Source organism: Indicator indicator, chromosome 35, assembly GCF_027791375.1.
Source record: "Indicator indicator isolate 239-I01 chromosome 35, UM_Iind_1.1, whole genome shotgun sequence".
Taxonomy (NCBI): Eukaryota; Metazoa; Chordata; class Aves; order Piciformes; family Indicatoridae; genus Indicator; species Indicator indicator.
Window position 1 is genome coordinate 2,974,037 of NC_072044.1, and position 69,224 is coordinate 3,043,260.

The 69,224-nt window shown below is 50.7% G+C and overlaps 3 protein-coding genes across 3 annotated transcripts; 2 read left to right on the forward strand and 1 right to left on the reverse strand.

The window, feature by feature from the left end:
- Positions 1–5,052: 5,052 nt before the first annotated feature.
- On the reverse strand, positions 5,053–22,473 carry PFKFB2 (6-phosphofructo-2-kinase/fructose-2,6-biphosphatase 2). The gene is made up of 13 exons (XM_054395947.1): positions 22,362–22,473; positions 22,156–22,252; positions 21,178–21,244; positions 20,967–21,041; positions 20,769–20,825; positions 20,199–20,323; positions 18,877–19,084; positions 17,375–17,521; positions 16,050–16,154; positions 15,127–15,256; positions 12,303–12,365; positions 11,325–11,398; positions 5,053–5,116 (listed from the first exon to the last, which is right to left on the reverse strand). Exons 1-13 carry the CDS (start codon positions 22,471–22,473, stop codon positions 5,093–5,095), a joined length of 1,284 nt encoding a protein of 427 aa, XP_054251922.1. The 3' UTR covers positions 5,053–5,092.
- A 1,822-nt stretch (positions 22,474–24,295) lies between these two features.
- On the forward strand, positions 24,296–25,760 carry YOD1 (YOD1 deubiquitinase). Its single transcript, XM_054395948.1, has 2 exons — positions 24,296–24,503; positions 25,054–25,760. The coding sequence occupies exons 1-2, from the start codon at positions 24,296–24,298 to the stop codon at positions 25,758–25,760; spliced, it is 915 nt and encodes a 304-aa protein (XP_054251923.1).
- Positions 25,761–38,979: 13,219 nt separating this feature from the next.
- Positions 38,980–42,996, forward strand: C35H1orf116 (chromosome 35 C1orf116 homolog). Its single transcript, XM_054395956.1, has 3 exons — positions 38,980–39,066; positions 40,869–41,046; positions 41,771–42,996. Exons 1-3 carry the CDS (start codon positions 38,980–38,982, stop codon positions 42,994–42,996), a joined length of 1,491 nt encoding a protein of 496 aa, XP_054251931.1.
- Positions 42,997–69,224: the final 26,228 nt, after the last annotated feature.

A 69,224-nucleotide genomic window follows, 5' to 3' on the forward strand; every position in this document is an offset into this window, starting at 1 on the left:
GTCTGGCAGCAGGGGATGGAGAGACCTGGGGTGTTCTGCTCTTGCATGGCAAAGGGATGGCTTTGTCTCCTTGCTCTGTCCTGGCACCTCAGCTCTGAAGGAGGAGCTACCCCACGCCTACATCCTTAAGTATGGCTCCATCCAGAGAAGACTGAACCCTGCAGAAAGCAGAGCTGGACCAGTTGGCCTATAAATCATTAACCCTTCAGCAGAACAGAGAGGAAGTCATTTATTCAGCCCACAGAGCAAAACACTCAAACCCTGAAAGCCCCTTGAATGCAGCCCAAGCAGATGTTGAAATCCTTCTGTTTGCTGTGTGGAGCTGCCAAGTCTTTTGTTGAAATGATCCTTGCAGAACAGGATGCTGCCCATTCCACCCTGACACAATGGCCCCCAGCCAGAGCTGCTCCCCAGTGCTGCCCAGGGGCCTTGGGCACACTGTGATGACCTCCTCAAGAGGACTGCTTCACCCTGGGGCACATCAACCATCGAGTTCCTCCCTTCTGACCTCCCCCCAAGCCTATGGCCAGTGACCAAACTATGGTTTCTTCAACCACTTCCAGCTAATCCCATTAAACAACACCAGCTGGAGCTCAGCAGCACTTGGGGCCTCAGGGGGCATGGTTCAGAGCAGAACACCCCAGTCCATGATGGGAACCCAGCTGCCCCTTGTCTGCTTGAAAGCTCTTCCCAACTCCCACTCTCACTGGGGGTCATTTCCCAGCAGCAAGAGCTTTGGCAGCACTTGCAACCATTTGCTCCTTCTGCACTTTGGCTGCACAGCTTCATCCAGGCTTGAACCACCACCACCACCAAGAACCCAGCAATGGCCTTTTCATCCTGCTTCTGCTTCTCACAGGTAGAGCTTTCTCCATCACATCTGGGGTTGGGTTTTTTGGGCCAGAAACAGTTACCACAGCCCTACCTGCCCCATATCCTCAACCAAATGAAGCAGATGCAGCTCTTGCCCTGCAGGACACAGCAGAAGGCTTCCTGCCCTCAGCCCCTGAGCAGAGGCTTGCTCAGAACATGTCTCTGAGCTCCACTCAAGCCTTGGAAGAATGCAGTTAATCCCAAACACAAACAGAGCCTTTCTGGCTGTGCCTCAGAACAAGCTGATCCATGTGCCCCCAAACCCAGCAGCTTCCTTCTGGGAACCCAGGAGGTTATTCAGCACCTGCACAGGGTGCTCACAGCCTCCCAGCATGGTGAGGTTGGAAGGGAGCTCTGGAGATCATCCAGTCCAACCCCCCCTGCTCAAGCAGGGCTCCCACAGCAGCTTGCCCAGGATCACAATGGGCAGGGAGGGGGTGGAAGCTCTCCAGGGAAGGAGGCTCCACAGCCTCCCTGGGCAGCCTGCTCCAGGCCTCCAGCACCCTCACAACAAAGAATTTTTTCCTCCTGTTCAGATGGAGCCTCCCAAAACCCAGGGCCATCTGCCCTTTCCTGGAGATCCTCTTCCTCCAAACACTTCCCCCAGGTTCCCTGAAGCCACCACTAAGGTCACACACCCAGCACAGAACAATCAGAGCAAACACTACCAGAAAGTAGCAGAGGAAAGGAGATTTGTTTGTTTTAAACCTCTTTATTGTAAATAAAGCCTCAGTGGGGGGGGGATCTATGCTGGGGAGCAGAGAGTACACAACACACAGCACAGGTTTACACACACTGCATTATTTTACACCTAACAGAACCCATTAGGAAGCAGAAATGTAGCCAAAAGAACCTACAAATAAACACATAACCACCACCTGACTGAACACAGAGATGCAGTTTGCAAACAGCCTCTGGAGCCAGAGCAGCAGCAGAGGTGGAGGTGGCAGCAGCAGAGCTCCCCCAGCAGCTTCTGGAGGAGCTCAGGGTGAGGGTTTGGGACATGGCCCCCAGAGCAGGTGGCTCCTGCAAGCACTGGGGGGGGTCTCTCCCCCCAAAGCTTCTCCACTGGGCTGGGCTTCCCCTCCACCCCCTGCCTGAGCTGCTGCAAGGGGACAATGGGCAGAGAGGTGGCAGCTGTAATGTCACAGCCAGGGCACACAAACTCAAGCTGCTCAGCCTGGTTTTAAGCCTTTCCCCACTCCCTCCCTTTCCAATTTTCCCCATTGCTGGCAGGAGGTGGAGCAGCTTTTGCCTGGGTGATCATTTCTGATTCCTCTAAACCAAGCCTGGGGCAACCAGCCCCTGGGCCACAGCTCCCATGGGTGACCCTGCCCCTCTTCACTGAAGGCTGACACAGCCACCACCACCACCTTTTGCTGATGACAAGCCAGGGAAACACAGGCAAACCCCAAATTCACCTCTCCTCTGCCTGCCCAGCCCAAGGCAGCAGCTCTGGGGTACCACTGCCAGCTGCTGCAGTGCCTCAGTTCAGGAACCTTTAATCCCTGTTTGGTGTTTGCTCAAAAGGTGCCAAGGGAATCAGGTGGTTTCAAGGAAACACCTGGCACAGGGACCCACCAGCCTGTGTGGGGCTTCCTGGCACCACCTGGCAGCACCCCAGCCCCATCAGCTGTGTGTGGGGTGATGCTCACAGACCTGCTGCTGCTCTGCTCCAGACAGGGATTTTTAAACCCCTTCTTGGGAAGTTAAAAACGCAAGAGAGGCAAAGGCTGCAATGAGGCTCTCATTAAAGCACTGAGGCACAAATGCTGCTGTCTGCAGAGACAGCCAAGAGGCTCCCATCCCACCACCCAGCAGCCCATGGCCCCACTGGAGAGGAACAAGGGGACCCAGGATCAGTGATCCCCAAAACCTGCAACCCTCATTTCTTTTTTTTTTTTTTTTTAAAGGCATGATTAAATACCCACCCCCCCCCAAAAAAAAAAAAAAAAGTTAACAACTGCCAACAAAAGCAGCTACATTCATCAATCCTGGCAAGTAAAAATAGACTTTTTTTTTTTTTTTTCCTCCTGACAACCATTAATTACTCAATGACACAAACAAAACTTAAGCCCTGAACAACTTCTTACAGCATCTATTGTGCGTAAACCTCCTACAGTGAGGTTCCTCCTCCTGGTGCCCTGCAGAGCAGGAGGCTTCCTCAGCAGGAGCAGCCAAGCCTGATGTGGCTTTGTGCGTTGAGAGAGTCCCTGGAGAGCTGACAGTGAGCATTCCCCATCCCACAGGCTGGAAAATCTTTTCCTTCAAACTTTTCCCCCTCTCCCTCACTCCCTTTTCTGGCTGATTTCTAAGCCCTGTAGCACTTCCAACCAAAGGCTGGACGGTGCTGCTCTTGCAGGAGGGCTGCAGCAAAGCCATGGGAAGAGCTTGAGGACAATACCAATGAACCTCAGCTTCTCACCCCCTGAATTTCCTCCCCTCGGTGGTGCAATAGGCTTTAGATCAACACAAGCTCCTGGCAGATCTTCAGGGGTCAGGATTAGTGCCTGAGCCTTCAGCGTGCTCTTATCTCACCTGTATCAAATTCAAGCTCTGGGAAGTGTTTAAGCAAACAGATTGGAGCTCAAAATCCTCAGGTAAAACCTCAGGGGCTGCTGAGCTGCTCCCCAGCCAGGGTGACATTTCCCAAGCACATCAGCCAACTCTTGACACGTTTCAGGCTGGGTCCCAGGAGTTGCTCAGATAGATCCTGGAGCAGCAGCAGGTCCAGAGCAGCCTCCTGCTTTGGACCTAAAAACTCTGCTCTTCACCCAACCTGAGGGTTTTGCCCTTATTAGTGCAGTTAACAACAAGAGAGTGGCAAAATGGAGTTTGGCAAAAGAGAAGTCAAGACTTGGGGGAGGAAAGTGTGAATTGGGGCATTGCTTCCCCCACACCTTCCCCTAGATCCAGAGCAGCCTCCTGCTTTGGACCTAAAAGCTCTGCTCTTCACCCAAACCTGAGGGTTTTGCCCTTATTAGTGCAGTTAACAACAGGAGAGTGGCAAAACGGAGTTTGGCAAAGACCTGGGGGAGGAAAGTGTCAATTTGGGAGTATTGCTCCCCCCACACCTTGGGGAACAAGGAGCTGAAGGAACACAGAGCCATCACTTGAGCTGTTCCACAGGGAGCTTCCATGCACTAAACACTCAAGCAGCTGAAACTCTGTTTTAAGGCAGCATCACACATCAAGAACATTCACAGCTTCTTCTCAGGTTAAGTTAAAAAAAAAAAAAAAGATAAAATAATAAAAGGCTTGTGGTGGGCTTAAAATTTGGTATGTTAAAAAGACAACTGGTTTAAAAAAAAAAAAAAAAAAAAAAAAAATCAACCCCAAAACCAAAGACCTTGTGCTTCCTTTCCAACCCTACCCAGGCAGCCCTGCTGTTCCCAGACACCCAGCAAAGCCAGGCTCTGATTTTCTGCTGTCACAGAGGGGAAAAAATAAATTAAAAGTGTCCACAAAGCCCTGAAAAATGAATGGGAGGCTGAGATCAAGGGAGCAAAGCTAAAGCAGGAGTTGAGCTGAGACTGAAGAGCTCTGGTAGCTGAGCTATTTCCAGGGAGTGTGTTTCCAGGGAGTGAGAGGAGCTTATTGCTCCTCACTGGAGGTATCCTGCAGGATTTGCTGCCAATGCCTTGTGCTGTTCTCCCAGGGCAAAAGGGAGAGCAGAGGAACAGGCTCAGAGAGCAGGGAGGGTTCACATCCACAGTTGTGAAAGTGAAGTGAACTGATACCTGCAGCTCTTGCTGTGGTGAAACAAGACAAGAACTGGTTGGAAATGGTTAACAGGTGAGGAACATAAAAAAAATATTGGGGATTTGAGCTGGTGACAGATTTTCCAGCATGGATATGACCACTGAGTCCTCACACAGTGCAGTTAATTCTGCCACCCAACCAGGAGGAAAGATGTGGGACATTGTTTGAACAGCCCAGAAAGGGCCAGGGATAATTTCACCTTTAAAAAAAAAAAAACAGGTTGGGGGGGGAAAGAAAAAAAAAAAAAAAATCTCCCTCAGAAGTGTTCTCTGGTCTCCCTGACAGACAACTCAGCACTCAGAAAGAGAAGACACAGACAAGACTGCAAAACAGAGGTGAGAGGAGAACTGGCCAAAGCAGTGCGTGGCTCGTGGTGCTCCAAGGATGCTCCAGTTCCATCTGCAGGGCTCTTCCCAGCCATGGAAAACACCAGTCCAGTCCAAGATGAAGCCAAATTCTACACCATTAAATCAGCCATCCTCTAAAACAAGAGAGAAATGGTACAGCTTAGACCAAGGGGGAGTGAGGAGGGGGGAAGAGAAGGGACAGCAGAGCTCAGCTCGGTGCTGGGAACAGGATCCAGCTCCACCTCGTTTTCTACAGGGAGATTTTCCTCATTGTTTCTACCTGAGCAGGTAAGGAGCTGCTTCATGCTCTGCACTGTCCTTTAACCTCCTGCAAAGCTCCACACGGAAGGTTCCCAGGCTCAGCCTGAAGCCAAGAGAGCTCAGAAAACCCCCCAGGACAGCAGGCAGTGTTGGTGACTCAGGGTTTAATTCCCTTTTATTTCTCTTCTCCAGAGGGAAGTGCACTCCCAGGCCACACATAAAGCAACATTCCAGTAATCATTTTGCAATATTAACCACAACAACACTTCAAAAGTTTTGCTAAATCTCTTTCCACTGCTTCCCCAAGGCTCAGACAGACCACAGGAACACACTCAGGTCAGTGCCAGTGGATTTCCAGACACAAAAATCACACAGGTAAAACCCAACAGCCAGCAGTTCCTACAGCTGCTGGTGGGGCAACAACACAGAGAACGCTCAGGGGTCTGTGGTGCCCAATTCCACCTCAGACTGTTGTAGAAACCAGTAGGAACCATTTGTCTTGTCCCCTTCACCCCTTTTGCTCTGCAATCCAACACAGGCAGAGCAGCAGAGCCAAGCTGCTGACAATCAACAGCAACAACTGCTGATAACTGACATCAATAGCAGGCAGGAAATCCATTCCCTGCAGATCTTCTCTTTGCAGTTGAAAATAAATGAATAAACCCCAAAATATCTCAGACAGCTTTCCCAGACAATGCTGTTTAAGAAGTGTCCAGCAAGACAAGATCATCCTCGAGGGTCCCTCCCCACCTGATGCTTTCTCTGACCAGAGATGATCCAGAGCTGCTCACATGCTGCTTTCTCAAGTTAAAAAACAACCAATCCAGCACTAAGAAGGAGGTGTGTGCTGGAATCAAGAAACTTGGACCAAGCTACCTTCAGTTCTCTGCAAATCCTCCCAGGAAGCCTCTGCTTAAACACAGAGGGGGAAGGAGAGTCACTCTGCAGAGCTGGCACCTACATTCCTTTTAGAATTACATAGAATTGTTAGGTTTGGAAGGGACCTCAAGGATCAGTCAGTTCCCCTGGGCAGGGACACCTCACACTACAGCAGGTTGCTCACAGCCACATCCAGCCTGGCCTTAAACACCTCCAGGGGTGAGGCTTCCACCACCTCCCTGGGCAACCTGTGCCAGGCTCTCACCACCCTCCTGGGGAAGAATTTCTTCCTCACATCCAATCTGAATCTCCCCATTTCTAGTTTTGCTCCATTCCTCCCAGCCCTATCACTACCTGACACCCTAAAAAGTCCCTCCCCAGCTTTCTTGCAGCCCCCTTCAGGTACTGGAACACTTTTCTAAACCCACAGCTCCTTTTAGCTCAGAGCTTCTTTTAGTTTGAAGCCACCACCCCTTGTCCTGTCACTACAGGGTTTCTCCACCCAGCTGCTTTCCAAGCACATTCTAAACCCACCCAGATCCCTTGAGTCACAGGGAGCCAGGGTTCAGCAGCACCACTCCCACCCTAGCTGCTATCCAATGCTCCTGCAACATCCCTGGGATCAGCAACCTCACAGCACCTCCTCCTGGGTGGAGAGGAAACATGAATGGGACCCAGCACCATCCAGTAAAAGCTACATGGCTGAGCCCAGCAGCACCAGTGCAGAGCCATGCCATGTCCTGGTGTTGATTCAGATGGCACTGGGTTGGAAGGGACCCTCAAAGTTCACCTTGTCCAACCCCCCTGCACTCAGCAGGGACATCTCCAACCAGATCAGGCTGCCCAGGGCCACAGCAAATCTGATTTTGAATGTCTCCAGGGACGGAGCCTCAACTCCATCCTCCTTTGGCAACCTGTTCCAGTATTTCACCACTCTCATTCTGCAGAACTTCCTCCTGATGTCCAGCCTAAGTCTGCCCTGCTCCAGTTCCAAACCTCTCTCATCCTATCCCCACAGGCCCTTCTGCACAGTCCCTCCCCAGCCTTCCTGTAGCCCCCTTCAGACACTGAAATGTAGTCATGAGCTCTCTCTCCCTGGAGCCTTCTCCTCTCCAAGCTGAACAGCCCCAACTCTCTCAGCCTGTCCTCATAGCAGAGCTTCTCCAGCCCTCTGATCATCTTGGTGGTCTCCTCTGGACCCACTCCAGCAGGTCTAGAGGATGGAGCAAGCTTGGGGTGAAAACCTTGTGCAGGCAGCCAGCACAAAGCACTAGTAAGTCCAGCTGGAGCCCCTGGCTCAGTGTGCTCAGCCTGGTTACTTCTTCCTCCCCCACTGAGGTCTCCCTTACTGATAGGTTACAACACAGCCCCAAAACCTCCTTCTGCACCATGTGTTTGTCTTTCCCCCAAGTAGTTTCCATGCAACATTAAATCAAGAGAAGTCCTACTTACTAAAGAGCTCAGGGGAGCTCACACAAGCTGCTCTCAGCCATACTCACAGGCAAACATTTTCCCCATGAGGCTGCAAAGGAAAAAGAAACAGCAGAGGATAGCTCAGAGTGCCTTTGGAAGGAGATTTTGAAAGAGAACAGTATAAAGCAGCAAAGCAAAAGAGGAAAGAAGTGAAGCGACCTCAAAAGATTTCATAGAATGGTTTGGGTTAGAAGGGACCTAAAAAAATCATCCAGTTCCAAGCTCCCTGCCATGGCCAGGGACACCTCCCACTACCCCAGGTTGCTCACAGCCTCATGCAGCCTGGTCTGAAACACTTCCAGGGATGAGGAGTCCACAATAATTTGTTGTCAGGTAGGTCCTGGCAGGTTTGTGTGACAGCAGGAGCTGGTAACAAGGCCTGGCCATGACGTGTGGCAGCACCAAGCCACCTCCTCCACTGCTGCTCCTCTCAAGGGCTCCCTTTAGGCACAAGGTTCCAGGACAGCAAGATTGCCACCCAGGGTTTGGCTGCCCAGGGAGGTTGTGGATACCCCATCCCTGGAGGTGTTTAAGACCAGGTTGGATGAGACTTTGAGCAACCTGGGCTGGTGGGAGGTGTCCCTGCCCAAGGCAGGGGGTTGGAACTGGCTGATCTTTGAGGTCCCTTCCAACCCAAACCATTCTATGATTCTATGAATTGCTCCTTCCCCCCCGAGCTGCCAGCACTTCATCAGCACAATTACAGAGGGTACAACTGCAAAGAGGGAGCAGTCAGGGTGGGGATCCCCATCCTGAGGGGATGCCCAGCTGAAGACACCCACAGACCAAGCTACCTGGGCAGGCAGAGTCCTCTCCAGCTTCATGCAGAACTGCCATGGGCCAACCCCACCTCATTGCAAAGCTCTGTCTGGTTCAGATCCCCCTGGAGCCCTGGGATTTTGGGGATGCCCAAGCCTCCTGCTTTCATCCAGCATGAAAACACCAGCACTGTTCACTTGGCTGAGAGGGAGGGAGGAGAACAAGAAGCTGGGCTCACTGAAGAGCTTGGGAAGCATTAACCTCTACAGCATCCAAATCAACTTGAAAGCACTGTGGTAGCTTTTTCCTGCATGAAGGGCCCAGCCAAAACCTTCTCAAAGCCTCCTGCACCATCTCTCTGCTCCATCTGATGGACAACAGCATGCAGCCTGGCATTAAAAGCTCCAAACTTAGCAGAGAAACCATTTCAAAGGAGCAAAGCAACAAGCAGGGCTTTGCATCCACCACCTATGAGGACCTGCAATGCTTTTAAAGCTGGAAGAAACCCCAAGTGGCTTTAATCTGGGCACCCACAGAACCCAAACTTCATGCAAGAAGCTGCTGATGTTGGGATCTGAAGGGAAATGGGCACCAAGAAAGAACATGGACACAAAGATTTCCTAGCAAGCCACTCTGGAGCTAGAGCAACACCTGGGTGCAGCATGAAATGAGGACAAAGAAGGTATCTGTGAACTCTTGCTGATGAGGTTTTTGCCCCAAAGCAAAGATCCTGCCCAGGACCTGCCAAGGCCCTACTGCACTGATGGGAACTCCCTGGATGGAGCCTGGCCTTGAAAGCCTCTTGACACCAGAATCCTAGTTTCACGGGGTGACTTCTGGGGCTTTTTCTGGGGGGATTCTTTGTGTGTTGGGTTTGTTTTAAGGGATCTAGAAGGGATCCAGAATGATTTTCATGCAGGAACAGAGCTGCTGGTGGCCAAATCCCCGAGCGGGGGTCTCGTATTTGAGAGAGGACCAACTGACAGCCAGGGATGATGAGGATGGGGAGGCAAAGGGAAAGTACCACCTGGACACCAACTTGCAGCTGTGGTTGGCCAGCTCCATCTTGAGCTTCCAGGGCTGGGAAAGATGGCAGGAGGTCAAGAGGTTTGCTCCCCAGGCTGTAATGCCGCGGGCGCTTGACCACGTCCACGCTGGCCCGCGGCGTGAAGCTGTTTCTTCTCATCCTTACAGGGCTTTGGCTGATGGGAAGGTGGAGCTGATCCCAAGCAGAGAGTTATCACAAGGAATGAAAAGGGGAACCACAGCTGAAAACCACATGGCACACAGCAGCACACACCTCTGGCGTCCCCACCCACAGCACCCCAAAGCTGCTGGCAGCCGGAGTTGGGTGAACCCAGCAGCAGTTTGTGCCACCAGGATTTTCCCTAGGGAGCAGCAGTGGGGGGAAATGAGCTGCTCTGCTGGCAGATCTGGCTCAGAGGACACTGAAGTCTGCTTTTCTTTTTTAGCAGTTTGACTTCCCATGGGGATTTTTCTGCTTAGCTGGCTTCGTTTGGGGCTGGGTTTTGTTTTCTTTCCTTCTTCTTGTATTATTTTTGTTTTTTTCCCTCCCCCGCCATCCACTTAAGGGGGAAAGCAAATAAGCAGACAGAAAAGTTTTCCCTTCTTTGTGTTTCTGCTCCTCCAAGGCAGCTGCACTTCCCAAGTAAAACAAAGAACAACAGCAACAACCTCTGACTTCTCCTGAGCGGGCAGCAACAATTTCAACACAGAGTTGCAAAGCAATAAACACCCAGACTGGAAACCACCAGCATGGGACCAGCCCCCAGAAATCTTGCCAAATAGGCTCAGTGTAGCATTTAGCAGCCAGCTGGATTTAGCTCCACAAACCTTCCAGACACAGATGCAGGCTCCTGGTTTCTCCACCCTTTCTTTCTGGTCCCTCAGAAAGAAATGCTGGGACCCAGAGCCCACCCAATCTGCCAATAGCTCTTGTAAAAAAAACAGCAAGAAGAGGCAGCTAAAAGCCTAAATGTACCCAAAAGGACTTAAAACAGGATGCATTTGATTTCCTGTGAAATCAGAGCTGGTTTGTGACCTTTAATTGGGGCAGCTAATTATAGGCAAGGGGCACAAGGCCTTTGACAGAGCAATCCCTCTGCAAAGCAGTGATGCAAAGGTGAGCAGCACCTACCACAGCTTCAGCCCAAGGTTCTGTGCTTTGCTGAGCAAGCACAGATGGCCCTGCAGTAGTTTGAGTAATGGGAAAGACAGGATTGCATAAATAAAGCCACTCAGAGCCTGAAATGCATCCACTGCTGCTGTAAGAAGATTCCCAGCACAAGGGAGGTAAAAACCTGGACCCATCCCCTTCTTGCTGTGGTATGCACCAAGTTTAGGCACACCACAGTTGTGCTTTGCACCAAATACTTCTAAACTACAGGAGAAACCTGCAGAGATCAGGGAAAAAAATTCTCCACTCCTCACAGCCCCTAAGCAAATGCTGCTGAGAGCCCCCAAGAAGCTGCCTGAAGCTCCTATCCCAACCCAATCTGCAGCTTCAGAAAGAGAAATCTCACCCAAGAAGATGGAGGGAAGAAAAAAAAAAAAAAACACTTTAAACCTCTTGATCACAAAATGCATCATCAACAAAATACTTCACTGAGCAGGAGACCTGGAGTTCAATCATTTACATCCTAAATTTTTTCATTCTCCTTCCTACAACAACCCTGAAAACATCTCCCCCTCCTCCATCCCCACCTCCTTCTCCCAGCCTGGGAATCACACAAATAAATTCAACCTGTAATTAATTCTGCTTTGGGGAACTCTTTCTGCAGGAAGTCTTTGTGGTGATTGAAAGAATCAGCTTTTTTTCTGGCAGGTATTTAAGAGATTTTTCCCTTTTAGTTCCTTTCTTTTTTTTTTTTTTTTTTTTTTTTTGAGCAGGGAAAAAAAATAACAAAACAAAACAAAAAACCAACCCCAGAGCTGTGCAGCAAGACTTACTGAGTTGAGAGAGGGTTTGTCCCTGTGGGTGTTCACTGCTTCCACATTCAAGGTAATTGTCTCCACTTTACAACCTTTAGGCACCCAAAAAAAAAAAAAAGAAAAAAAGAAAAAAAAAGTTTAGATAAGAAAAGGCAATTTATGAAATCAACTATTTAAGAAGGCAATAAAAGATGGAAAGCAGAATGGAAAACTCAGCAGAGGGGAAAAAAAATGGTGGTGTTTTTATTTGGTAAAGAGAAAAAGGAGTATAAAAAGTAATTAAAAAATAAGGGGAAAAGGGAAAAAAGGGGAAAAAGGGGAAAAAGGGGAAAAAGGGAAAAAAGGGGAAAAAGGGGGAAAAGGGGGAAAAAGGGGAAAAAGGGGGAAAAAAGGGGAAAAAGGGGAAAAAGGGGGAAAAAGGGGAAAAAGGGGGAAAAAGGGGAAAAGGGGGAAAAAGGGGAAAAGGGGGAAAAGGGGAAAAAAGGGGGAAAAGGGGAAAAAGGGGAAAAAGGGGGAAAAAGGGGGAAAAAGGGGGAAAAGGGGAAAAAGGGGGAAAAAGGGGAAAAAGGGAAAAAAGGGGAAAAGGGGAAAAAGGGAAAAAAGGGAAAAAAGGGAAAAAAGGGAAAAAAGGGAAAAAAGGGAAAAAAGGGAAAAAAGGGAAAAAAGGGAAAAAAGGGAAAAAAGGGAAAAAAGGGACAAAAGGGAAAAAAGGGGAAAAGGAAAAAAGGATTTAAATAAATAAAACAAATTAAATAAAATTTTAAAATAAATAAAAGAAAAATAAAAAATTTAAATAACTACATAAATCACTTTTTTCACCATGTTAAAAAAACAAAATCAAATACTTTTGTCCCCATGCTAAGAAAAGCACCAGAACCTTTCACAGAACATTTGTTTGCTCCAACACACAGAGACAGAACTTTAGCCATCAGATTCCCCCAGGAAGCAGGCAACAAAAGAACCCCAAAGCTGCAAACCCCCCAAGGCAATATTTACCATATGCAACAGGTGTGAGCTTGAGAATGGTGTGGAGGGGACAGCGCAGGTAGGGCAGCTCCTCTAGGGGAGAAATAGGAATTATGGGATGGGGTTACAGCTGCAGCAGCCACCCCCCAGCCCCTGGCCCCCAGGCACCTGGTAGCACCTTCCCACAACAGCAAATATTAGGCACCAACAGCACAGGGACTCTGTGCCCATCCCTTCCAACCCCCTCAGTCACCCTCCTCAGCACTGCAGGGGTAGGACAGGGCTGAGCCCAGCGTCTGGGACAGACTTTGTAGGGAGAAAGACAGACAGAAAGAGAGAAAGAAGAAGGGGGAAAGAAAAAAAAAGAAAAAGGAAGAAGGGGGAAAGAAAAAAAAAGAAAAAGGAAGAAGGGGGAAAGAAAAAAAAAGAAAAAGGAAGAAGGGGGAAAGAAAAAAAAAGAAAAAGGAAGAAGGGGGAAAGAAAAAAAAAGAAAAAGGAAGAAGGGGGAAAGAAAAAAAAAGAAAAAGGAAGAAGGGGGAAAGAAAAAAAAAGAAAAAGGAAGAAGGGGGAAAGAAAAAAAAAGAAAAAGGAAGAAGGGGGAAAGAAAAAAAAAGAAAAAGGAAGAAGGGGGAAAGAAAAAAAAAGAAAAAGGAAGAAGGGGGAAAGAAAAAAAAAAGAAAAAGGAAGAAGGGGGAAAGAAAAAAAAAGAAAAAGGAAGAAGGGGGAAAGAAAAAAAAAGAAAAAGGAAGAAGGGGGAAAGAAAAAAAAAGAAAAAGGAAGAAGGGGGAAAGAAAAAAAAAGAAAAAGGAAGAAGGGGGAAAGAAAAAAAAAGAAAAAGGAAGAAGGGGGAAAGAAAAAAAAAAGAAAAAGGAAGAAGGGGGAAAGAAAAAAAAAAGAAAAAGGAAGAAGGGGGAAAGAAAAAAAAAAGAAAAAGGAAGAAGGGGGAAAGAAAAAAAAAAGAAAAAGGAAGAAGGGGGAAAGAAAAAAAAAGAAAAAGGAAGAAGGGGGAAAGAAAAAAAAAGAAAAAGGAAGAAGGGGGAAAGAAAAAAAAAGAAAAAGGAAGAAGGGGGAAAGAAAAAAAAAGAAAAAGGAAGAAGGGGGAAAGAAAAAAAAAGAAAAAGGAAGAAGGGGGAAAGAAAAAAAAAGAAAAAGGAAGAAGGGGGAAAGAAAAAAAAAGAAAAAGGAAGAAGGGGGAAAGAAAAAAAAAGAAAAAGGAAGAAGGGGGAAAGAAAAAAAAGAAAAAGGAAGAAGGGGGAAAGAAAAAAAAAGAAAAAGGAAGAAGGGGGAAAGAAAAAAAAAGAAAAAGGAAGAAGGGGGAAAGAAAAAAAAGAAAAAGGAAGAAGGGGAAAGAAAAAAAAGGAAGAAAGGGGAAGGAAAAAAAGGAAGAAGGGGAAGAAAAAAAAGGAAGAAAGGGGAAGGAAAAAAAAGGAAGAAAGGGGAAGGAAAAAAAAGGAAGAAAGGGGAAGGAAAAAAAAGGAAGAAAGGGGAAGGAAAAAAAGGAAGAAAGGGGAAGGAAAAAAAAGGAAGAAAGGGGAAGGAAAAAAAAGGAAGAAAGGGGAAGGACAAAAAAGGAAGAAAGGGGAAGGAAAAAAAAGGAAGAAAGGGGAAGGAAAAAAAAGGAAGAAAGGGGAAGGAAAAAAAAGGAAGAAAGGGGAAGGAAAAAAAAGGAAGAAAGGGGAAGGAAAAAAAAGGAAGAAAGGGGAAGGAAAAAAAAGGAAGAAAGGGGAAGGAAAAAAAAGGAAGAAAGGGGAAGGAAAAAAAAGGAAGAAAGGGGAAGGAAAAAAAAGGAAGAAAGGGGAAGGAAAAAAAAGGAAGAAAGGGGAAGGAAAAAAAAGGAAGAAAGGGGAAGGAAAAAAAAGGAAGAAAGGGGAAGGAAAAAAAAGGAAGAAAGGGAAGGAAAAAAAGGAAGAAAGGGAAGGAAAAAAGGAAGAAAGGGAAGGAAAAAAAAGGAAGAAAGGGGAAGGAAAAAAAAGGAAGAAAGGGGAAGGAAAAAAAAGGAAGAAAGGGGAAGGAAAAAAAAGGAAGAAAGGGGAAGGAAAAAAAAGGAAGAAAGGGGAAAGAAGAGGCCTTAGAGCAACCTCCCAAGTACTTAAAGGAGGTCTCTATGAAAGCTGGGGACAGACTTTTGAGCAGGGCCTGTTGTGACAGGACAAGGGGGAATGGTTTGAACTTAAAAGAGGGAGACTCAGACCATTAAAGGGAAGAATTCTTTTATCATGAGGGTGGTGAGAGCCTGTCCCAGGCTGCCCAGAGAGGGGGGAGATGCCCCATCCCTGGAACCGTTCCAGGTCATTTGGGGCTCTGAGCAACCTGCTCTAGTGGCAGATGTCTCTGCTGACTGCAGGGGTTGGACTGGGTGGGCTTTAAAGGTCCCTTCCCACCCAAACCACGGATTTGGTGATTTCCAACCCAGGGCCAAGCAAGAGAAACCCTTCCAGCAGCACAGAGGTGGGAAAACACCACAGTGAGAGCTTCCCTCAGCTGCTCCTCACCAGACCTGTTCTCCTGTAGCATCACTGCCAACCTTTCCAGGCTACTGATCCATCAGAAAATATTTTTCTTTCCATTTAAAATAAAATAAAATAAACAATCCCCTAGAGACTATGTAAATGTCAGTGATGGAAAACAGCTCCAGAAACAACAGCTGAGCACCTGCATGGCTCTCGGAGAGCTTCCTGCACAGCTCCAAGCACCATTGGAATGCAAGAATTAAAGGCTTAAACCTCCATGGTGAAAAATAAAAACCCCAAATCAAATCAAAGCAGGCATTAGAAGCCACCCTCCCAAAAACCCTCTGTAAGGAAGCAGAGAGAAGCAGCAGCAGCCCCCAGCATCATGCATTTTCTTTTTGTACCTGCATTCTTGTCAAGAAAATAAGCCAACAGGCACCTCATAACTGCCTGGTGGGAGATCACCAGGACGTTGCCTTGCCTTTCCAGCTCCATAATTACTGGCTCCAAACGTTGGACCAAGTCCTGGTAGGACTGGAAAAAAGGAAAGAGGAATTTATTGGTTTGGTTTGTTCCCTGTTTTGTTTTCCAAAGGTTTCTTTGTAAACAGAAAAGGCTTAAAGAAGGAGTAGTGAGGAATGCAGCTTCACAGGCAGGAAACCATCAGTTACAAACCATCAAAATGCAGCAGTTTGGGATGAGCCAGGAAATAAGAGGAGGAGGGAAAAAAAAGCAACAAGCAGCAGAAAGTGAAATTTGGTGACGGGAAGCCTCAGATCAGAGGAGGATTCAGGAGGCTGGAGACTCCTAATGTTTGCAGTAAGAAAAACAAATAAACCACTCAATTATACACCTGGAGGAGGTTGGGAAGTAAAAGCAGAGCTGACTCCACACCCCACCCACGCTCAGTTTCTTTCCATGATGGTTTTTCACAGGGACAAATCAAGCCTGGGACAAACAAATGGGATGCAGAAGCCCTTGGTGTTGGAGGGGAGCATCAAGGGACTTGCAAAGGGCCCCAAGGAATTGAATTCAAGGCAGATCACACTGAAGGAAAACATAGAATGGGTTGGAAGGGACCTTAAAGATCATCCCTGCTGTGGGCAAGGGACACCACCCACCAACCCAGGTTGCTCAAAGCCTCTTCCAGCCCAGCCTTGAACACCCCCCCAGGGAGGGGGCATCCACAACCTCGCTGGGCAACCTGTTCCAGTGCCTCCCTACCCTCACTGTAAGGAATTTCTTCCCACTCTCCAGTCTCAATCTCCCCTCTTCCACCAGGGTTTATCCATGCTCCATCTTACTGCTCTCTCTCAAGGGTCCTCACCTCTCCTCCAGGATAGCGATAGAGATATTTCTCCTGATCCCTCAAGGCAAACTCCTCTGGGTACTTGGCTTGAATCTCTGCATAGGTCATTTCTTCACAGACCCCCTGAGGGAAGATCACCTTGTTACACCACACTTGGCTTCCACACAGGTACAATGAGGCAAAGAGGAGGAAAGAGCAAGCAAGAGGCTGAGATCTGCAACCCCTTCATGTGATGAAAATTGTAGGTACCAGGTCTGACACAGCCACATGCTCAGCATTTGTGTGAGCAGGGTGGTTTGAGGAGGAATCACAGAATGGCAAGGGTTGGAAGGGACCTGTAGAGATCATCTCCCCTGCTAAAGCACCCCCAGCGGGTTGCTCAGCATCACAATGTCCAGGTGGGTTTGGAAACTCTCCAGAGAAGACTCCACAACCTCTCTGGGCAGCCTGCTCCAGGGCTCCAGCACTCTTAAATTAAGGAAGTTCCTCCTTAGATAGAACTTCTCATATTCAAGTTTGTGCCCATTAGCTCTTGTCTTAGCACTGGAGACCACTGAGGAGCTTTTGGGTTCATTTTAAACCCCCTCTTTGCCAGGGATGAAAGCAAGCATTCATCTCCACAGCGTCAGCCCTGCACTTTCTTTTGTCTGAATGAAGGAGTGGGAGCAGGAACCTTTGTCCCCCCAAGATGATGTGACAAATGCCTGGGATTGCCCAGTGTCATTTCCTTTCTCCACACCAGCTGGGTATGTCCACAGCAAGGTCCAAGCAGCTCCAGACACTGTCAGCCCTGTTGCAAACCATCCTAAACCTCAAGATGATGGCTGGACATAAACCATGTGTAGATGTGGGACTTCAGGGCATGGTTTAGTGGCCATGGTGGTGTTGGGTTGACAATTGGGACTTGATGATCACAGAATGGTTTGGATTGGAAGGGACCTTAAGGATCATCCAGTTCCAATCCCCTGCCATGGGCAGGGACACCTCCCACCAGCCCCAGGTTGCTCAGAGCCACATCCAGCCTGGCCTTGAACACCTCCAGAGAGGGAACATCCACAACCTCCCTGGGCAACTTGTGCCAGTGTCTCCCTACCCTCACTGGAAAGAATTTCTTCCTAACCTCCAGTCTAAAAATCTCCTCTCCTCACACTTCAAATCTTAGAGTTCTTTTCCAACCTTAGTAATTTCATGATTCCAAACATGGATGCAGTTCCTGGGAAGGGAGGTTCTAAGAGGAGCATAGGAAATGGACAGGAAAGAGTCAATTTTACAATGATGAATTGGAAGCCTTTAGCTTCTCTAGATAGCTAAGAATGGTTACACCCAATCAGCATTTCACTCACAGCATCAATCTCATTGAGAATCTTCCACTGCTCATATGTCACCCCCAAGGACTCAGCTGTCTGGATTGTCCTCTTCAGCTGGCTTGTCCACACCTTTAGATCAACAATTTCCTGCTCCTCAATGAACTTCTTCAGTGCTTGAGCAAACTGGGGAGAAACAAAATAAACAAACAAACAAACAAACAAAAAAACCACGACAACCAAACAAACCCAGGGGAGGTTTGGAGGGAGCAGGGAGCTGCTGCCACCTCTAAAAGCATCACTTCAAAGGCTGTGGCTGTCACAGCAAGGCCCAGCTGCCATCCCCCTGGCAGGAGTGGGGATGCAGAGCCCAGATTTTGCCCCACCCTGGGCACACAGTGTGGCAGTTTTAGGCTATGCCTTGAAAATTTTTCCACAGATCTTGAAACAAAAAGTGGTAGAATGCAAATAAATCACTGTTGGGGTATAAAAGAAAAATAATGATAGTCCTGAACAATCCCATTGGAGAGTTACCTACTAGAAGAATTAGTTTAGTAAATAATTTCTCTCCCTTTTTTTGCTCCTTTGAGAGATGAACTTGCTTCTGCTTGACCTTAGCTGCATTGCTTTGGCTAAGCCTAGCAAAACATCTCTCTGCTCCTTTCTCTTGTCCCTTTTGTGTACAAGGGGGAAAGGGAGCAAGAAGCTATTAGCTTCCCTTGGTCTTTGACCAGGGAGGGGTCCTTGTGCTGTTTATTAATTGCAAGTCCTATCTATCTATTTTGTACACATTGATTGCATTCCACTGCAGATTGTCGTTGTGCTTGTAAACACAGCTTCCATTTGCTTCCAACTGAGCCAGGCTGGCAAATTTCATGTTGGGGAGGTGGGGGGGAAAAGGGAATTTTCAACCCACCACACTAAGTCTAACAAAATACCTCTCTGCTCCTTTCTCTTGATCCTTTTGTGTACAAGGGGGCAAGGGTAGGGCAAGGGAGGGAGAAGCTATTAGCTTCCCCTGTTCTTTGACCAGGGAGGAGTCCTTGTGCTGTTTATGAATTGCAAGTCCTATCTATTTTGTACACATTTATTGCATCCCACTGCAGACTAATTGTGCTTGTAAACACAGCTTCCATGTGCTTCCAACTGAGCCAGGCTGGCAAATTTCATGCTGGGGAGGGGGGGGTGGGGGGAATTTTCAACCCACCACACTAAGTCTAACAAAATATCTCTCTCTGCTTCTTTCCCTAGATCCTTTTGTGTACAAGGGGGAAAGGGGGAGCAAGAAGCTATTAGCTTCCCCTGGTCTTTGACCAGGGAGGGGTCCTTGTGCTGTTTATGAATTGCAAGTCCTGTCTATTTTGCACACACTGATTGCATCCCACTGCAGACTGTAATTGTGCTTGTAAACACAGCTTCCATCGGCTTCCGGCTGAGCCAGGCTGGCAAACTCCATGTCAGGGTGGGGTGGGTGTGAATTTTCAACCCACCACCCAAAGCTTCAATGACAGCAAGGCAAGGGGGTGCTGCCAAACACATACCTGCTTCCCACGAGGTGACAGGCCAGAGTCCCCACCAATCTTGCCAACAAGGTTATAGTCACTCTCGCCGTGGCGGCAAAGGTAGATGGTCCGTGGCTGGACGTGAATGTTCATTAGGTAGTAGACAATTTTACTCTGGATGTAATCCTGGACTCTGTTTACCAGGAACCGTTGTCCCACATTGATCACTTTAATGAAGGAAAGGTCTCTGGAGGTAACATAAAATAAGAACAGCCACAGGGGCTGGTTTGGGACAGCCAAGCGGTGGTGGCGGTGGGGGGCGGGCAGCTGGCTCCCTGTCCTCTGGCACAGGCAGCAGCACTGCCACTGGGGTGCCCCAGCAAGACTGACGGGACAACCTCAGTCTGGGTTTAAAGGAGGAGCTGCTGAGTTGCAGATTTGCAGGTGGCATCAGGTTGGAAGGGAACCCTCAAAGGTCATAGAATCAGAGAATTGTCAGGGTTGGAAGGGACCTCAAGGATCAGGCAGTCCCAACCCCCCTGCCATGGGCAGGGACACCTCACACTGCATCAGGTGGCTCACAGCCATATCCAGCCTGGCTGCAAAAACCTCCAGGGATGAGGCTTCCACCACCTCCCTGGGCAACCTGCGCCAGTGTCTCACCACCCTCATAGGGAAGAATTTCTTCCTAACATCCAATCTGAATCTCCCTGTTTCTAGTTTTGTTCCATTCCCCCTAGTCCTATCATTACCTGACTAAAAAGTCCCTCCCCAGCTTTCTTGTAGGCCCCCTTCAGATCCTGGAAGGCCACAATAAGGTCTCCTGGGAGCCTTCTTGTCAGCAGGGACACTCCAACTAGATCAGGCTGCCCAGGGCCACATCAAGTCTGGTCTTGAATGTCTCCAGGGATGGGGCCTCAACCACATCTGTGGGCAACCTGTTGCAGCATCTCACCACTCTCACAGGGAGCAACTTCCCCTAATGTCCAACCAAAACCTCCCCTGTTTCAAACCATTGCCTCTCAACCTGTTACCACAGCCCCTTCTAAACATTCCCTCCCCAGTGTAAGTCCCCTTCAGATACTGAAATGCTGCTCTAAGATCTCCCTGGAGCCTCCTCCTTTCCCAAGCCCAAATTCTTTCAGCCTGTCTTCATAGGAGAGGTGCTCCAGCCCTTTGATCATCTTCATTCATTACACTGCAGTACACTAGAGAAAGATCCTTTCAAATCCCTTGGGATCCACCGTCACACAAGCAATTGTGCTCTGAGGGAGCAGAGGCTCATCACAGCATCCTGAGCTACAGAACAGCAGCACAGCTCACACAGGCAAAGGCAAAATGCAACCCAGGGCTTTGCTTACTTGTCATACACATCAGGATCAAGAGGCTGGTAAGTGACCTTGTAGCACTCTATCCTCTTCAGGAAATCATCCATCACATTCTCCCTGTTTCTCTCTGGGTAGTCAGGGCTGGAAACCTTCACCTCCTGCTCCAACAGACAACGTTGCTTTGTGAGAGCTAAGCAAACTCACCAGGGAGCAAAAAGCCAACGCTGAATGAGGTTATTCTTCTCTTTTTCAAAGAAATAGACATTCCTTAAAGCTGCCCTGTGGAAAAATCTGCTCCTGGAGAGGAAACAAAGGGCAGCTCTGAAGTGCTTGGCCCTGTGACAGCCACAGCTGGCTCACCCTGAGCTGTCCCTCCACAAGGCACCACGCTTCAAGGTCACACATTTCTCAGCTTCATTCGATTTCCACCACCTTCTCACATAACTAACTGCCTCTCCAGCCTTTACAACCCTGCAAACCTCAGCTGCTTCTACCCGAGGGGAAACCCAAGAGCAAGGCACTGTGAGCTGTTGCAGCTGATGACCTTGCAGCAAGCACTTGAGCTGCCAGTGAGCAGCTGAGCCTGGCAGACGTGGCACGCACCAGGATGTTGGCAGCAATGACTTCTGGATCGTCACAGACGGACTCCACAAAGAACACCTGGCAAGAAGGAAGCATAAGTCAGGGTCAGGAACTTCAGAACTCAAGAGCTCCTGCCCCCCCAGAGCGGTGATGTCCCTCCTGGGGTGTCACCCCTGAGGTGCAATAACTCCAGCTATGAACTGAACCCAGGAGCACTACCTTGAAAGCATTTTCTTTAGCAAAACTCAAGATCAGGTCCCTCCTCTCTCGAGTTGTGTTGGTCGCATCAAACACCTGCCAGAGAATGAATACAGCCATGAGAAAACGTAGGGACTGGGATTACAATCAGATGTGCGTGTCCCCTCTCCAAACACCCCAAGCAACTTTGAACTATCTAGGTGTAAGCCCAGGAATCCAGGAGAAGTCTTACAGCTATCTGCCCACACTCCTCCATGAGATAAGCCTTCACGTCTTCCAGAGCCACCAAGGCACACTGCCTGCAGGAGACAAAAGGATGTTTGTCAGGGGTGATGTATTCAGACAACAAGGCTTGTGAACCACCACAGAGGGATTCAAACACCTTCTCTCTCTGCTCATGGAGCACCCACCCCTGCAGCCTTCCAAAAAGCTCTGCAGAGATGGAAAGGCATCTGCACTCTTCCCCCACTTCTGGAGTATTGTATCCAGGTCTGGGCTCCCAGTCCAAGAGAGACGGGGAACTACTGGAGGCAGTCCAGTAAGGAATATGAAGATGCTGAGGGGTTTGGAGGATCTCTGTGAGGAGGAAAGGCTGAAAGACTTGAGGCTGTTGAGCTGCTGAAGAGCAGCCTGAGAGGGCATGTGATCAACACATAAAAATAGGGTGGAGGTAATGAGGATGGGGCTGGGCTCTTCTCAGTGGTGCCCAGTAACAGGACAAGGGGCCATGGGCACAAACTGGAACCCAAGAGGCTTCCCTTGAACTTATGGGGAAAACTCTTTGCTGTGAGGGTACTCTGGAGCAGGCTGCCCAGAGAGGTTGCGGACTCTCCTCTAGAGAGCTTCCAAACCCATCCGGCCATTGTGATCCTGGGCAAGCTGCTGTGGGTGTCCTGCTTTAGCAGGGAGGTTGGCCTGGATGATCTCCAAAGGCCACTTCCAACCCCACCATGCTGGGATTCTGTGTATATCTACAAGCTGCTCCATCACTGGATGTTCACAGCCCCTGCTCTTCATCACCCTGAAGTGAGTAGCAGAGCTTCCAGGCACAGCCCCTCTGGCAGGATCCCTGCAGAGCTCCCTTATCTCCTCCTCCCCGGTTTCACAGGGCTTAAACGTTCTTTTATGCTCCCCAAAAACAGAGCTTGCCAAGACCTGAGCCTAAGCAGACCACCCTGGATCAGTTCAGTCCCTCCCCTGATGGACTTACTTGCGGATTTCCATGGCCTCTTTGTTGTCATGCCTGAAGAACTCGTAGGACTTGTAAGACTTGACAGCCTCCCGGCGATACACTCCTAAATTAAACACTTCACACACACACAAGAGGAGCACGTGAGGCTGATGGCATCTCACAGCCACATCTCAGTGCCCTTCCAGCACCCTGGGGCCAGCTGGTGCCCTCACACACACACACACCTTTGGTGGGTACCCCAATCCAGTTGAGGTAGCGGGTGAGCTTCTTGGACATGTAGGTCTTGCCCCGGGCAGGGAGGCCAATCATGACAATCATTGTTGGGGAGTTGGTCATGTAGGAGGCCCATGCTGCAAAAAGAAAAAAAAAAAATACAACCCCAGGAGCATCAAAGAGCAGCTGGGAGAAAAGAATGAGCCCCCAGGTCAAAGCCATGCTCCATGCCTCAGTTCCTGAATGGACAGATGGATACCACGCATCCCATAAAGAGGTCTCCAGGCAGAGCTTACTTTCAGGACTTGAAGGGGGTCTCTAAGAAAGATGGGGACAGACTTTATAGCAGGGCCTGGTGTGACAAGACAAAGGGTGATGGTTTTAAGCTAAAAGAGAGAGATTCAGACTAAATGGAATTGGTTAGCCTGGAAGAAAGGAGGCTAAAGGGAGACCTTCCGGCTCCCTACAACTACAAGCAGCCCTACAAAAGGAGGTTGGAATGAGGTGGGTGTTGGCCTCTTCTTTCTAGTATCAAGTGATAGAAGGAGAGCAAATGGCCTTAATTTGCAACAGGGGAAGTTTGGATTGGCTATTAAGAACAATTTATTTTCTGCAAGAGTGGTCAGGCACTGCAACAGGCTGCCCAGGAAGGTGGCAGGGTCACTGTCCATGGAGTGTTCAAGAAACTTGTGGCCGTGGCACCAGGGGACAAGGTTTAAGGGTGTTGGGTTGTTGGTTGGGCTTCCTGAACTTAAGGATCTTTTCCAACCAAAATGTTTCTATGATTATAGATAGAAGGTCAGGTTGCTTGGTGCTCTGAGCAACCTGCTCTGGGTACAACGTCCCTGCTGGTTGGAGTGGATGAGTTTAAAGGTCCCTTCCCGCCCAAGCCGGTCTGTGATCATGGAATCATAGAATCAACCAGGTTGGAGACCTCCAAGATCATCCAGTCCAACCGATCACCCAGCCCTAAGCAATCAACCAGACCATGGCATTAAGTGCCTCATCCAGTCTTGAACGTGATTCCAGGCTAGCTGGCTCTCTCCCGTGTCCTCGCAACGATCAGCCGGTGGCCGTGTGCTCCTGCGGTCTCCCGGGCGCTGGTCAACAGTGCGGATCAGTCCCGCTGTGCCTAATGGGGCTGGCACTCAGCTTTTACCCTGGGCAGCATTTACCGCCCGGGCCGGAGCTGCCAAGGGCACCGGAAAGATGCTTTTAACAAAACGGTCACGTTCTGTCCGCCAGCTGCCAAAGCAACCCGGGGACCAGGCGGGAAGAGACGGGTTTGGGGGGCGAAAAACCTCCGTTTGGGGCTAACCACAGCACCCAGAAGTTAGAAACATGAGACGGGTGAGGGATGCGCGGCGCCGGGCAGCCGGGGAAAGAGGCGGGAAGGGCTCACCGCGGCCGGTCCCGGTCATCAAGGGCATAGACGCGGAGAAGGGAGAACGCCAGGAGAGCGGCCCCGCGCAGGATGGAAACGCGTTTAACGGAAGAACCGTGCTTTTTTAAGCGGCACAAGCAGCATCCCCCCCGTAAACCGCTATTTCGGTTTTTCTCTTAAATACAGCAAACACCCATTTTCCTCCGCTCCCCGGTCCCTCCTCCCAGGCCGAGGTTACTCACAGCACTGCTTCTCGCCGCCGCGCAGGGCCCCGGCCCTACCCCGCAGGGGGCCGCCGTGCCGGGGCTCCGCCGACATGGCTCCGGGCCGCCGCGCCACATGCAAATCATATGCAAATCACACCGGAGCCGCATGCAAATGAACGCCGAGCGTCATGACGTCAGCCTCGCCCCTCCACCTCCCCGCCGCTGCCGACGCGCTGATTGGCTGCAATCTAGCCAATGGTGGAGCGCAGCGGGCATCTCGCGAGAGTGGGCGGGAGCGGAAGCGGCTCCGGGTCCGTGGCGGTAGAGGCGGCGGCGCGGGGCGGCCCCGCCGAGGATGCTGCGGCTGCGCTGCAAGGCCCGCAGCGGCACCCACCCGCTGCCCGGCCTCACGGCCCACTCCCGCCTTCGCGACATGCAGGCAGCCCTGGCTGCCCTCACTGGCGTCCCCGCCACGGCCCAGCGCCTCCTGCTGGGTTTCCCGCCGCGGAGCCTGGACCTTAGCGACGGCGAGAGGAGGCTCGGTGACCTCGGGATCCACTCGGGTGAGGGCCAGGCGGGAGTGACGGGCCTGCGCCGTTGGGGGTGGGTACTGGCGCCGGCGCTTTGTGGCCTCTGCTGCTCCGCCGGCGGCAATTAGCTTAATTAAAAGAGGCTGCGGCCCAGCACGCCCCTCATCAGGCAGCTGTCGGGCCGGTTCTTCCTCCTGGGGGTAGCTGTCAACACCCGGCTCGGGAGCACTTCCTGCTCGCCAGTAGCGCCGGTGGTGATTTTGCTGCGTCCCGGGGGGTCCGGAGCCTGAAGGACGGGGCTAGCAGGAGACAGGGACTGGGGACACTCCAGGTGAGTACACCGGAGCCCAACGCTTGGCTAGCGAGGTGCTACCGGCTGTTGTGGGCGAGGCTGTTTTCCGTCAGGATATTGTGCTGCTGGGGGCTGGACTAGATGACCTTTAAAGATCCCTTCCAACCTAGTGCATTCTGCGATTCTGGGAACACAGGCACCACATCCCTGTGGTTCTGTTCTAGGGGCGACAGCATCTTAAACCCTCACCTGCACATTCCTCTCAATTCTTCCTCCTGCTGTGTTTGACAGGCGACACGCTCATAGTTGAAGAGGACACTTCCAAACCCAAGCCTGACTCGCCTGTAGTTGCCAAGAGAACGATGTCTCACTCTCTGAGGGAAGCTGTGCCCGTGCTGGCCAGGAGGGTTGTTCCAGCAGATAACTCCTGCCTCTTCACCAGTGTGTACTACGTGGTGGAGGGAGGTGTGTACGACCCGGGCTGCGCCCCGGAGATGCGCAGCCTCATAGCCCAGATCGTGGCGAGCGATCCCGAGTCTTACTGCGAGGCAGTCCTAGGGAAAACCAACAGGGAATATTGTGACTGGATCCGAAAAGAGGAGACTTGGGGAGGAGCCATCGAGGTGTCCATTTTATCCAAGTTTTACCAGTGTGAAATCTGTGTGGTGGACACCCAGACGGTCCGAATCGACCGCTTCGGGGAGGATGCCGGCTACACGAAGAGAGTCCTCCTCATTTATGATGGGATCCATTATGATCCACTTGAGAGGAAAATCCCTGACACGGACATTCCTCCCCAGACCATTTTCTCCACCACTGATGACGTTGTTCTTGCACAAGCCCTGGAGCTGGCGGACGAAGCCAGGAGGAAGAGGCAGTTCACCGACGTGAATCGCTTCACGCTGAGGTGCATGGTGTGCCAGAAGGGACTGACTGGGCAGGTGGAAGCCAGGGAGCATGCCAAGGAGACTGGACACACCAACTTTGGAGAGGTGTGACACCTGCATGAGGATGGTTGCATCGACTACCTCACCGATCCAGGATGAAATCCTGGGTTTCCTGATAAGCTGTATGTAATCCTACAATTCTCTTCACAAAAGCTTGAAAAGCAAATTAAGGATTGGCCCAGACAAGGCAGGTTGGCTATGGTTAAGGACTCTGCTGCTGGATCTGAAATAGGAATCTTCTGGCATGCTGATCTCTAGGACTCTGGCAGGTGGTTTATGCTGGCAGCTAACAACTGGATTGCTGAAAGAACCTTCTCTTTGTGTACATCAGGAGCAGACACACAAACCTGGGCTTGTTCCAACACTAGCTTCAAATCCAGCCTCTATAAACTGCTGAATTACTCTCTCTTGTGTTCTGTTTTCAGGGTAATTAAGGCAAGCTAAGAGTTTGGGAAACTCAACATCTCGGCATTACTTATCCTAGGAGTTAGACTCTGCTCACACAAGAAGGGGGAAAGTGCTCATTTGGTGTCATAGGAAGAGTCTCTCCAAAGCTGCCCTGTTACCATCAGGAGTAGACTTTGTTGTTTGTGTGAAGTCATGGCTTTAGAGAAAGAAATGGCCTCTAAGCTTTAAGGTAGCCTTCTTTAAATTACTAAGTAGGTGGTTAAGTGTTGAATAAACTTATTAATCCTCTGTAGGTAGTTTTTAGTTGCTTGAAAAAATAACTTATCAACCCCTCTCCCCCCCCCCACCTTCCACCCCAGGTGTTTACACTGCATCAGAACCTTGGCATGTGTCTTGAAATACTTTAGGTTCTTTTTCATCATGGTATCTGAAATTCTGGCAAGAGGGGAATAAGAGTAATTAGGGAAATGACTTGGTTTGCATCTTTGAAATAACTTTTAAGCTGACTTGATTTGGGTAGAGCTGCTCTCTCCCAGCCACAGTGTTACTAAGCTGTACCAGGTTCCAGATACTGTAAATGAGCACTTTAAGGTGTAGTTCTCACTCTTGGCTGATAAAAGAAAAAGGGTTGGCCTCTTTAAGAGGGACAGGAGTCCTCACCCAGAAGGGAGGCTTCCAAGTTTCTTCATTTGCATTCTGCCTTAATGTGTTTGATTTGTCACCAGTGACTGTTCAGTGGCAAGACTTTTAATTCTGATAATGAAGGGTGCTGTTGAAGTTTCAAGACAAAAAAAAAAAAAAAAAAATAAGCTGCATGAGCTGCCCTACTTCTCCTGCTGTTGGGTAGCAGGGAAGTTGAAACTGGTTTAGTATCTCTTACCTCACAGTGGGGTGGTGAGGCTTAACAAGAAGTGCTTTTGAGGTTTTGAAAAGGTGCTGCAAAGGTACATATTGTTGAAGGGGATTTTATTATTTTTTTCTCTCTTTGAAATGCCTGCAACACACACTGAATTTTACTGCATTTTAGAATATTCTTAGCCTGCCATTTTGCTGTTACACTTTGGAGTCACCTTCCTTGCACTTGTACAAACAGGGAGCAAAAAACCACGCATCTGAGGCAGAACTAAATCCACTTTCCAAGTGGAACCTGTAAAGGATTTCCTTCATTCCTTAAGGCATCTGGCTGGGAAAAAGAAAAGTCACCAAACTTAACAAAAACCCAGCAAAAACTTCTCTTCTTTCACTGAAGTTCTCAGCAAAGGCTCCCTGAAGAAATACAGGAGGAGTCTTATTGAGGAAGGAACATAATTACCTAAGTGCTTTGCTGAATTGAGACTTGAAATATAAGGAATTGAATCACTAAGAGCACTGTGGACCAGGTTTCTTTTTAATTCAGTATTAAACCAGACATTAGCACTGTAGGGAGTTTTCCTCTAGAGCCATTTAGCTCCCAAGTCTTAAACCCTGCTTTGCTTTTAGCCTGTCATTAGCAGAGGGGGGGAAAAAAAAAAAAGGAAACCCAACAACTAAACATCCCCAACATTAAAAGCAACCCTCTAGAAGCTGATGCTTAGAAACCTAAAGAAACAGCTGACAGTTCAAAAGAACTTGAAGATTACACTGTGCTAGAACTACTTGAGATGAAATCCTGGCTAGGGGTGAAATCAAAAAGCTGTCAATCCCAAGTGGTGCTCTCAGCTTTCACGCTGAAGAGGTTAAAAACCACCACCTCAGACAGAGAGCTGATCCTCACCATTTGCCAGCTGGGAAAAATGGACATTAAAAACAAACAAACAAACAAACAAAAAAAAACTACCTCAGAGAAGGGGTATGAGGTGTGACTGGGTTTGGGGTGGCTTTGAAATAGGAGTGGAAGAGAAATATTTATTGTCTGCCATGTTTGCAAATGCATTGACTATGGGGAGCAAGATTTAGCTTTTAGCTTTGGATCCTGGATGGATTTCTGGAAGTGTGTAAAAGGAACAAACAAACAAAAAAAACCCAACAACAACAAAAAAAGGATTTTTAGGGGGTGTTCCTCAATTGCAGTATTGTTAAAATTAGGTTTATTTAACCCAGAGTGTTTAGCTTTGCTGTGTCAGGTTTGCATAGGGAATGGGCTAACAGAGAACCAGTTCCATTGGAGGGAGATGTGTTTGTTCTCACTGCTTGGTGTTTTCTTTTGTTGCCTAGAAAATAAAAACTCTTTGGTTAAAAACTGTCAACCAAACTGCTGCACTTCATCCTTGGGGAGGTTGCTGCTGTAACTCAGCCATGGGGAGGTTCACAGGATGTTAGGGGTTGGAAGGGACCTCTGGAGATCTTTGAGTTGCTGCTGTAATTCATCCTTGGGAAGGTTCCTGCTGTTACATCCTGACCAGCTATCAAAGGACAAAGAACTGGTACTGACCTTGAGTCAAAAAAAAAAAAAAATACCCCAACTTTGTGTGATTCTCCTAGACTCTGCCAAACAAAACATTTTAAATGAAGAGATGGAGACATCTAAAGTACAAATCTCTTGTTTTAAGTGTTAGGAAGGGTTTAGTACCTCCTGGTGGTGGGGGAAGGTTTGGTTAGTACTTTATTACCAACCCTTAACTATGGAATCATCACCAAAATAGCCTCTTGATACTAGTCCATGAGAACAGGTTGTGGGACAAGCTGAGGCACTGGCAGGGAAGTGTCACCTGTCCAAACCTGTCCCAAAAGCCCTTAAGATACAGATTATGTCCTTTGTCATTACTCTTATTCCCATATATATTTAAGAGGAGCATTAAATTCCTTGCTAAATGACTGACCTCTGCACCAAAGTACTAAATGGCCTCTGGGAATGAAAATTGCTGCCTTGGGGATGTGCTTGGGAAAAGCTGGTCACTGGGATGATTTGACCAACCTATGCAGTTCTGGATCTTCAGTTAAATACCGGATTCTGATTCCCTGGTGCCAATCTGGCCCTTTTACCAGCACTAAATTCCTTTCATTAAAGAAGAGCCAAACACTGGAACCATTGAATGCCTCAGGTTGGAAGGGACCTCAGAGGTCATCTGCTCCAACCTTCTCATCATGGGTAGGGACATCTCTCAACTAGACTTGGCTGCTCAAGACCTCATCCAACCTGGCCAATATTCCAACCTAAGCCATTCTGTGATTCTGTGATTTAGGTTGGAAGAACCCTTTAAGATCATCCAGTCCAACCATTCCCCAGTTCTATCCAGGCTGGTGCTAAACCCTCAGCACCACATCTCTGCCTCTTCTAAACATCACACAGGGTGGGGAGGATTCAACCACCTCCCTGGGGAGCCTGTTTGAGAACCCTTCCAGTGAAGAAGTTTCTTCTAATGTCCAACCTAAACCTCCCCCCTGGTGCAACTTAATGCTCTCATCCTAAAAAGTCTTTGAGTCCAAGCAGACTTTAGGAAGAGTTGGGTTCAGTAGCTCCATGCCTGAAAGACCAAGCTCAGGAGGAAATCAGTAACACTCGGACATTTCTCAAGGACAAACTTAATTCCTTCTTTCTGGACTGAAAAGAGGAATTCTGGGGAGAGGAAGGAGAAAAAAGGAACATTTTGTTCCACAGTACAGAATCAGACTCTTAAGTCAGCACCTTCTCATGTGCATGGCCAGAGTGAAGTGACAGTTTGGGGACAGTGCCTCCTGTACCCATCCTGCATTTTCTAGGCAGCTGTCCCAGAACAGGGACATTTTACAGGGGCTTGTACTGATAGGATGAGAGGCAATGAATTCAAGCTTGAGGAGGGCAGATTTAGTCTGGAGATTAAGAAGAAATTCTTGACAGTGAGGGTGGGGAGACACTGGGACAGGTTGCCCAGGGAGGCTGTGGATGCTCCCTCCCTGGAGGTGTTCAAAGCCAGGCTGGATGAGACCTTGAGCAACCTGGGGCTGGTGGGAGGTGTCCCTGCCCATGGCAGGGGGGTTGAGATTAGACAATCTTGAAGGTCCCTTCCAATCCAAAACAGTGCCTAAAAGAGTGCTACAACCACAATGCACCCTGGAGCAGGAGCACAGCCCTCTTCCTCACACCCATTTTTCACTCAAGCAGCAGCAGCATCTATTTGCTCTTCCTGACTTCTGAGGAGGAGGGAGGAGGAGGAGAAAGGGAGAGGTAGAGATGAAGAAAATGCAGAATTTCTCTCCTGACAGCTTTAAACACAAGCACCCCAGGTCCTGATGGAGTTCTGGAGACCTCAGACTGACACTCAACTGCTGAAGCATCTGCACCAGGCAGCTTTTGTTGCCCACAGCACAAACACCATCAGGGAATGGTCCTTGGCTCCTGCTCTGCACAAATGCACCCCGGGTAAGCCCTGCAAACCTCTCCCTGGCAAGGAACCTCTTTAATAAGAGGAGCAAAAAAACCTTTCAGCTTGCTATTTGGAAAATTACAGCTCCTCAATGGTCCAAATGAACTGTCTGCCTGTGGTTTAACTGGGGCTGTGCATCCAGCTGTAAAGCTGCCAGTGGGTTCTGTTCTGCTCTGCTCTGCTCAGGGCTGGGCAGGAGAAAAGGACTTGAAATTGGTTGAAATCAATGAAATCTGAGTCTGGGCACCAGAATGCTTTCTGGATTAAAGAATGCAACAGGAGAGGGATTACAATTGGGTTGTTCAAGATTGCACTGTCCTTGTCTAGTATTTTTAATTAAAGCCTTTGGGGGGTGGGTGTTACACCTGGAGAGCTGACTCCTGCTGTGGAGTTAGTGCTAACCAAGCTGTGGGAACACAGCAGAGAATCACAGAATGGTTTGGGTTGGAAGGGACCTTAAAGGGCATCCACTGCCAAACCCCTGCCATGGGCAGGGACACCTCCCACCACCCCCAGGTTGCTCAAGGCCTCACCCAGCCTGGTCTTAACACTTCCAGGGGTGAGGCATCCACAACCTCCCTGGGCAACCTGTGCCAGTGTCTCACCACTCCCACAGTGAAGAGCTTCTTCCTAATGTCAAATCTGCTATAGCTTCAAACCATTGCCCCTCATCCTAACACTACAAGCCCCTATAAAAACTCCCTCCCGAGCTCTCCTGTAGCCCCTTCAGGTACTGGAAGGTTGCTCTGAGGTCTCCCTGGAGCCTTCTCCAGGCTGAAGAGCCCCAACTCTCTCAGTCTGTCCTCACAGCAGAGGTGCTCCAGCCCTTTGATCATCTTCACGGCCTCCTCTGGACCTTCTCCAACAGTTCCATGTTATTCTTGTGTGAAGGACTCCAGACCTGCACAGAGTACTGCAGGTGAGGTCTCACCAGAGCAGAGCAGAATCACCTCCCTGGACCTGCTGGCTGCTCTGCTGTTGATGCAGCCTGGTTGGTAATTATGCCTCTGCAGTTCTGAAGTCCTTATCACCACATCTACACTTCACTCCTTGAAGATTATTTGGTTGCTAGCCATAGAATGGCTTAGGTAGGAAGGGACCTCAGAGATCATCCACTCCAACCTCCCTGCTCTGAGATCCCCTCAGCTCTCTCCCTCTTTTCTGCACAGCTGAAGTTCTTTGCTCAGTTCACAGGCAGACAAAGAGTTAATTATTTCTCTCCATGTGTAACAGCAGCTCTTAACCACCCAGTCCTTTGCATCATCCAACTGTACACACAATTTGGTCTAAGGAAAGTGTCCAACAGGCCCACAGAGGCAAACAAACATCCCTGCATGAGCAGGGATCTTATCAGTGACGCCCTTTGGATGAGTTTCCTTCAGGGCCAGGCCTGAATCATTTGTCTCCTTCTGTTTGTGGACAGGGTGAGGCATGGCAGGTCTGTGAACATGCCAAAGTCCTTTCACAGCTTTCTGTAGTTTTCTCTGCATCATTTGATTCCTGGCATATGCTTCATGCCAGAGATATGAAATCACACTTTATTTTGAGTTATAGTTGTTTGTATTTGGTGGAGGAGAGGGAACATGGCAGGGGGGAAAAAGAGAGAGGAAAAAAAAAAGAGAGAACAGGTTCTTTGCAGGCAGCTGATTCAGAGAAGCTCAAAGCTTCTCCTAATGGATCATGACATCCACCTGACCTAGACAGAGCCCTGCAGGCAGCAAGCTCTTTGAGAAGAGAAGCAAAACCAAAAAAGACTGAGAGGGGATCTCATCAATGTTTATAAATACCTGAAGGGTGGAGGGCAAGAAGAAGGAGCCAAGCTCTTTCCAGCAGTGCCCTGTGATAGGATGAGGGGCAACAGACACAAACTGGAACCTAGCAAGCTCCACCTCAATATGAGGAAAAGGTTCTTTGCTATGAGGGTGCTGCAGCCCTGGAGCAGGCTGCCCAGAGAGGTTGTGGAGTCTCCTGCTTTGGAGACTTTCAAGACCCATCTGGATGTGTTCCTGTGTGACCTGCCCTGGGTCATCCTGCTTTGGCAGGGGGGATTGGACTCAATGATCTCCACAGGGCCCTTCCAACCCCTACCAGTCTATGATTCTATGATTTTATTCTATTTAAGTCCTTGTGCTGCTGCCTTGAAGCTCTCAGGACACATTTGCCCTCTCCTGGAGGACATCCTTGTCCTGCCCTCCTTCTCACTGTGTTTGAATGTGCAATAAAATAATTCCTCTGGGTTTAACTCCCTCCCTCTCTTAATGCAAACTCAGATCTAGGCACAGCGTGATTAAACCAGCACAGACCTGACCCTGTTTGCTGCACCAACCAACACAACCCCAGCCAACCCTTCCAGAAGCATCAAATCCTCACTCACCAGCTGCCACAAAGCTTGGGCAGCACCTTGGGCTGCTGCAGTGCTCCCAACGTGCCACATTCCCATCTCTTCACTTCTGCTGCAGGCCAGTGTGGGCAGGGCTGAGCTGGAGCTCCCAGGAGCTGCTGGGTCCTGCTGATTTGCTCTTCATGTTCCCTTTTGTAACAGCTCCCAGCTGGGGCTCAGCAACCTCTCTGCTTCCTGGCTCATCTGCTTTCTGTCCATCCTAGCATGGCTTTAAATAACTGCTGTTTCCACTTCCCTGTTCTGGGTGGCATGTTTCAACAGAGCCTTTTGTTGAACAAGGAGAAAAAGATATATAAATAAAATAATCCTTGAAGCATAAAAATGTGAATGAATCTGGTGGCTGCAGCAGAATTTCTGCTGGGGTGTTTATTCAGGGAGGAGGAGGAGCACCTTGCACAGCAGATAGAAGTCTTCCATGGGGTGGGGGGAGAAATGTTTGTCAGAGAGAAAATTGTAATTTTACCAGGGGAATCCAAAATTTGGGTAATTAGAGGTTCACAGATTGCATCATGTTGGAAGGGACCCTCAAAGGTCAGCTTGTCCAAACCTCCAGCAGTCAGCAGGGACACCTCCAACTAACAAGTCACTGCAGTTCTTCCAGCTGCTTCTGCAGCATCACCTGGGCAGATTTGGGTGCTGGGGGGGTCGGTGTCACCTAGTGCTGGAGATAGAACAACAGAGCTTTTTGTTCCATTTCTCCTGGAGGTGGTCCCCTCCTCAGAGGGGGGATGCTGCTGATGGCAATGCCCCAGCAGCAGTTTTGGAGGGTGGTGAGGTGGAGTGGGATGGGTGTCTAAGGGGGTTTTGGCTTTACCTAGGCTCTGAGACTCAACCTCTTTCATGTCCAGCATTAGAGAGATCAGGACTGATCCTGCAGAGGGGCTCAGCTCCTGCAGGGACCAATGGCAGGAGGGGTGAAGTGGAGCTGCAGCCAGGCAGTAGGTGCAGCACAAGCCCCAGAGCAGTGCACACCTCCCTCCCCCTAGCACAGAAATAAAACTCAGAGGTGAAGCTTCCCTTCCAAAACGGCTTTCCCCCACCCTCATCTTCACAAGAATCTCCTCACAGCACAGAGCAGCAGGTGGCAAACTTGTGGTGTCTGGAAAAGCTTTGGTGATCTGCAAGTATCTACCTGCTCCAGCACCAACCTGTGCTTAGAGCCTTCAGGAACCCTGCGTGGAGGGAACCTCACCCCCCAAACCACCTCGTAAAGCTCTTGTGGGATAATGCCCGCAGCAGCACAGGCTGCAAACACCCAGCCGAGGGTTTAATTAGTGTGTAGGAAGGTGCTTGGGTCAGGGCTGCGCGTTTGGGCTCCTGCGGGTGTCAGCGAGCAGCTATGTGGCAGAACAGGATGTTGGATTAAGGAGTCTCCCGTGAAACCCGTGCTGAGGACATCAGAGAACAGCAGCAGCCGAGCAGGGAAGTGAGTGAGCTGGGTGGTACCGAGCAGAGCTCCCCGGGCACAGGCTGCTTGGTGCCCGCCTCTGCCGGCGCCTCTGCCTGCCCCGCACCTCCGCAGAGCAAAGCTGCTCCGGCAGGGCTGCCAGCGAGCAGGGCACGAAGGGACCTGGCTGATTTGGGTCAGAACACGAAGGTGTTTCACTTTTTTAGGGGATTGGCTGTGCTGTGAGCCCAGCCTGGAGCAAAGCTGCTTGGCATGGGTGCCAGATGAATTTCTCCCACCCCGGTGCTGCGGGTGAAGGGCTGGGGGCTCGCCTGTGAGCACCAACCTGCCAGGTACCCGTGGCAGCCTTATCTGTGCTGTGGAGGTGAGTTAATGTGTAACCCAGCTCTGTTTGGTTAGTCCAGAACAGCAAAGAAGTCCTGGGATAGGCACGGCCAGGACGAGGATCTGGGCAACGCAGAACGACAGACGTCCTGGTAAAAAAAAAAAAAAAAAAAAGTAATAGAGTTAAAAAAGGAATAATCTCTACTCCTTCTGATGCTCTGCTGTCTGTCCCTTTCCTGCTGGGGGCTGTGGCTGAGGGGCTGAGTGTCTCTGCCTGGGTGGGCTGTGGGTACCTCTGGGGTTATGGACCTGCTTTGCTTTGGAAGGGTTGAAGTGTGGTGGAGCTGTCACGGGAGGTGGCACCAGGGAAGATGGAAGAGGTGGTTTGAAGGAGGTGGCAGGAGGAAAGCTGGGGAGACAGCAGGAGCTGCTGGTTGGAGAGGCTGGGGAAAGAGCTTTGTGAAGTTTCCTTCTCTGGAGCCTTTCCTAACCTGCCTGGACGTGGTTTTGTGTGGCCTGCCCTAGGTGCCCCTGCTGTGGCAGGGGGGTTGGACTGGATGAGCTCCAGAGGTGCCTTCCAGCCCTACCATTCTGTGATTCTGTGACAGGCTGTAGCTGTGCTGACTGAGGGCAGCAAGCAGCCCAGGCAGCTGCTGGGTGCACTTGCTGCACTTGTTTAAATAGGAGGCACCACAGATCTGCCACCATCAACACCTTTCACCCCCGAGGTGGGATCCATCCTGCTGCAGAGCAGGAGCTGCTGGGCTGGTACCTACAGATTGTGCTGGAAAAGACCTTAAAGATCACCTCGATTTGCTTTGCTTTGTGTTTTGAGCTGGCCAGGAGGAAGCCCTTTGCTGGCAGCTGCAAGGCAGAGGGGGTTTGGCTGCTCTGCCTTAGCCAGCAGAAAATGCTGAGGTTCTTCAGCAGTGCTGCAGAGCCAGGAAGAGCACTGGTGGTAGGACTGAGCTGCAAGGAAAGCAGCCTCTTCATACAAAGCAATTAGTATTAATTGCTACTCAGCAGCTCTTTGATGTTTGAGGGCTTGGGGAGCATGGGGAAGGACAGTTAGAGAAGCTGACAGGAGAGCTTTTATTGGAGATCAAATTAATTTCATTCATGGTGTTTTATTTAGGGTGACCCTGCTTTAGCTAGGGGGGAGGGTGTGGGGTGGGGAGTGGTTGGATTTGATCTCCAGAGGTCCCTTCCAACCCCCCACATTTCTGTGATACTGGGAAAAAATGGCTTCTCCTGAAAGCAATTTTAGGAGGGGAAGACAAACAGCACTGAAAAACAAAGCAAAACAAAACCAAAACCACCACCAAAGAGCTTTTCAAGTGCCACAGCTTTGGATTTCATTGCTCAGTCCTTGGTTTTGTCTGTGGCCAAGCTGCTGTGGTGTCACTTAGCCAAAGGAAGGAGCTGTAAAATCCTTCTGAATGATGAAACCCAGGATTTTTCAGTGCTGATTTTTACCCCTTCCCTGGGTTGGAGGAGTGTGTTAGGGCTTTAATCGCATCAGAGGGCTGGTGGGCAGGAAAAATGAACTTCTTGTTTCTATGCAGATCCTCTCCAGAGCCTGGTGAGCTCGGGGTTGAACTTTGCCTTCCCCTGAGCTGGGGCTTGATGGGTGCCAGAGCCTTGGCAGCTGCTTTCCTTCTGCTGTCTGAATGACAGTAAATGGCTTTGTGGCTGTCCCCAACACAAGAAGGACATGGAACTGCTGGAGAGGGGCCAGAGGAGGCCATGAAAATGATCAGAGGGTTGAAGAACCTCCCCTGAGGGGACAGGCTGAGAGAGTTGGGGCTGTTCAGCCTGGAAAAGAGAAGGCTCCAAGGAGATCTTAGAGCAGCCTTCCAGTACATCAAGAGAGCTGGGGAGGGACTTTTGGCAAGGGCTGGGAGTGACAGGGTGAGGGGCAGTGGCTTTGAGCTGTAAGAAGGGAGATTGAGACTGAAGATGAGGAAGAAATTCTTTCCAGTAAGGGTGGGGAGACACTGGAAGAGGTTGCCCAGGGAGGCTGTGGATGTCCCCTCCCTGGAGGTGTTCAAGGCCAGGCTGGATGAGGCCTTGAGCAACCTGGGTTGGTGGGAGGTGTCCCTGCCCATGGCAGGGGGTTTGGATGATCTTTGAGGTCCCTTCCAACCCAACCCATTCCATGATTCTATGATTTCTTCCACTGGGCTGTGGCTATCCTCCTGCAGAAATCAGCTCTGCTCACCCAGGGTCTGCCTCACGCAGCAGGCACTGGCTCTGACCAGCTGCTCCACTGCAGACATCAAGTTTGAGCAACACTTTTGCTTCCTCAGGAGGGTTTGCTCTCAGATTCAGGCAGCAGGGCAGGAGGCAGTGAGGAGTATTGCAGCAATTCCCATCAAGCAGGCAGCAACCTCTTGCTGCTTGGAAATAGATTCAGATTTCAACTATTTGGGTGCCACAACAAAACTGTGCAGCTTGCAGAAGCCTAAAAAACCCCAAAACTCAGATCCTGTCTCTGCTTCCCAACAGCTCTGGCTCTGAAGTTATCCACATTTAAAGAATCAAGGCTACTGCTCTTCCAAAGCCACCTCTTACTCAAATGCCATTTCAGCAGCAAATCATGGAAAGCTGAGACCAAAACATTCAACTCCTCCTGCGTGGAAGGATTGGATCTGTCAGGCTGTGGGTGTGGAAATCTGATTTTTCTGGCATATTCCAACGACAAAGGAATTCTTTCAGGGTCTAACCTTCTGAACAAGCAGCCAGTTCTGCTCACTTATCACCAGATCTAATTCCCTGATCCAGCTACAAGAAGGGAAGAGGGAAAAAAAAGAAAAGAAAAAAGCAACAGTGTGTTGCTGTGCCATGGCCAGGTTAGAGCACAAAGAGCTCCTCTGTCTTCTGAGGAGCAAATCCTCTTGTGTGGGTCTGTGTGTGTTGGAGGGGGTGGTTGTTTTGCTGCTCTCCTCAGCCCAGTCCTCTGCTGCAGAATGGGTGGTGAGCACGAAGGAAACACCTAATTGGTGGTGTCAGTGAATTTTGGAAGCTTAGTGCTTTGCATCCAGCAGTAATTATGCCTTTTGGAGGCTGCTCAGCTTTTCCCCACAGGCTGCAGAGCTCTCCTGGCCATCTACTTTGTGGCCATCAGTGGTCCCTCTGCCACCCGGGAAGGTTGGTGGCAGGTGGTTTGCTACCCAACCAACATCATGTTCATAAAACTCAGGTGTGGTGAGGGTTGGAAGGAACCTCTGGAGAGCATCCACTCCACTCCCCCTGTTAAAGCAGGGCACCCCCAGCAGCTTGCCCAGGATCACAACAGCCAGGTGCATTTGCAAGCTCTGCAGAGAAGGAGACTCCACAGCCTCTCTGGGCAGCCTGCTCCAGGCTCCAGCACCCTCACACCGCAGAAGTTTCTCCTCATGTTCAGATGGAACCTCCTGGGTTCCAGTTTGTGTCTGCTGCCCCTTGTTCTGTTGTTGGGCACCACTGAGAAGAGCCCAGCCCCCTTCTCCTGCCACCCACCCTTTAAATATTGATTGGCACTGATCAGCTCCCCTCTGGGGCTGCTCTTCTCCAGGCTCAACAGCCCCAGGGCTCTCAGCCTTTCCTCCTCACAGAGATGCTCAAGGCCCCTCACAGCCCTTTGCTGGTGCTGGGGGTGCAGGATGCATCCAGATGAGCACCTGGGGTGCACTGTCAGGAGCAGAAGATGACGCTGGGGTGGCTGCAGACACAGCAAATCGCTGCAGCCCCGTGCACAGCCCCCAGCACTGCCCTGCTCTGTTCCAGCTCCACCAGGCATGTGTCCAAACACACCCAGGCGTGCCCCAAAGCTACAGGGGTACCTCCCCATGGCCACGAAACCTCTGTGGCCCCCGAGGAAGGGTGGCAGAGGAAGCTCTTTGCCAGGAGGAAGCTCCTGGCAGAGCAAGGCTGTGACTAAACAGCAGCATTTCGGGTTCAGCAGTTCGACAGCACTCGAGCTGCATAGCTGGCAGGGGTGGGGGTGGTGGAGAGAAGAGGTCCTGTGACTTGGAGCTGGGCTGGGGCTCACATTTCTGGGACGTCGGTGCTGAGCTCTGAGGCTGAGCTTCGCTCACAGCTTTTTCCTTTCCATCTTATCCACACCTCAGAGATTAGTTAGAGAACCACCAACGTGAGGTGGCCGTGGATGGGCAGTCCAGAGATCTATTTCCAGATCTTCTAGGGGAAAACTTCAGTTCCAAGGGTGCTTTAGAATCCCCCAGCAAACCAGCTCCCCTTTTCTGGAGAGAGCAGCCTAAGATGGAACAAGGGTGCCTCCACCCAGCAGCTTCCCAGCCTGCCTGACCCAGCACACTTGCATCATCTCTCAGCTTAATACTTCTTCTCTCTTCTACTTCAGCTGGGATATTGCCCCCCACACTGGACCCCGTGGCAGGCTGTGATATGCCCAAGAAGGAGCTGGGGATGGCTGGCTGCAACTCTGGCAGCTGTGACAGCATGGTCAGCACAGCTTCCAACCACTCACAGCGTGTAAGTAACCCTGGTGTGCCCAGCCTGGGCATGGCAGGGACCCCACTCACCCTTCTCGGCAGATGAGGGAGGATTTGGAGGAGATGCCTGCTTGAATCTGCTTCCCAACAGTGCTTTGGAAGCACCTGAGGGCCTTGAGACATCACCATGCTAAGGGCAGTGCAGGGACCAGGGGCTTTGAGCAGCCTGGTCCCGTGGGAGGTGTCCCTGCCCACGGCACGGGGTTAGAACTGGATGATCTTTAAGATCCCTTCCACCTCAAGCCATTCTATGATTCTATGAATTCCTGCCCCAAAGCACTCCCAGCCTTGCCATCCTGCCACGTGTGTGGCACCAATCAGGAGCCTTCAATCCTGCAAGTTCTGCTCTGGGAACTGGCACGGAGAGCCCAGGGGCTCCTGAGTTGCCTGGAGATGCAGAAGCAGATAGTGAAGGCACTGAGCAGGAGCAGCCCAGCCAGTTCCCCAGGGAGAGATCAGAGCAGGCAGATAACTGGGGCAGGCTGGCTCCACCAAGGGTGACTACACCTGGAAAAGACAACAAACCCTGCTCCTCATGGCTGGCAGGAGGTTAACTTCCAAGTTAGGGCAGAGGTGAGTTGGGACCATGGGTGCAGAGATGTCATTTTTCACTCTGCCCATTAGAGCTTGTTTGTCTCCCAACACTGATTCCAAGATTGATAGGCTAATTACATCCTGTCTGCCTGGGGAGCATAATTGATATGTCTAAGTGCCACACTGGGTCCTGAACAGGTTTTCCATTTCCAAACCCTCTGAGATTTCTTAGGGATGGAAAACTGGTTGCAAGATCCCATGGGCAGATGTCTTCCTTCAAAACAACTCCACCTCAGGACAACTTCTCCTCCACGCCTGTTGATCTGATGCACACTCCACCTGTGCTCCATATTTCTTGCTACATCACCCTGTAAATTGGCATCTCCACAGCAATCACAGCTCCTGAGACTGGAAATGCAGCAGAAAGTGGGAGATGTCCCTGCTCATGGCAGGGGAGTTGGAACTGGATGATCTTTAAGGTCCCTTCCCACCCAAACCATTCAATGAATCTATGAGAAAGGACCACAGAAATCTTTTCATTCTATGAAAAAATTATCTTAGAATCATGGAATTGTTTGGGTTGGAAAAGCTCTCTGAGGCCATGGAGTCCAACCAGCAACCCAACACCACCATGGCCATTAAGCCATGGCCCCAAGTGCCATGGCCACACATTTCTTGAACACCTCCAAGGATGGTGACTCCACCACCTCCCTGGGCAGCCTGTTCCAATGCTCCTCTTGTCATAGGTTCACAGAAATCTAGAAGGGCTTTGAGTTGGAAGGGACTTTGAAGATCATCCAGTTCCAATCCCCCTGCCATGGGGAGGGACACCTTCCACTAGACCAGGCTGCTCAAAGCCCCATCCAGCCTGGCCTTGAACCTTGCTGAGGTATGAGTGGGGGAACAAGGAACAGGACCACCACCCACAAAGAAGCCTTAGAGAAGATGTCTGCACCCAGAGACCACCCCTGGCACCCCTCTGCTCCTACTTCAAAGCCAGCTGAAGAAGTACAAAGGTAGAGACCAAGTCTGCAAGTCAACAATAACCTGCTGCAGGTTGTGCAGTTACATTAAATGGCTTTAAGTAGCTACAGATATTTAGAGGAAGTTCTCCAGTTTTCTGTAGCTCCAAGTACTGAATTTTGAACAACCACTGGCCAAGGCTCCTGGCCAGGAGCTGTCATGGATCTTCTCCTAACAGCCAAGAACCATAACCTCCCTCTGTCTCCTTCCTGTGCTGTCTTCCAGAGTGATAACAGCTATGACTACTTATCAGTGGAAGAGAAGGAGTGTTTGATGTTCTTAGAAGAAACCATTGGCTCACTGGATGCAGAAGCAGACAGTGGGGTCTCCACTGATGAGACTGACTATGTGGAGCCCTCCGAGCTGCCTGGGATGTGGCACAGGAGAGACTCCAGTGCCCAGGGTAAGTTGGAAAGCTGTGCTCCAGCCTTTGGTGGCAAAGGGACTGTCTTGGTGGGATTCATTGGCTTGGCAGGCAGGAAAGGAGCATTATCCAGTTTGGTGCATGTGGTAAGCTTGGTCTTGTCACTTCATGGTGAGAGGTGGCTGTAGGCAGCAAGGTGGGTAGGACACCAACTGCATCTTCCCAGTTCTCAGGTGCAGGAGGTGCTAAGAGTGAGGTCAGCAAAGTGCAGGGCAGAGCATGTTTGCTCGTGCTCCACACAGGCTTGCAGGATCACAGGACAGTTTTGGTTGGAAAAGACCTCTAAGATCAAGCCCAGCCGTGGCCACTAAACCATGTCCCCAAGTGCCATGGCCACACCTTTCTTCAACACCTCCAGGAGTGGTGACTCCACCACCTCCCTGGGCAGCCTGTTCCAATCCCTGACCACTCTTGAAGGAAAGAAATGTTTTCTGATCTCCAACCTAAACCACCCCTGGTGCAACCTGAGGCCATTTCCTCTCATTCCTTACATGGGTTGAGGTTCCTCATTGACATGTGCCTTGTCAGATCCAAAGTGTGACTTTCTTCACTCTGGCAGGGCAGTAGGTGGCTCAGGGTGAACTTCTGGATGCAAATGCTCTGCCATGGCCTGAAGAGGTGGTTTGCAAACAGGAAGGTGTCCTGTGTCCCTCTGCAGAACAACCAATGCATGACTTCTCTCTCTCTCTCTCTTTTTGCCCAGATGTGGAAAATGGGTCTCCTCTCCCACATGTAGGTCACCAACAGGCAGCTCAACACAGGAGCAGTAAGAACATCTCTGCCTTCTCCAGCTCAGCTCCAGCAGCAGTTGCAAGCCCAGGTTACCACAGCCTTCCGAGGAGCATCACTGTGGCAAATGGAGCTCCTGACAGCCAAGCCACTGTGTGCACAGTGGAGGACCCAGTGCCAGGAGACAAACCTTCACAGATGGCCAAGGAGGACAGGCTTGACCCAGCCAACACAAGAAGCCAAAGGAAGTCCCTGGGAACTTTGATTATCCAACCTCCAGATCCCTTCCAGGACGACCTGGGGAGCCAGGAGTGGTCACGTACCAGTCGCTCGGATGCCAAGAGGGAAAGAGCCAAAGAGCCCAAGGCTTGGACTGCGTGGGGCCAGACAGACAAGCCCACATCAGAAGAAGCCCCTCAGGACCAGGACGCCAAGCGTGGGCCTCCAACTGCCCCCAAACCACGGAAACTGCCCCCAAACATCATCCTGAAAACCAGCAAGAACAGCTCAGTGCCACTTCCTACAGAGGCCAGCCAGAAGGTCAAAGCAACACCTCCATCCCTGGCCAGCTCCCAGCCCAGCGACAGCGCTGCTGAGAAGCTGAATCTGGGACACCTCGACCCCAAGGACAGGGAGAAAGCTCATCGTGAGGCTCTGGAGAAGCTCGGACTGTCACAGGACAGGAGGGAGCCCAGCACCCGCCTTCAACCTGGCAACAACCATCCCCAACCCACCACACACCCCCAGGCTAGGGAGACGCCCTCCCCCGGCCCCGGGGAGCCCGAGGCAGGCTGCGGGGCGGCAGAGAGGTTGGTGCCAGGCGTCCGGCAGATGACCTTCAAATCCAACACCCTGGAGCGCTCTGGCGTGGGGCTGAGCAGCTACATGGCCAGCAGCAAGGAGCAGAACGTCAAAGCCAGCAGCTCCTTGGGCAAGATGTCCTTCATCGAGCGCCTCGCCCCCAGCTTCCTCAGGAGCAACCGGCCCCGGCCGGTGTCCCTCGGAGCGGGGAAGGACTTTGCTGGTCTGAAGGAATCCGGGCAGGTGGAGCAGGAGAAGAGCAGCAAGAGGCGATCCCACCCTCTGCAGAACTTCCCCAAGCCCCCTCGCTCCTGTGTCAGTGTGAAGATCTCCCCCAAGGGCACCGCCGACGAGAACCGGCGAGAGGCACTCAAGAAGCTTGGTCTGCTGAAGGAGTAGCTCCGGGCTGGGGGAGGGGAGGAGGGAGGGGGCTGCTGAAAAAGGGCCTTTTCCCCACCCCACAGCCAGGTGCCTTCACTCTCTGTCCTTGGACAGCGCAGCCAGAAGCAGCTTCTGCTGTGATCTCCTGCCCCAGCGCCTTGGGAGGGGAGGTGTAAGAGGCACTTGGAGCTTCCCAGCAGACAAAGTACCAGCAGGTGTACAGCCTCTGTAGATAGCAACGGGCAGGAGCTGTCTGGATCCAGCAGCACTCAGCTGGTGGATGGGGCATGATCTCCTGCAAGGTCCTTCATGCATCTGGGGATTCATCTCAACAGGGAAGCCATGGAATTGCAAAAGGGGTCTCCTGTGGATAAACCTCTCTGGGAAGAACTCCAGGACTCTGCTGCTCCTTTAGGATTTTATGGGGTTTTTTGGGGGTTTGCTGGGGTTTGGTTTTGTTTTGGTTTTTGGTTAATTTTATCAAAGCTTCTGAGGCTTCAGCACTCACCTGGCCACCTCCTAAAGGCCACCACTGCCACAGAGTGTCAGACTGAGGGGCTCAGCAATGCTCCCAGGTGGGCACAGGACCCACACAGTGCCTGGGTGGCTGCTCACAGGTCCCACTGCCTCCTCACCTGGACTGCTCTCTCATCCAGCACCAACAACCTGGATATTCCACTTGGAAGGTGCAGAACCATCCATGTCCATCCTGAAGTGACAATTCAGCATCCACAGGCCACATGCTGGTGGCAGAAGCAGAAGTGGGGAGAGAGGTGGGAGTTGGAGGCATCATTTCCTTCCCTCTCAAACTCTACCTGCATCTTTTTTTAGACCCAGCTGATGCTGTCCACGTTTCTGCTGCACCTTCCCTGACAAAGGTGGCTTGGGTCTGTAATAAACTTGTCCATGAGCAGAAAATGCTGGTGTAGGGCAGATTTGTGCTGCAGTCAAAGCTCTGGTGAAGCTCTTTAATGAGTTTGAACCTTCATCCTGTCTGGACTTGAGGAGTGTGGCCCAGACAGCATCCAAACACTGCAAATCATAGAATGGTTTGGGTTGGAAGGGAGCTTAAAGATCATCCAGTTTTAACCCCCTCTGCCATCATCTAAATGATGAGGTTGGAACCAGAGGCTTGGGCTTCCTGCAACCCAGGGTCCACATAAAGTGGGATGAGGTAAAAGTCCACTACAATTAGTCAAAGACTGGAAGAGGTGGTTGAGTCCCCATCCCTGGAGGTGTTGAAAAGCCAAGGAGATGTGGTGCTGAGGGACATGGTTTAGTCCCAGCTCTGGTGGGGTTAAGAGAATGGTTGGGCTTGAGGATAAGCTGAGGGAGCTGGGGTTGTTCATCCTGGGGAAGACTCCAGGGAGACCTTAGAGCTGCCTTCCAATACCTGAAGGAATCCTACAGGAAGGGACTTTTCCTGAGGGTGTCTGAGACAGGCCAAGGGGGAATGGTTTGAAGCTGAGGCAGAGCAGGGTTAGACTGGAGCTGAAGAAGAAGTTTGTCATCAGGAGGGTGGTGAGACTGGCACAGGCTACCCAGGGAGGCTGTGGCTGCCTCCTCCCTGGGGGTGTTCAAGGCCAGGCTGGGTGAGACCTTGAGCAGCTGAGTCTAGTTGAGAGGAGTCCCTGCCCATGGTGGGGAGGTTGGAGGAGATCAGCTCTGAGGTCCCTCCCAACCTGGGCCATTCTATGATCTCAAAGGTCTTGTCCAACCCAAACAATTCTGTGATCCCATTGTTACACAGATGCAAAAAGTTTTCCACAGAGGCAAAAAGTCTTCCACAGAGGCAAAAAGTCTTCCACTGCACTGCCAGACTGGGATGGCTGACATGTGACCTACCACTGCTCCAGTCAAGCCCTTCCAACCTGCACCATCTCCTGGGTCTGGGGGACGTCTCCCACAGCAGTGTGTTAGTTGGGAAGCTGCACTGAGAGCTTAGCTTGAAAGGATCCTTTTATTCCTTTCACCCAGCAGAAATAAATATAGAGTTAAATAAATCGTTCATGCAATGCTGGCTTGCAGTGTTGGACATCCAGAGAGTCTCTTCCCTTGCTCCTAACAGGCAATTTAATTTCAGAGCTTTCTTTAGCAGGAGGAGCTGACCCAGGGAGCTAATTGCACTAAACAATTTACTGCTGTTAATTAACTGCTTGCAGCATTAAGTTTAAGTCACACTCAATCACTCTCATCACTGACCTTGCACCACAATCAGCTTCTCAGGACAGTGCTGGGAATACTAAACAGCTTCATACTCACCAAACCCAGGGCCAAGCTCCTTGGTCCTCTCCCAACAGGCACTAGCAGAGCTTTGGGGTTTCAAAGAACAGAGGAGAGAGAATCCCTCTGCAAAAGCTGCATCATATCAGGTGCTAAGAAGAGGAAATGGCCTCAAGTAGCACCAGGGGAGGTTCAGGTTGGATATTAGGAAAAACTTCTCTGCTGCAAGAGTGGTCAGGGATTGGAACAGGCTGCCCAGGGAGGTGGTGGAGTCCCCATCCCTGGAGGGGTTCAAGAAATATGTGGCCATGGCACTTGGGGACATGTTTTAGTGGCCATGGAGGGGTTGGGTTGATGGCTGGACTGGGTGATCTTGGAGGACTTTTCCAACCTTGATGTTCTACGATTTCACAACCCGCCATGTAACCAAGGTGTGCACAAGGGGAGGGAATCCTGCTGGCCACTTAAAGAATCCCAGGAATGCAAGAAAACGATGCCTGATTAACTACACTTGGTGAAAGCAGGGAAGTGCTTGCTTGGAGTTAAGCAATTAACTAAATTAGGTTGGGACTGGCCAGCAGTAACACAAACCTGAGCATCAAGGAGGAAACCAGGAGAAGCCACATGAGCTAAGTCTGACCAACAGCTCAGCAGGTTGCTCAGCAGACACCATGCCATAGGTAGCTTGGCTCCAGAAGGGAAAAGGAGACTGGAAGGTTATAAACTCCCCCAGCCTGAGCCCTGCTCCTCTATAGTCTTGCAGCTCCATTATGCAAAGGATGTGCAGTGAGACAGAGCAGGAAGCAGCATGATGCTGGAATCTGCAGTGGGCAGAAAGGAGAGGAACACAGGGATGCAAACACAGCATTTAAACCACTGCAGGAGCTGACCCCTGCGCTAGGAGCTTCACCTTTTATCTCCTTCTCCTCTTTCATTTATCCTCTGCTCCTTGCTGCCTTTAAACTCAAGCATTTGCACTTGAAAGTCCACAGCCCAGGGAGCTCAGCGCTGGGTGGGAACCTCTCCTGCTGCCTGCCTGCACATCAGGCTGGTTGGAGCCTGCCAGCTCCCAGGGGCAGCCCCAGGTCTTCCCCTTTCTGTTTGCAGGGGGAGCAGAGAAGCAGCCTCAGCCTCAGCAGCCACTCCTAATAACAGACTTTGTCACCGTGAAGCAGCTTTGTTGCTGGCATCAGCAGGAGCCTTGGGGCTGCTGTCCCACAGCAGGGCAGGGAGGTGGGTTGGCTGCTGCTGGCCCAACACATCTCCAGCTGGAGAGCATCAGACTTGGGCTCTGAGACCCAAAGTCCTGCTGGAGTCACTGCAGCTCTGTGGGAGAGGACTGAGGGTGCCTGAGGGGTTTTAAATCACATCCCAGCAGAGCTTGGGCCGTAGCTGGTAGCTGATGTTCTGCCTTCTCCCTGCTCATGTGCAGAGGGAGAGAAGGACTCTCTCCAACACCAAGTGCTCTGGTATGAAAGAGGATTATATTGCCTCTGTTTCAAGGAGCAGTGGATCTCTCTCTGCTTCAGGAAGTCACCACACTTTCCTTTGACTCTCTTGTTCCTCCTCCATTTGGTTCTCTGTGTCGGTGTCCAGCGATGAATGGCAAAGGGAAGGGCATGGGCAGTGTCCCTGTGCCCATGCAGTGGCAATTCCTGCTCCTGATGTCCCAGCCACCATAAATGACCACGCAAAGAGGAAGGCAGTGGGACTCAGACCCTGGTGTCTGGGCAGGACCTCAGGGTTTGGGCTCACCCAGCTGTGTGCTGTGTGTAATGCCACAGGCTGCTGCTTCAGCTGAGCTTCTGGGCAATGCCCTGATCCCTGTGGGCACACTGAGCACCTGCAAGCCTCTTGGTGCTTATGGTAAACTAAGGCTTGGGGGGGTCAGGCATGGCAGAAGTGCTGCTGGGCTTCAGCTGCTGGTGGAGTCCCCATCCCTGGAGCTGTTCAAGAAACCTGTGGCCATGGCGCTTGGGGACGTGGTTTAGTGGCCATGATGGGGTTGGGCTCCATGATCTTTGAGGGCTTTTCCAGCTGAAGGAATTCTGTGATTCCTAGGAGGGGTTGCTTGTTACTACCCTTTAGATTCACCTCTGTCAAGGGCAACCTGCCTCCACCCCAAATTTCTTGCCACCTCATTGCTCTTCAGGTCATCTGGGGCTGTACCTGGCCTGACTGGCTCCTCCCAGGAGAGCTTGTTCCACAGCAGTGGCTGCCTTTGATGTCTCCTTGCTGAGGCAGGAGGTTCCCTCCTAAACCACAGCCTGCTTGCTGTGGCTGTGGGTGGCCTGATCACTCTTCCAGCAAAGACATTTTTCCTAATATCCAACCTAAACTTCCCCTGGTGCAGCTTGAGGCCATTTCCTCCTGTCCCAGCATTTGTAACCTCAGAGAAGAGCCCAACCCCCACCTGGCTCCAGCCTCCTTGCAGGGAGTTGTAGAGAGCAATGAGGTCTCCCTCAGCTTCCTCTTCTCCAGACTAAACACCCACAGGTCCCTCAGCTGCTCCTCACCAGCCCTGTTCTCCAGACTCTTCCCCAGCTTCCTTGCCCTTCTCTGGACCTGCTCCAGGACAGTTTTCCATCTGTGGCCTGGGTGTCCCCCTGCTCATGGATGCAGCACAAGCAAACCAGTGGAAAGCAGTCAGTCTGATACTTGCACTCTTGGTCTACAAGGCAGAAAATCCAGCCTGCTCCAGGGTCAGACTCAGGAGCTCTGAAGGGGAAAAACAACTTCGTGGCTTGGGTTTGGACACAGATGTGAAGAGCAGAGGTTGTGGATGGAGCTGGGAACAAGCCTGCTGCACCCTGGGGATGGGCAGAGGGCTCCTGGTTGTCTCCATCCCCTCTCGGAATCCTCACCCTTCCTCTGGGACCCTCCTCTCTGCAGGTGCTTCATGAGAACAGCAGAGCAGTGTCACCACCTCCAGGATGCACTGCAGGTGACCGGCTGCCACGTCGACACGGGGTGGCACTGCGGGTCCGGGGACAGGGTGCTGGCCGCGGGAGCACTGGGGATGAGAGGAGGGGTGGGGAGGGTGATGTTAAGGGGGTGGAAAGGCTGCAAGGGTGATGCTGAGGGGCCACGGCCACCCTGGGAGCCTGGAGTTGCACAGGAGGGTGCTGCTGGGAGCATGAACAAGTTGCTCACCTTGGGTTCGGTGCGGGGGGTAAAGCATGAATAACGCCCGGGGATGGTCCTGCCCCTCTGTGCACCAACCCAGCTCAGAGCTGCAGCCAGGGGCAGTAGGGATGGGGAGAAGGCAACATCTGGCCGTGCTCACCCAGAGCAGGGGCGGCAGCTCTCCCAGTCCTGAGGTCATAACAACAGCTGGAGAAGAAGCTGAGAAAGCAGAGGGGGGGGAGAGAAGGAGAGGAAGGGGGAGAGAAGGAGCGGAGGGGGGGGGAGAGAAGGAGCGGAGGGGGGGGAGAGAAAGAGCGGAGGGGGGGAGAGAAGGAGCGGAGGGGGGGAGAGAAGGAGCGGAGGGGGGGAGAGAAAGAGCGGAGGGGGGGGAGAGAAGGAGCGGAGGGGGGGGAGAGAAGGAGCGGAGGAGGGGGAGAGAAGGAGCGGAGGAGGGGAGAGAAGGAGCGGAGGAGGGGAGAGAAGGAGCGGAGGAGGGGAGAGAAGGAGCGGAGGAGGGGAGAGAAGGAGCGGAGGAGGGGAGAGAAGGAGCGGAGGGGAGAAAAGGAGGGGGAGAAGAAGGAGCAGGGGGGGAGAAAGAGCAGAGAGGGGAGAAAGAGCCGGGGAGGAGGAGCAGAGGGGGCAGGAGGAGCAGAGGGGGCAGGAGGAGCAGAGGGGGCAGGAGGGCATGTGGTAATTAACCTGGTTCCATGGTTAAAATGAGTTCTTAGCCGAGGCTTTGCCTTACAGGAAGGAATAAACCAAGCAGAACAACCTTTGAGCACATAGAACAACTAAACTAAATTTAGTTCCTGGGCACAAATTTGTCCCCAGCCCCTTTGGTGCATCCCCAAGGCTCAGCTCAGGTCTTCTCAGGGTGGATGCAGGTCCCCCCACAGTACTTGGTCAGCCCATCCTCACCACCCCACCACAGCAACAGCTTTACCCCAGTGGGGGCCCGTGGTGATACTGCTGCTGGGCTGAGCTTCACCACTTGTCACCCTGGAGAGGTCAGTTGGGGTGACCAGGTTGTTGGAGAACCCTCTTTGCTGCAGGGTAAGGACAAGGATCACCAGCTCAGCTCTGGTCCCCAGCTTCAGCCTTCATCTTCCTTGCAGAAGTGGCATCAGCTCTGGTTCTCCTTTGGGACCTTGAATGCCAATCTGCATCTCTGAGTGCTGAAGGAAGGAGCTGCACCCCCAACACCATCAGCTTCTCCTTCTACATCTCTCAGCAGGATCTCACCAAAGAGAAGGTCTATCAGAGGTTCCAGACTGACCATTTTCAGCCACATTTGCAGCATGGAGAAGTGGCACTGAGCAGTCTTGGGGGATTCCCACCATCATATTTATTGTTTTTTTTTTTTTTAATTGCTAATCCAAGAGCAGTTCTATTGCTTTGCTACTGGCAATAAATATCTTCAGAGGAATTCATTCTGCTGAAGCCTGATCAATACTGGGACATTTATTGCACAGATATGGTGCAAATCAGCACCAGTTCCTGCCATACAGGTAATTATTTGATGCTAAAGCAAGCAAACCTGCTTCACAGAGCTTTGCCTTCCTCCAAAGAGATTCCAAAGTGCTTCTGAGATTGGCTTACACAAACACAGCCTGGCTTCCAAGGAAGGCAAAAGCAGGAGGCCCTTTGGACCATCACACCCTCAGGTCAGAACAAAGTAATTTCTGTCACCTCTCCTGGGAGTACTCTGAGCCAAAAGCCACTTCTGACATGGTCAGTGTTGATCCTGCAAACCCTGGAGAGATGCAGAGAGCTGGGAGCAGCCCAGGACAGTGTCAGAAGCAGATTTCCCTCCCCCCCCAAATCAATCCTTTTTTTTCCCAATCAATCCTTTTTTCCCCCCAACCAATTCTTTTTCCTCCCCAATCAATCCTTTTTTTTCTCCCTCAATCAGTCCTTTTTTCCCCCCAATCAATCCTTTTTTCCCCCCAATCAATCCTTTTTTGCCCCCCCAATCAATCCTTTTTTGCCCCCCCAATCAATCCTTTTTTGCCCCCCAATCAATCCTTTTTTGCCCCCCCAATCAATCCTTTTTTGCCCCCCCAATCAATCCTTTTTTGCCCCCCCAATCAATCCTTTTTTGCCCCCCAATCAATCCTTTTTCCTCCCCAATCAATCCTTTTTCCCCCCAATCAATCCTTTTTTCCCCCAATCAATCCTTTTTTCCCCCCAATCAATCCTTTTTTTCTCCCCAATCAATCCTTTTTTCTCCCTCAATCAATCCTTTTTCCCCCCCAATCAATCCTTTTTCCCCCCCAATCAATCCTTTTTCCTCCCCAATCAATCCTTTTTCCTCCCCAATCAATCCTTTTTTTCTCCCTCAATCAGTCCTTTTTTCCCCCAATCAATCCTTTTTTGCCCCCCCAATCAATCCTTTTTTGCCCCCCCAATCAATCCTTTTTCCTCCCCAATCAATCCTTTTTTTCTCCCCAATCAATCCTTTTTTTTCTCCCTCAATCAATCCTTTTTCCCCCCAATCAATCCTTTTCCCCCCAATCAATCCTTTTCCCCCCATCAATCCTTTTCCCCCCAATCAATCCTTTTCCCCCCAATCAATCCTTTTTTCCCCCCCAATCAATCCTTTTTTGCCCCCCAATCAATCCTTTTTTGCCCCCCCAATCAATCCTTTTTCCTCCCCAATCAATCCTTTTTCCCCCCCAATCAATCCTTTTTTCCCCCAATCAATCCTTTTTTCCCCCCCAATCAATCCTTTTTTTCTCCCCAATCAATCCTTTTTTTCTCCCTCAATCAATCCTTTTTCCCCCCCAATCAATCCTTTTTCCCCCCCAATCAATCCTTTTTCCTCCCCAATCAATCCTTTTTCCTCCCCAATCAATCCTTTTTTTCTCCCTCAATCAGTCCTTTTTCCTCCCCAATCAATCCTTTTTTGCCCCCCCAATCAATCCTTTTTTGCCCCCCCAATCAATCCTTTTTCCTCCCCAATCAATCCTTTTTTTCTCCCCAATCCTTTTTTTTCTCCCTCAATCAATCCTTTTTCCCCCCAAATCAATCCTTTTCCCCCCCAATCAATCCTTTTCCCCCCCAATCAATCCTTTTCCCCCCCAATCAATCCTTTTCCCCCCCAATCAATCCTTTTTTCCCCCCCCAATCAATCCTTTTTTCCCCCCCCCAATCAATCCTTTTTTCCCCCAATCAATCCTTTTTCCTCCCGAATCAATCCTTTTTCCTCCCCAATCAATCCTTTTTTTTCTCCCTCAATCCTTTTTTCCCTCCCAATCAATCCTTTTTTTTCTCCCTCAATCCTTTTTTCCCTCCCAATCAATCCTTTTTTCCCCCCCCTCAATCCTTTTTTCCTCCCCAATCAATCCTTTTTTCCCCCCAATCAATCCTTTTTTTCCCCCCTGAATCAATCCTTTTTTTCCTCCCTGAATCAATCTTTTTTCCCCCCTGAATCAATCCTTTTTTTCCTCCCTGAATCAATCCTTTTTTCCCCCCTCTGAATCAATCCTTTTTTCCCTCCCAATCAATCCTTTTTTCCCCCCCAATCAATCCTTTTTTCCCCCCAATCAATCCTTTTTTCCCCCCAATCAATCCTTTTTTTCCCCCCAATCAATCCTTTTTTTCCCCCATCAATCCTTTTTTTCCCCCCAATCAATCCTTTTTTTCCCCCATCAATCCTTTTTTTCCCCCCAATCAATCCTTTTTTCCCCCCAATCAATCCTTTTTTCCCCCCAATCAATCCTTTTTTCCCCCCAATCAATCCTTTTTTTCCCCCTCCCAATCAATCCTTTTTTTCCCCCTCCCAATCAATCCTTTTTTTCCCCCTCCCAATCAATCCTTTTTTTCCCCCCTGAATCAATCCTTTTTTTCCTCCCTGAATCAATCCTTTTTTTCCCCCCTGAATCAATCCTTTTTTTCCCCCCTGAATCAATCCTTTTTTCCCCCCCCCCAATCAATCCTTTTTTCCCCCCAATCAATCCTTTTTTTCCCCCCAATCAATCCTTTTTTTCCCCCCAATCAATCCTTTTTTTCCCCCCAATCAATCCTTTTTTTTTTTTTTTTTTTTTTTTTGGAAGGCAAATCAAACCAAAGCCCCTCACAGTAACACAACTTGTTACTGCTCTGCCATGGGACTGAAAATTGGAGTTGTTGGTGAAGCAGCACTTGTACCAGTGTGGCATCACCCCCTGCTCCATCCTCCTTGCAGGCAGTGTTTCATAGCAGACTTGGAAGCAGAATCCATCTTTTTTGTATCTTCTTTCCAGGGAGGGTGGGGAGGGGAGACACTGGAACAGGTTGCCCAGGGGATGCCTCCTCCCTGGAGGTGTTCAAGGCCAGGTTGGATGAGGCCTTGGGCAACCTGAGTTAATGGGAGGTGTCCATGCCCATGGCAGGGGTGGTTGGAACTGGATGGTCTTCAAGGCCCCTTCCAACCCAACCTGTTCTATCAATCTCTGAGTTTTGTCCTCAAGCCACACAGCCTTAGGGGTCTAAGGCAGGTACGAGCTCCATTCAGGTTCATTCAGACCCACAGAAGTTTGAGGGAACAGACCCAAAGTTCTCAGCTGATGTGAAGTTCTGCCTGGAAGTGGCTCACAGCAAAGAGCATTTTGCTGTTTGAGTTCAGAAACAGTTGCTCTGTGCCCAGCCCTGCTGCTTAGCTGTAGGGCTGGGGAATTCCTCCCAACCTCTTGCAATTTCTGCTCCTGGCCTCTTCACCTTTTATTTTTCCCCTTTCCATGATGTCACTCGCATGGTGAAGTGGCTAAAAATGCCCAATGTGGGGTTCCATGCTCAGTACATTAGTGGCACCTCTGCTGTTCCTGTCAGGCTTTTGACCATCTCCAAGTTGCTCTGTCAGAAGAACATTTTTTTTTTAGTGCCTCCCCTTTTTAACCTCTGGCCATCAATCTATTTAAAAAGAATTAACCATGAAGAGCTGAGCACAGCCCAGCTGAACTGCAAGCTGCAAAAAAAAAAAAAAAAAAAAAACCTCCATTTTCATCAACTAAATCCAAACTGGAGGCAGAACAAGAGAAAATTCCCAGCAGCAGAAACATCACAACCCAAGGTAGGTGACCTTCAATTCATCCTTAAGTTACTATTGGGACTACAAAGGCCAAATGGCATCCTGGGGTGCATCAAGAGGTGTGTGGCCACCAGGCTGAGGGAGGTTCTTCTCCCCTTCTACTGTGCCCAGCTGAGGCTATATCTGGGTCCAGTTTTGGGCTCCCCAGTTCAAGAAGGACAGGGAGTTGCTGGAGAGGGGACAGCAAAGATGCTGAGGGGACTGGAAGAGCTCTGATGAGGAAAGACAGAGAATTGGGGCTCTTGAGCATGGAGAAGAGCAGCCTAAGGAGGGATCTGATCAGTGCTGATCAATACTTAAAGGGTGGGTGACAGGAGGATGGGGCCAGGCTTCTTCCAGTGGTGCCCAGGGACAGGACAAGGGGCAATGGACACAAACTTATACATAGGAAGTTCCTTCTGAACATGGGGAGGAACTTCTTTAATTTAAGAGTGATGGAGCTCTGGAACAGGCTGCCCAGAGAGGTGGTGGAATCTCCATCTCTGGAGAGATTCAAACCCACCTGGATGGGTTCCTGCGTGACCTTCTTGTGGCAGGGGGCTTGGGCTGGATGATCTCCAGAGGAGGTGCTTTTAAAAGCCACATGGATGTGGTGCTGAGGGACGTGGCTCAGTGGTGGTGGCTCAGCAGTAGTGGTGGGATTGTGAGCTCTAGGTGAGCAGTTGGACTTGGTGACCTCAAAGGTCTCTTCCAGCCTCAACAGTTCTGTGATCCTCTCACACGGGTGAAAAAAGGAGAGGAACCTTTCTGAAGAGGATGCTGTGCCAGCTGCACCACCACAGCACTGAAACAGGAACAGACCATTTCTGCTGCCCCATCCCACACTTCTGAGCAGGGAAGAGCTGGATGGGAGCTGAGCTGGCAGTTCAAAGCTGGGGCAGAAGCATATTGTCCCCACTGGGTGTAAGGCTGAGCCCATCTCCCACTCCTCTGCAGGAGGGTGGGTCAGAAGTGGGCTCCTGGGGGCAGCCAGCTCAGGATGCTCCTGGCAGAACTCTGCTGTGGGCTCCTGTGGGATGCTCTGCACCCAGGCAAGCAGGAATAGGCAGTCTAGGTGACCCTGCTCTAACAGGGGAGGTGGACTAGATGACCTAAATGATTCCAGTACCTGAAGGGGGCTACAGCAGAGCTGGGGAGGGACTTTTGACAAGGGCTGAGAGTGGCAGGACGAGGGACAATGGCTTTGAGCTGGAAGAGAGGAGATTGAGGCTGGAGATGAGGAAGAAATTCTTTCCAGTGAAGGTGGTGAGATGCTGGAACAGGTTGCCAGGGGGGTGCCCCCTCCCCAGAGGTGTTCCATGTTGGATGGGACCTTGAGCAGCCTGGTCTAGTAGGAGGTGTCCTTGGGGGTTTAGAACTGGATGATCTTGAAGCTTGCCTTCCAACCCACACCATTCTATGCTTTTATGATCTCCAGAGGTCCCTTCCACCCCCCTCCACGCTGGGGTTCTGTGACAAAGGCTCCCTAAGACATCCAGCCTCTGTCACTTCCTTGTTCAGATTTCCTGCTTGCTTTGAAGTGCTGCCAAATATCCAACAAGTATTAAAATAAATCACGTGGTTTCCACCTCCCCAGGTCTGAAGAGCAGTGGGGGTTGGACAGACCTCTGACAAAGGGTTCTAGTAGAGACCTTTGAGGATAAGGGCCCTGCAGTGATCCACAGCCAAATGATTCACTGGCACAAGGAAGGAATTCCTACCTGAAAGGAGGTTGGAGCCAGGTGGGGGTTGGTCTCTTCTCCCAAGGAAGAAGTGGCAGGGTGAGAGGAAATGGCCTCAAGGTTGCACCAGGGGAGGTTTAGGTTGGACATTAGAAGAAACTTCTTCACTGAAAGGCTTCTTGAAGCCTGGCACAGGCTGCCCGGGGAGGTGGTTGGATCCTCATCCCTGGAAGTGTTTAGAAGCTGTGGAGATGTGGTGCTGAGCACATCAGAGCCATCTGGGTGGTTTAATCTGGCAGATCCCAGCCACCACCTTTCTCTTCTGTTTGATAGACACCAGCAAAACCCAGTACCCAGGGTGAGAGCTGTGGAGTTTGCTGACTGCAGGCTGGCCATGGTGGTTCTCCTTCTCTTAGCAGCTTGGCTGCAAGGTGAGTCACCAACAAACCAACTCTGCAGCCTCTGACACTGCTGAGAGCAGGCAAAGCTGAAACTGGGTCCTCACTTGGACACTAGACCTCTCCAGCTGAGAAACAGAAACTGGTCAAAGCTCCCTGCCCACTCCAAGTCTCTGCAGAAAACTGGCAAAGGCATGGCCAAGCTGGAAAGGACCAGATGATGTCCAGAGGTGCCTTCCAACCCCTACCATTCTATGACTCTATCTCCCTACTGCTTGGTGCTGCAGACACTTCTGCTCATGAAGTGCATCTGCAGGGGGAAGAAAGTGCCCAGCTGAGGCAGTCTGCAAATGCTAAAGGCTGCTCTTAGATATGGGTTGTTAACTGCTGCCCTTGTAGGGCTGTCAGGGTTGATGGGGTGTCAATGGGGATTTGGGGTGTCAAGGGGGTCCCCATCTGTGCTGTGGCACAGGAAAGTGGCTCTGCACCACCAGTGGCACTGAAGGAAGGTGACACATCCCATCCAAAGTCAACTCTGAACCTCCTCAGCCAGATGTCCCACTGGTGCCACTCACAACCACGTCCCTGTGCTGGTGTTTCCCAGCTGAGGGCTTGCTTGTCTCTGAGTACCCAACAATGTCTGTTTCATGGTGTTTTTTTTTTTCTCCCCCAAAGGCCCAGTTTCAAGCACTTTGTATGGCCCCAGCTTTTTGACAGGTGAGGTTGGGGGGTCTGTCACCCACCAGTGCTTCTACTCCACCAGCCCAGCCAACAGACACGACAGAAAGTATTGGTGCAAAGTGGCAAGAGGAGGAGTTTGCTCCACCATCATTTCCACAACTGGCTACGTCTCAAAAGACCACCAGGGACGAGTGTCCCTCCAGGACATCCCCCAGAATGGGACCTTCCTGGTGATGATGGCAGAGCTGACCAAGAGGGACACAGGGATCTACAGATGTGGCATTGGTGACACCAACAGAGGCCTCTTTGTCTACCTGAACCTCACTGTTTCAGCAGGTAGGGTGGTGGCAGGGGACAAGAGAGTTGCTGGCTCACAAGGAGTGGCCTGGGGACAACTGGTGGAGCATCAGCACACATAGAATCAGTCAGGGCTGGAAGGGACCACAAGGATCACCTAGTTCCAACCCTCCTGCCATGGGCAGGGACAGCTCACATCAGGCACCTCAGCTTTTCCTACCCTGCCAGGGTGGTTAAGGGACTTGAACATCTCTCCTGTGAAGAAAAGGCTGAGAGCCCTGGAGCTGTTTAGTCTGGAGAAGAAGAGGCTGAGAGGGGATCTGATCAATGCCTATAAATATCTGAGGGGTGGGGGGCAAGGTGCCAGAATCTTTTGGTGGTGCCCAGTGATAGGACAAGGATCAACAGGTACAAGCTGGAACCCAGGAGATTCCACCTCAGCATGGTGTGAGGCTGCTGGAGCCCTGGAGCAGGCTGCCCAGAGAGGTTGTGGAGTCTCCTTCCCTGGAGACTTTCCAAACCCACCTGGATGTGTCCCTGTGTGACCTGCCCTGGGTGACCTTGCTCTGGCAGGGGGGTTAGAGTCTATGATCTCCAGAGGTCCCTTCCAACCCCTCCACCACTCTCTGATTCCACCCTGTGCTATTAACCAGATATTGACAGCCATGGGATGTAGAAGTGCCCAGGTTTGATCCAACCAAATGTTTCTGGCCCTGGCTGGGGGTTGCATGCTGGAGAATCACAGAAGGGCAGGGGTTGCAAGGGACCTTTTGGAGATCATCCAGGCCATGTTCTCTCCCTACAGATGCTGGTGCAGTGGTGCAGACAACTGAGCTTGTCCAAGGACAGCTCCATGGCTCTGTCATGGTCCTGTGCCCAGCTGAGGACACCCAAAGCAGGGAGAAGAGATTCTGGTGCAGAGTGGGGGGAGGCAGCTGCCTGCCCATAGCTGACACCCATGGCTACGTGGCCAAGAGCTACCAAGGACGAATCTCCATCACCCCCCAGGACAGCTCTGGAGCCTTCAAAGTCTTGATAAATGACTTAAAAAAGGAAGACTCTGGGCTGTACAGGTGTGGGACAGGAAGACTCAGCAGTTGGCACAGCCCACAGTTGGTGGCTCTGCAGGTGACCACAGGTAGGACGGGGAGCTGCAAGGGTTCTTCACAGACCTGGGTGAGGATCATGGGATGCTAACACTGCCCTCTCCATCCTGCAGCCTCCACCCTTCCCAGGAGACCAAAGCTCCTCATTGGCACAGTGGGAGGCTCAGTGTCCTTGAAGTGCCACCATGACCCCAAGGGGAGCTACGAGAAGAAGTACCTGTGCAGGTGGAGGGCAGGTAGCTGCTCCCTGCTCCTGGACCTGGATGGCTTTGTGGACAAGTCCTACAGGGGGAGAGTCCAAACAGCCAGGAGTGAGCAGGAAGGTGGCACCTACTCAGTGGTGCTGAGCCAGCTGAGAGAGGAGGATGCAGGATGGTACTGGTGTGGGGCTAGAAACAGGTACACAGAGCACACATCCCCACTGAAGCTGCTCATCCAGAAGGGTAGGTGATGGGGGGGCTTGGAACACAACAAAGCCTTTTCCTTTCTCTATATTACTCTCTCCTCTATACCTTCAGAGAATCCTTAAGGTTGGAAAAGACCTCTAGGATCATCAACCCAACCATAAGGTTGGAAAAGACCTCTAGGATCATCAACCCAACCATAAGGTTGGAAAAGACCTCTAGGATCATCAACCCAACCACAAGGTTGGAAAAGACCTCTAGGATCATCAACCCAACCACAAGGTTGGAAAAGACCTCTAGGATCATCAACCCAACCACAAGGTTGGAAAAGACCTCTAGGATCATCAACCCAACCATAAGGTTGGAAAAGACCTCTAGGATCATCAACCCAACCACCAAGCCAACACTGCCCTGACCACTAAACCATGCCCTAGGTGTCCCATTCATGGGCACAAGGGGAATAGTCCCTCCTGTGTGTAAGCACAGAACCAGAGAGGTTTAGAATGGCTTAGGCTGGAAGGGACCTCAGGGATCATCTACTCCAAGCTTCCCCTGAGCACCTCCAGGGAGGAGACATCCACAACCTCCCTGGGCAACCTCTTCCAGAGTCTCACCACCCTCATACTGAAGAACTTCTCCGTAAGCTCCACTCTAACCCTGCTCTGCCTCAGCTGCTCTCTGTAAGACAAAAGAAAAGAGAATTGCTTGGGTTTGCTCATGTGCCAAGGTGAAAGGTAGAAGCCTTTGGTACCTCTCACAGTTGGCCTCTACAAATGGATGGATATTGAAGCCTCCCAATCATTTTCTCCATAGAAACCTGCTCTTCACAGCAGCCAGCAACAGCCACTCTTGTGAAACTCACCCCAGCAAGCCCAGCCACCTCCAGCACCCCCACAGAGAGGAGCACCACAGGCCTGATGTACACAGCAGGCACCCACAGCACCAGCACCCTGCTGCCCACTGCCTCCCCCAGCACCTTCAGAACCTCCCCAGGCAGGATCTACCACGAGAGGTCAGTTCATGGCCATGTTTCTGGCTGGCACTAACTTAGAGTCATAGAATGCACTGGGTTGGAAGGGACCTTTAGAGGTCATCCAGTCCAACCCCCTGCAGTCAGCAGGGACATCTCCAACTAGATCAGGTTGCTCAGAGACTCTTCAAAGCCTGACCTTGGATGTTTCCAGGGATGGGGCCTCCACCACCACCACCACCTCCCTGCACAACCCTCACTGTAAAGAGCTTCTTCCTAATGTCCAACCTAAATCTACCCTGCTCTAGTTTAAAGCCATTGTCCCTCATCCTGTCACAAGTCCCTCCCCAGCTCTCCTGTAGCCCACTTCAGGTCCTGAAAGGCTGCTCTAAGGTCTCCATGGAGCTTTCAGGTCCTAGAAGGCTGCTCTAAGGTCTCCATGGAGCTTTCAGGTCCTAGAAGGCTGCTCTAAGGTCTCCATGGAGCTTTCAGGTCCTAGAAGGCTGCTCTAAGGTCTCCATGGAACTTTCAGGTCCTAGAAGGCTGCTCTGAGGTCTCCATGGAGCTTTCAGGTCCTGGAAGGCTGCTCTAAGATCTCCATGGAGCTTTCAGGTCCTGGAAGGCTGCTCTAAGATCTCCATGGAGCTTTCAGGTCCTGGAAGGCTGCTCTAAGGTCTCCATGGAGCCTTCTCCACTCCAGGATGAACAGCCTCAACTCTCACAGTCTATCCCCATAAGAGAGGTTCTCCACCCCTCTGATCATCTTTGTGGCTTCCTCTGGACCCTCTCCAACAGCTCCATATTCTTCTAAGTGCTGAGGGCTCCAGAGCTGGATGCAGTACTCCAGGTGAGCTCTTACCAGAGCTGTCACCTCTCAGTCTGCAGGTTTATGACCTGTCTGCCCCATCTCCCAGGACCCTGCAGAGGTGGTGCACAGGTTGCAGAGTGGAAACACCAAGAGGAGAGAATAGAGAGGCAGAAGACAAGGTTATCTCCTGTCTATCAGTGGCATGGATCTCTGAACTCACCTTCAAAGCTGCTGGTGCTGGCCATTCCTGCAGACCAGCTGCCAGAGTCAACAGCTGTGCTGCTGTCTGTTTTCCTTGCCCCAGCAGGGAGACAGGACATTAGGAAACACCAGGCTTGAGCAACCATGCTGCTGAATGAGTGGCTGCCACACACCTCACTGCACACCACAGCCATGCCCCTGCAGGCAGCCAGGGAGCAGGGTGGTGTTGGGGTGCTCAGTGTTGTGTAAGGAGCTGTCTTGGGATGAGGTTAATCAACACCACAGAATCATAACATGGTAGGGCTTGGATGAATTCTTTGGAGATCATCCAGCCCAACCCCCACCCCTGCCAAAGCAGGTCGACCCAGGGCAGGTCACACAGGAACACAACCAGGTGGGTTTTGAAAGTCTCCAGAGGAGGCTCCACAACTTCTCTGGGCAGCCTGCTCCAGGGCTCCAGCACCCTCACAGTAAAGAAGCTTCTCCCCATGTTGAAGTGGAACTTCTTGGGTTCTGGTTTGTGTCCCTCTCCCTTGTCCTACCACTGGACACCAGGGAAAGGAGCCTGGCCTCTTATTTTTGACACCTACCCTTAAGGTATTTGTAAACATCGCTCAGCTCCCCTCTGGGGCTGCTCTCCTCCAGGCTCAGCAGCCTCAGGGCTCTCAGCCTTTGCTCCTCACAGATGTCCCCCAGTCCCTTCATCATCCTTGTAGCCTTCTTTGAACTCTCTCCAGTATTTCCCTTTCCCTCTTGAACTCAGGAGCCCAGACCTGGACACAACCCTCCAGATGTGGTCTCACCAGGGCAGAGCAGAGGTGCAGGAGAACCTCCCTCAACCTGCTGGCCCCAATATTCTTCATGAACACCAGGAGCCCCTTGGCCTTCTTGGCCATTCACAAGGGCACATTGCCAGAATGCTGTGACCTCTTCTGGCCACTAACTGCTCCTCAGCAAGCCCTGAGGCTCACCCCAGTTTAAGCACTTTTCCCAATGAGTTTACCTTCAGTGCTTCCTGCTAGACAGGATTCAAGCAGCCCCCACCCAGCCATGGCCACCATCCAGCACACCCAGTGCAGTGATTTGCATAGTTGATGCTGCAGACATCAGATATTGCTGATGAGAAACCACCAAGTCCACAGAACCAGTCCAAGATCCTGAGCACCTCAGAGCTCACATCTACCCCCCAGTGACTCCCAGCATGAGAGGCAGCATCCTGGCCACCCCCAGGCTCACTCAAGCTGTGTCTTCCTCTCACCCAGCCAAAAAAAGAGGAGGGGAGAGCATGCTACCCATCACAGATCCTGCCCTTGTAGAGAGGGTCAGGTTGTGCACCATTCCTGGGTGGGATTTGGGTAGCACTGATGTCAGTTTGGCAAGGAGACAGCACACAGCCACCCTCCAGCAGCATGAGAGCTACAATGATGTGCAAGAGAAGAGTATGAACCTTGCTTGTGAATGTGTGTGGGGAAAGCAGCTCCTCCTCCTTTTGGAGGGGCTCACCCTGCCAGGAGCATGAACCCCACAAGGCAGAGCAGAGGAAGATGTAGAACATCCTCCTAAACCAAGCTCCAGATCAAATTATTCCATCCCTACCTGACTCTGTTGACTGTTCTCCTTGGATTTAGTCAGAGGTCATAGAATCATGGAATTGTCAGGGTTGGAAGGGACCTCAAGGCTCAGCCAGTTCCAACCCCCCTGCCATGGTGGGGGGCACACCTCACACTACAGCAGGTTGCTCACAGCCACCTCCAGCCTGGCTGCAAAAACCTCCAGGGATGAGGCTTCCACCACTTCCCTGGGCAACCTGTGCCAGTGTCTCACCACCCTCATGGTGTAAAAACAATCTCCAGTAACTTCAGCCACCCTGTAAGCTGAACCAAACCCCAACCTAATTCTGCTGCTTCATCTTTGCAGCTCCTCAGATGAATCACATCAGCTCCCAGTGGTGGTACCAGCTCTTGTTTTACTGGTTCTCGTCACTGTCACTTTCCTCATCCTAACCAAAATAAAGCTGCAGAAGGAGAGAGGTAAGTTGGCCAGGCAACACCTCCTGGGTTGTGGTTCTGTTTTGCAACAGCTTTGCTTGTCCCTTCCAAGAGCTGCATGCAGCCTGGCCCCTGAAGATCTCCATCTCTGGGGACAAGAAACCATTCTGCAATATCTTTCCTTGTTATTTCCAAGAGCTGCAGCCTGACTCCTGAAGATCTCCACCTCTGGGGACAAGCAACCATTCTGCAAGACCTTTCCTTGTCATTTCCAAGAGCTGCAGCCTGACTCCTGAAGATCTCCACCTCTGGGGACAAGCAACCATTCTGCAAGACCTTTCCTTGTCATTTCCAAGAGCTGCAGCCTGACTCCTGAAGATCTCCACCTCTGGGGACACAGAACCATTCTGCAAGACCTTTCCTTGTCATTTCCAAGAGCTGCAGCCTGAGCCCTGAAGATCTCCATTTCTGAGGATATGCAACCCTTCTGCAAGACCTGGAGGTTTTTAAGGCCAGGCTGGCCGTGGCTCTGAGCAACCTGCTCTAGTGTGAGGTGTCCCTGCCCACAGCAGGAGGGGTTGGGACTGGATGATCCTTGAGGTCCCTTCCAACCCTAACAATTCTGATTCTACCTTTCCTTGTCAGCTCCAAGAGCTGCAGCCTGAGCCCTGAAGATGTCCATCCCTGAGGACAAGCAACCATCCTGCAACCAGAGCAGCCTGAAAGTGCAACTGCACTTGGATGGAAGCCATGTCCTGGAGAAGGTGCTTTGGTTTTTACTGCCTTCAGTCTATTAAAGTCACCAAGTTCTCAAGCACTATTTTTTTTTTTTCTTTTCTATCTCCCTCCACCTCATCCTCAGAACCATCCACACCTTCAAAGTCTAATCATTTCAGCCCAGACCCAAGCCACAGTAGCTTTGATTTGTGTAGCAATCAAAGGCAATATAGATTAGATGCCCTGCTGCAAAGGAGGCTTTGGTCTGAGGAAATAAAGAAAAAATAAGCAAGCAGCAAAGCAAGCTCAAGGTTGGTTGTTTCCTGGATGGTGCCAAAGTGCTTTGGAACCTGTGACTTGGCAGGAGGATGCTTCCTCCTCTGTTAAGGTAAGTAAATATATAGGACAACAGATTGCTCTTACCAGAAACCTTAAAGGTGAACACAGTGGTCTGGGTGAGGAAACTCTTCAGCCACCCTGCACTGGTCTTCCTCAGGATGCACAAGCAGTTGCAGAACCCCATAGCTGGTTTCTGCCAGGGCTTCCTCTGCCCACAGCCATGCCACCTTCCCCCTGCACACCCCTGGTGAGCCCAGGCTTCTCAGAGCACATCTCCATGTACACTGCAGGGTTGAGACAGGGCAAGAGGGAAGCCAACGTGCTGGCATCCAAAGGAGAGGTGCTTGGGAGAGTGGGAGATGTAGGAAAGCCAACACACCTGTGCCTGCTGTGGCTGAGCAGGAGCAGCTCCATGTCCAAGAGCAAAAAGTCATGCCAAGAGCAGCAGCACTGGTGGCAAGGACTCAGCTTCCAAAGGGATCAGATTTTGTTCCCTTCTGGGATAGATGGAGGCTGCTGTCTCAGTTCATGCTTCCCAGCAGATTCATAGAAAGGGTTGGGTTGGAAGGAACCTCAAAGATCATCCAGTTCCAAGCCCCTGCCATGGGCAGGGACACCTCCCACCAGCCCAGGTTGCTCAAGGCCTCATCCAACCCTGTGCAAACACAGCAACCCAAAAACCTCCTTCCTGACCTCCTTCCTGACCTCAGAAGCTGCACATCCCTGGACAGACAGGAACTCAACACACTTAGCTGGAGGCTAAGGGCTTCCAGGGCTGGCTTTTAGATCTGATAAATGTGCTACACATCCCAACTCCAGCTCAGAATCTCCACTCTCAGCCAGAGCAGGAACATCAGGAGCTGTTTCATCAATTCACAGAATGGTTTAGGTTGGAAGGAACCTTAAGGATCATCCAATTCCAACATCCTGCCCATGGACAGGGACAACTCCCACCAGCCCAGGTTGCTCAAGACCTCATCCAGCCTGGCCTTGAACATCTGGGGAGGGGGAAAAGCTTTGTCTGACTCCCTCATTAGGAGAAATTACTGCTTTTTGCACCATTGCTAGAGGCTAAAGCAAGGTAATGATCCATCCTAGACACTACAAACACTTCCATCTTCATTATTTTGACTTTCTCACACAGCTCCATTTCTGTCAACCCCACACTTCCCAGGCAATTTGTATTTGGACCCCTGACCTGTCTAGAGGAGGAGAGCAAAGAAATGAGGTAGAAGATGGCAGCAAAGCTCCTCTGGATCCTTTTTCATTTTCAAGAGCTTCCAATCTTCTTGGTCTGCACAGGCAAGACCAACCCTTGCTCACCAGGAGCCCTCTTCTTCCCAAGAGGCTGAGAGGAGGTAGAGGCACTGGAGAAAGCAGAGAAGGGAGACAGACCTGCTCTACTGGGATGGCCAACCAGGATCATATTAGCTTTAGAATAAAAAATAAATAAAGGCAAAGTGCAGTAGCATAGAACCCACCTGGTTCTGCCCAGCTTTGCCCTACAAAGCTGTCCCACTCTTGGCTGTGGGGGAAGAGGTGTCATGAGAGCAGAAGCCAGGTCAGTCCTTGCAGCAAGGAGCCTGGGATGGTGGGAAACATGGTCCCAACTCAAGGGTGATGTTGCAAAGCCAGCAAAGAGGAGGGAGCTGACTGGACCCTTGGAAGGTTCCCCAATGTCTTTGGCATCTTCAAACCAAGCTACCCCAGCTGCCTTGGGAGGTCTGTGGGTGCTGTCCAAGCAGAAAGCTGTCTCAGAGAGACTCTGCTACCAACAGAGCAGAAGACCACCCATGGATCTGACCTGAGAGAGGTGCCCTGGACCGTGCCAGGCTGCCCACCCTCGGGGTTGGTGTTGTGCAATGTGTAACCAGGAGGTAAATAACAGCGAGCAGCCTCCGAGTGCCAGCAGAGCTGGGCTGGGCATTGGCTGCCCAGCTCTCACGTGGGCTGTGCTCACCTGCCAGAGCTTTTGGATGCTATTCCTTTAAGGCACAACAGGTGGAAATACAGGGCTATAGGTACCAGGAGTATTTAAAACAGCCTGGCACTGCCAGAGCCCTTGTCCAGCTGTGGCAGGGAGGCAGGACACCCACGGCAGGTCCTGGGGTTGGCCACCACGACACCAAACACAGGTCAGGCTCCAGGAGAAAGCAAGAAGGCCAAAAGAGTCTGGAGAAGTAACGTGGGGGTGTAAGTAAAGCTTCTTCCCTGTCTTTCTGAACTGCAAAACCTTCTGTGCTACTGCTGGGAGATGGGGAAGGAGAAGAACACAAATGCTGAGACACTGCTAAGGGGAGCAGCAGGATGTGGCTGCGCAGGTCTGGCTGGTGGGGGAGGCTGATTTCTTCTGAAAGAAGGTGCAGAAGCCTAGGATCAGGTTTATGAGGTTTATGTTTTCTTCTCTGCTGTAGATTTTTATATCTCTCCTTTACAGGGGAAAAAAAAAAAAAAAGGAAAAAAACCAGAAAAAAAAAAAAGGTTAATGATCATAATATTTGCATCTGGGTTTAAGGGAGAAAATAACTACTCTTAGTAAAGATTGGTCATCTCAAGTCAGGGCAACTCAACCTGTGGTCACTGCAATCTTGAATCACAGCATGGAGATAATTGTTGGGATGCAGAGTTTGGAATGCAAGAGGAGAATTGGTGCAGGGATGTCCCTGAAGGAGCTCTGAGGAATCACCACGTTGGTACATTCAGAAGGGAGAGAAAGAGATACTGAAGCAGAAGTGCAGGGGAGGTGCCTGGGGTCCTACAAGTGGAGTGAGAGAGCTGCCAGGTTCCTTTCACACCAGACCAACAGTGAAGGGGAGGCTTGCCCAGAAATGTGGTGGAGTCTCCATCTCTGGAGACATTCAGAACCCACCTAGATGCATTCCTGTGTGACCTTCTCTGGATGACCTTGCCTTGGCAAGGGGGTTGGACTGGATGATCTCCAAAGGTCCCTTCCAACCTCTACCATTCTGTGATCCTCCACACCTGAATTCTCACCCTGCAAATGTGATTTAGCAGCAGCCTTGGTTGGCTAATGGTTGGACTCAATGGATTTAGGATTCATAGAATGGTTTGGGTTGGAAGGGACCTTGAAGATCAACCAGTTCCAACTCCCCTGCCACAGGCAGGGACACCTCCCTCCAGCCCTGGTTGCTCAGCCTGGCCTTGAACACCTCCAGGCAGGAGGCATCCACAACCTCCCTGGGCAACCTGTTCCAGTGTCTCCCCACCCTCACTCTAAAGACTTTCTCCCTAATCTCCAGTCTCAAGCTGCAATCCATCCCCCCTCATCCTATCACTATCTTCAAGATCTTTTCCAGCCTAAACAACTCTGTGGTGCCTCTGCAGGACTTTTAATACTTTCCATCTAAAGGAACCCAGAGATCCCACCTCTGAAAAACCACCATGCTGCTGTCAGTGATACCCACACTGATGCTATCTGCCCATGACAGGCTGTAGAGTGGTCTTGGATCATTGGAAGTTCCTGCTCCTTGCAGGATGGAGACCATTAAAGTAGAAGAACAGTTTAATGGCAGTGAAGTTGGTTTCACTTTCCAGCCCCAGACAGGAGAACCTAAAAGAAAGAAGCAAATGAGGCATGACACTGGGAGCTGAAAGGCAGCAAGCTGGTGCATGGGGCTGGCTGACAGCTTAAAAGAACAGAAAAATCAGGTCACAAGGCAGTTATGGGATAGCTGACAGCTTAAAGGAACAGAACATGACAGTAGCAGCACAATCTCAGCAGGGATTTCAGTCCCTGCCATCAGGGATCTCTGATTATTCTTTTTTCATTTGTCTTCCAGAATCCTAGAATGAGTTGGAAGGGACCTCCAAAGGTTATCCCAAAGGTTATCAATCCAACCCCTCTGCAGTAACAGGGACATCCTCCACTAGAGCAGGGTGCTCAGAGCTTTGTCCAGCCTCACCTTGAATATCTCCGAGGATGGAGCCTCAACTACCTCCCTGGGCAACCTGTTGCAGTGTTCCAGCACCCTCATGGAGCAGAATTTGTTGCTCACATCCAATCTAAATCTGCTCTGCTCTCATTTCAAACCATTGTCCCTCATCCTGTCCCTGCAGGCCTTTTGCAAAAAGTCCCTCTGCAACCTTCTGGTAGCCACCTTCAGGTACTGGAAGGCTGCTATGAGGTCTCCCCAGAGCCTTCTCATCTCCAGGCTGAACAATATCTATTGGGACAAGGTTTCACAGGTGCTTAGTGAAATGATCTTAGCTGGGAGGGTCACAAATGCTGCAGAAACTACTAAGAAATCAGCAGGTTTTAAGAAATTGAGAAGCTCCAATAAGATCTTCCCAGCAGTTTCTGCTCCCTGCAGACAAAAGCATCACCTCCTGTTTCATCTCTTGCCATATTGTAAAGGAGGCTTTGCTTTGGAACAGGAATCACAGAATTAGTCAGGGTTGGAAGGTTTTCTCAGGAAAGGTTTTCTTTCTGCATCTTTAGGTCAGCTGATTTGCTCATTGCTAATTTCAGGAAAATGAAGTGGTTTGGTGGCTTTTCCCCATCCCACTACAGTACACAAACCTCCCAGTGAGACCATGATCATGATGGGTAGGGTCAAGATGTAGACAGCCCCAGTCCTGTGGACAAAGTTCACTGTTGTGACCTTCTCCTAGACAAAGAAGTCTTCAGCACTTCCATGAATCACAAATCATTGTGGATGCTCCCTCCCTGGAGGTGTTCAAAGCCAGCTTGGAGGAGGCCTTGAGCAACCTGGGCTGGTGGGAGGTGTCCCTGCCCACGGCAGAGGGTTGGAACTGGATGGTTTTTAAGGTCCCTTCCAATCCAAACCACTCTGTGAATCTCAATCATAAAGCAAATGCTGGCTGCTCAGCCTGACCTTACAGCACTTCCCATCTCTAGAGCTTCCTTAGGGGGTTCAAGAGGTTTTGCTTTGAAAGGATTTGAGGAGGGGGGAGGGAAAAAAAAAAAACACCAACCCACGCTGCCTCATTGTCCATGTTGTTATTTCTCAGATATTTGACTAACAGGAAATAACCTACAGGACAAAAGGGCTCCTGAGCTGGAGTTACAAATGTGGCAGCTAAATCTTTGTGCTGCTTTGATCCCCCTAGCATGGCCTTGGCACTGCTCATTGTTAAGAGGACTGGTTAATAGCTAATGGATTGGATTGGGCTGATCCCTGGCAAGCAGCAGGAGGAGTGTAGACAGCTTCTCCAGGGATCAACTTCTGCAGCTGAGTCAGCAGAATTTGGGACCTGAACTCTGGCACCTCAGACCCAGCAAAAGCAGCTGCTTGCTCAGGTTTGCACAACTCAAAGGGACGGATCCTGCTCTCCTCCAAATCATTATAAATGTGAAGAACATAGAATTGTGGAATGGGTTGGGTTGGAAGGAACCTTCAGAATCACCCAGTTCCAACCACTGCCATGGGCAGGGACACCTCCCTCTAGCCCAGGTTGCTCAAAGCCTCATCATCTAGCCTCCCTCCAGGGAGGGGGCACCCACAGCCTCCCTGGGCAACCTGTCCCAGTGTCTCCCTACCCTCACTGGAAAGAATTTCTCCCTAATCTCCAGTCTAAATCTGCCCTCCTCAAGCTTCAATTCATCCCCTCTCATCCTAACACTACAAGCCCTTGTAAAAAAGGTTCTCCACAGACCCCCAACACCTTTCACAACTGCCCTTGGAGGGGTTTCAGCTTCCCACATCCATGGTCACAAACATGGCAACTCAAGGTGAGCAGGGAAACAGGGGGCCAGGAGGAAATTAATGCCCTGGTAGTGCCTATATCACAGAAGGCACCAGGTTGGGAAGGACCTCAGATCATCCATTTGAAGGCAAATTACAACTAAACATTTGGATTTGTTAGTATTCACCTTGCTAATGATCAGCCCACCCTGGGCTGGTTTTGTGTGATATAACTCTTTGGAATCCCAGTTGCTTTGTACACACAACCCAGCAGCAACAGCAAACAGCCAGAGAGCACCCAGCTGCCAAGCCTGCCACAACCTCCCTGCTAGGACAATGCCATTGCCCTGATCTTGGTGGCATTGGTGTCCAGAGCCTGGGTCATGAGTGGACAGGTCATGAACCAACATGCCACCTCCCACCTCCCCAGTCCAGCTGCAGTACTGCTCTTGTGCTCTAAGTCCTCCAAAAGCTGTTGTGCTGGGAGAGGGAAGGGAGGGAAGCTGACAGCTTGGCTAATACAAAATCAAAGTCCATACAGAGGAACAAGTTCTGCCTAAAAGAACCCAAACAAACAAAGGAGCACAGCTCCA

Coding starts and splice junctions, on each gene's coding strand:
- C35H1orf116 (XM_054395956.1), top strand. CDS start 38,980: ATGCCCAAGAAGGAGCTGGGGATGGCTGGCTGCAACTCTGGCAGCTGT. Junction 39,067..40,868: donor CTTCCAACCACTCACAGCGT/GTAAGTAACCCT, acceptor GCTGTCTTCCAG/AGTGATAACAGCTATGACTA. Junction 41,047..41,770: donor GAGAGACTCCAGTGCCCAGG/GTAAGTTGGAAA, acceptor CTTTTTGCCCAG/ATGTGGAAAATGGGTCTCCT.
- YOD1 (XM_054395948.1), top strand. CDS start 24,296: ATGCTGCGGCTGCGCTGCAAGGCCCGCAGCGGCACCCACCCGCTGCCC. Junction 24,504..25,053: donor TGACCTCGGGATCCACTCGG/GTGAGGGCCAGG, acceptor TGTGTTTGACAG/GCGACACGCTCATAGTTGAA.
- PFKFB2 (XM_054395947.1), bottom strand. CDS start 22,473: ATGACCAACTCCCCAACAATGATTGTCATGATTGGCCTCCCTGCCCGG. Junction 22,253..22,361: donor GATTGGGGTACCCACCAAAG/GTGTGTGTGTGT, acceptor GTGTGTGTGAAG/TGTTTAATTTAGGAGTGTAT. Junction 15,257..16,049: donor ATCGCTATCCTGGAGGAGAG/GTGAGGACCCTT, acceptor CCTTTTTTCCAG/TCCTACCAGGACTTGGTCCA.